The sequence below is a fragment of the Nelumbo lutea genome, chromosome 3, assembly GCF_056320005.1.
Source record: "Nelumbo lutea isolate HS-2025 chromosome 3, American lotus-T2T, whole genome shotgun sequence".
Classification (NCBI taxonomy): domain Eukaryota; kingdom Viridiplantae; phylum Streptophyta; class Magnoliopsida; order Proteales; family Nelumbonaceae; genus Nelumbo; species Nelumbo lutea.
In genome coordinates, this window is record NC_142686.1 from 16,201,899 (window position 1) to 16,264,959 (window position 63,061).

Genomic DNA, 63,061 nt, shown 5'->3' on the forward strand with positions numbered 1-63,061 from the left:
ACCCACCACCTCAGCCCTGGCAGTAACGACTGCGATAAAGAGACAGGGGCGGTTACGCCTGACTTGACAGAGGCTGTTACGCCTGATTTGACAGGACACCACTAATATAAGGACTCCGACCCCCAAAGACAATGGGGAGAGAATGAAAAAATGGAGGTAATCCCTGCTCTCTAGATCCCTCATTTCTCTCCAAGCTCCCTACGATCAAAATGCTAACTTAGGCATCGGAGAGTCCCCACCGGGAAAATACCCCTAGGTCCTCTGATTCAGTTCTCGTAGGTCCCATAGCTCCTGTTGCCTACAAAGGAGAGGAAATCACCTCATGCAGAGGGTAGTCGGGTTGCGTTGCACTAGGGAGCTCCACCATCCTCTGAGTTGCAGGTTGCCTAGGAGCAGGTCAAATGACAAGTCCACCAGGGAGCTCGCCACTAGGCAGTTCGCCACCAGGCAGTTCACCACGCAGTTCGCCACCAGGGAGCTCGCCACCAGGCAGTTCGCTACCAGGCAGTTCACCACCAGACAGTTCACCACCAGGGAGCTCACCACCAGGTAGTTCTCCACCAGGGAGTTCACCACCAAGTAGCTCATCACCAAGGCACGTTACCACCGGGTCAAATGACGAGGTACTTAGCCAAAAAAAATTGATACATCACAAAAATTGGTAGGTGACCAGAAATGGTTACATCAATTGGCGCCATCTGTGGGAACATGCTACAGAAAGCTAAGTTCTCATCCTATAAAAGCTAAGTTTTCATCTTACAAAAGCTAAGTCCTCTTCTCCTAGAAAGCTAAGTCCTCAGTTTTTAGAAATTGAAGCTCTCACTTAATAGTTTACATTTTTTATGAACTCAAAGACTACGCAGGGAGCTAACCGACTAAGTTTACTTTCAATTCAGTTAAAGCCTCATCAGTCCTCTTCGCAAAGTCTCCCCTACAAAGATGAGCTCTTCGTGGCTTCCGCGGGAGTTGGCGGTCAACAGACTACATAGGCGCCCTTACTGGTCGAGCCTTCCAAGGCTCCCGTGTGGGCTGGCGACCTAAAGTTAGTAGTGCTGCCCCCAAAGGTCGAGCTCCTAGTAGCTTCTTGTAGGAGTGTATGACCGGCATTATGAAGCTGATGCAGTGCAATCATAGTTCTAAGGCACCCACCTGATCGACTCAGCACCTGGTCAGCCCGACACCTCACAGGTAGCTCGACACCTGGTCAGTTTAGCACCTCACAGGCAAAGCCTATAGGCCACATGACTGCTTAAGACCCGGTCGCCTCTTCGGCACGGGCAAAGTAAAAAAAGAGTGGACTACGAGTCACTCCCAAAACCCTACGGGCCACATTACTACTTAAGACCCAGTAGCCTCTTCGGCACGGGCAAAGTAAAAAAAAAAAAGAAAAATTGGACTGCGAGTCACTCCCAAAACCCTACAGACCACATTACTACTTAAGACCCAGTCACCTCTTCCACACAGGCAAAGTCAAAGAAGAGTGGACTACGAGTCGCTCCCAAAGCCTACGGGCCACATTACTGCTTAAGACCCAATCGCCTCTTTGGCATGGGCAAAGTCAAGAAGAGTGGACTACAAGTCACTCCCAAAACCTACGGGCCACACTATTGCTAAATACCGAGTCGCTTCCTCAGCATGAGAAAAATCATAAAAGTGAATTATAAGTTGCCCCTATAGCCTAAGGGCTACACTACTGAATTGAAGGAGACCACCTCACCTTACAGGCAGCTCACCACATACAGGCGGCTCCCAAAGCCTAAGGAATTGGATCAGCACTTACTAGCTCGTCGACTTACAGGCCAAAAGAAGAAATCTACTCCCTTCACTGAGTTACTCTCAGCTCGGGAGTGGGGGGCAAATGATGAGGGTAGATTTGGCCCTCCAATGAAACTGTGACACCTGGCACCTCATGCAAACCAAGTGCAGCCTCTTGACAACTAGGCACCTTAGGAAGCTTGGGAAGCTCGGCAGAGCTTGCCACAGCTTGCCACTTACAGACAGATCGGCATGGCTTGCCACAGACAGCTTGGCAGAGCTTGCCACAAGCAGCTCGGCATAGCTCGGGGAGCTCAGTATAGCTAGGGGCAGCTCGGCATAGGCAGCTCGCCACAGGCAGCTTGGCGTCTTACGAAGAGCTCGCCACTTAGGGGCAGCTCGACACTTACAGGTAGCTCGGCACTTAGGGGCAGCTCGGCGTATCACAGGAAGATCTCCTACCTGACAACCGTACCTGACAGATCCGGAGACCTGCGCCCACGTCTCTCATTGGGCGGTGCCGTGCCTGCTAGTCTTGAGAGTTGTCCCTTGACTAGCAGAGTCGTACTCTGCAGCAGCCGCCTGCACCCTCCACCTTATCTAGCAGTAACGACTGCGATAGAGAGACAGAGGCGGTTACGCCTGACTTGACAGAGGCTGTTATGCCTGATTTGACAGGACACCACTATATAAGGACTCCGACCCCCAAAGACAACAGGGAGAGAATGAAAAAATGGAGGTAATCCCTGCTCTCTAGCTCCCTCATTTCTCTCCAAGCTCCCTACGATCAGAATGCTAACTTAGGCATCGGAGAGTCCCCCCGGGAAAATACCCCTAGGTCCTCTGATTCAGTTCTCACAGGTCCCTCAGCTCCCGCCGCCTACAAAGGAGAGGAAATCACCTCATGCAGAGGGTAGTCGGGTTGCGCTGCACCAGGGAGCTCCACCATCCTCTAAGTTGTAGGCCGCGTAGGAGCAGGTCAAATGACGAGTCCACCAGGGAGCCCTCCACCAGGCAATTCGTCACCAGGCAATTCGCCACCAGGCAGTTCTCCACCAGAGAGCTCGCCACCAGGCAGTTCTCCACCAGAGAGCTCGCCACCAGGCAGTTCTCCACCAGGGAGTTCGCCACCAAGTAACTCATCGCCAAGGCACGTCACCACCGAGTCAAATGACGAGGTACTTAGCCAAAAAAAATTGATACATCACAAAAATTGGTACGTGACTAGAAACGGTTACATCATTATCTATCACTTTCAAGCAACGGCTTAAGTTAGTTGCATTATACTCAGCTGTGATGTTAAGAGGCTTGACGCTTGCATTATACTCAACACGTTTGAACAACAGTGGATGCGGGTTTCATGTATTAGCCTTTTAGAGGCATCCCGAATCCTGACTGTAATGCACCCTTCAACTCAATGAAATTAATGGTTAGATTTTAGCATGCAAAAATGTTAAATATATATACTACGTATTTACCTTATTACAATATGTGAATGCATGTACAATGCAAATATATACAAAATAATACAAAATACAATGATGGAGGAAGATTTGACCCGACCCCTCGGCCATGAAACACGTGGAAGCAACCGAGAGTGACCTGGCTGAAACGCCAACTCGGCATGGTAGTAGGCCCACAACCCGAGCTCCGAAGTAAAGAGCCGAGCTCCCTCGAAGGAACCCACAACCCGAGCTCCGAACTAAAGAGTCAAGCTCCCTCGAAGGAACCCACAACCCGAGCTCCGAGCTAAAGAGCCGAGCTCCCTCGAACCTGCAAACCGAGCTCCGAACAAAAGAGTCCTGAGCCTCACAAGCACCAAAGGCAGACAACTCGAACTACCCACCTAGGGGCAGTTCGGACCATACTCCTATCTAAACTCGAGACTTCACATTAAAAGACCACTTCAGCTCCAAATCACCTGATTGAGCAATAGTACCTGACGCCCAGGAGACCATACACGGAGGCGACGCACCTGACCGATCAGAGGACTAACACATGACAGCCGCTATCCAACGGCCACCTGCCACCGCCATCCCAGACGGACAGAGGCGGCCCTGGCAACTGGCAGTGGAGGTTATGACACCCGAACTGGCAGTTGACAAAATGAAGTAACCCGATCTGGCAGAGGTAATGATACCCGAACTGGTAGAGGCATGGAAGTGAGCACACAGGGTGATTATAAAAGGCCCCCATCTCACAAAGAAGAGGGTATGTGATTCTTGCGTTTTCTGGTCTTAGAATTCCTCATTTCTCTTGCCTTCTGAAAGAGCACTAACTTGAGCTTCGGAGTGTTCCAACCGGGTTCCTCCCCAAAAGTCTCAATTTTCTTCCTTGTTTCAGGCATCTCCGATCTCGTCAGAAGCGAGGTAACCGACAGTTAGGGCTGACCGGATTGCGCATCATCATACAAATTTTACAGTCTTCATGTTTAAGGCTCAATTTAAAAAGAATACAAATATAAATATGGTGCGTACAATACAAATACAAATAAATAAAAAATAATACAAAGTATATAAAATGCAAAACCTTGTATTTTGTATTTATTTATATTATACATATTTGTATTTATTTATATTATACCTATTTGTATTTATACTGTTAGAGGGAATATAAATGCAAATATATAGAGTGAAAAACCTTACATTTTGTATTATTTTCTATATATTTACTCTGAAAATATTTATATTTATATTCTTTCCAAACTCAGCCTAAGAAGAAAATTCTCATAAAAATAATTACTAATATAGTACAAGTTGAGAAAGTAGAGCAATTTATGACTATGTATTAATGTTTTATCTCCAGCAGCAGGATGATGAAGATTAATTGCTGTGGGTGTGCTTGCCGTGGTAACCCGGGTTTGTGCATGCATGGCAGATCTTTTGTCAGCTTTCAGCAATTACTATGGGCATGGCAAGAGGGAAAAACAGCCACTTTGGCTGTTTGGAGAAAACCAGTCTCGGCTGTTTTCCAGCTCCCTGCACATGACACATTACCTGGTCCTTAATTGTCTTTTTCTGATTAAAAGAATATTGATTAATCGTAAATATTCTTTTATCCACACTCATGATTATGCTGTCTAAATATACAAATAACTTTGGCTTTTGAGACCAAATAGCTTAGGCCTAGGGTTGTAAATAGATCGGGATCATCATCCGATTCAATCCGATATCCAATCATCAGTGCTAAGGAATATTCTGATAGTCCAAATTGTTTGGAAATAAATCATATTCATAACTTTCCTGATTTTCTCGATTTGTTTACCAAAAATACCTGAATGGTAGAGTTGAGAAACACGCGAGTTTTCAGACTTAGAGAAATTAAAATTAGAAGAAATAATCGATACTTACTTCTTTGGAAAATGTTCATTTTTCACAGCCATTTTACATGCAAATTAACACTTTAAAACAGCAATATTCTTTTAGGAAACAATTAGTTTTTCTTTGTTTTATATGCAATTAATGATTTGTTTTAATCTCGGTGGCCCATATTCAACAAGTAAAAATGCAAATTTGTACAGTATAAATATAAATAAAATAATACAAAATAGAAGGTTTTGCATTTTACATAATTGCATTTGTATTCCTTCCAAATTAAACTGAGCCTCAATTTAGAAGGAATACAAATACAAATATATAAAGTGTAAATACATACAAAATAATACAAAATACAAGATTTTACACTCTACATATTTGTATTTATACTCCTTCCAAACTGAACCTAAAGCCCTAAATTTCTCCAAACTATGGACTCATGTCGGGGTTATTTTGCACCAGTTTCTAAATTCTGTTCAAAAGAATGCTCATATCATATATACTTTGTTGATTTCTCATGCTAATAACCCTATTCCAATTGAAACTCTTAACTTGAACCGAGCCAAACAGTAAGGAAAAAACTCATTTTAACTCAGGAATTTTATTAGACTTCTTGTTACTTTAAAAGCTTTAATAATAATCTCCATTTTCTGTAGACCATTTTAAAAATTTTCAATAGTACTGTTTAAGAAATGAAATATTTCTTTTTTGTTCCTCCTCCTCCTCCTCTTCTTCTTCTTCTTCTTGATATGTTTCTTTTTAGTTTCATGAAACTAAACAACAGGGATAGCCCATCTGGAAAACCCATAATCCCCCCAACTCTCTACCAATTAGCCAGTTGGCAACTACAATTATATTTAATATTTTCAAAAGAAAATATATAAAAATGGTAATGAAACTACTTCTGAGTTCTGATACCATGTGCTGTAAGTGGTGTCCCAAGTCTGAACTCTGAAGACGGCCTCTGGGTTCAGTCCATGTTACCCAGAGCAGAAATTTGCTGATAAAACCAGACCGATCGACGACTGATCATTCACCCCCATATAATCCGAAATTTCTTAGCAGTTTCCTAAATCCAATGTTTTGCACTGTTGGGTCGGTTTCGAGGGTCAGGAAACGTTAACAATACAATGGAAAATTAACTTCATCACTAATTGGAATGGGGAAGAAGGCTTAATTAGAGTCATTGAATTGAGTTTGGTCCCCCACTCTTCCCGTGTGTTTAGATTTGCCTTTTTACAGGGCCATAAATCCAGGCTTAAAGACACTGTCATTCCAATCTTTTACGTGTAAAATACATTACCCACCGTCGACTCGTCGTTACTACTTCCTGGTATTGTATATCAACTCCCCGATAATGTACATTAATGGTTCTGTGATTTTTTTTATTATTTCATTATTCTATGTACCAAACCAGTACCAGACACTTTGTACTCTTCAATCATACACTTTAATTATCTTTGCTTCTCTATTTAACCTTCAACTCTCGAGTGAAAACCCTGGTTTTTTACATTTCATAATGCACACAAGCCTTATTAAATGTACAAGCTTTGCTTAATTTTGGACCTTTCTCTTTCTTTATGTATATATTCTTATTGCAAATATCATATCACTCTTGATAGATATTCTTCCACAGCTTTTATTATCCGCCATTTCAGATATTAGTTGGGCATTAATTCTTTTTAATATTATTTAATTTTGTTATTATGCATTTTTTTCATCGGTCCAGATGAGCTGGAGACAAAGTTATATACACCCGGCTGAATTATCTATCACGAGTGAACACGCCGGTGCTCGCTGTGGAGTCCACGAACACTGACATATTCAATCATGATAGATAGTCCAGCCCAATATGCATGCTTTTGTTTTTAATTAATCCATTGATTTTTTTTATATATAATTGGATACATTCTTTCAGAAGAAAATCAGACAAATTTGAGCAATAATCTTTATAGGCTAGAAGAGGAGGCAATCATTTTAGGGTTGGATTGAAACTATGAAATCATAGCCCTCCATGTATTACTGTGGCCCCATCTTAATGTCTTTTCGTCCAATTCATTCAAGGTAGGGTCACAAAAATGAATCAATGGTAGCTCAGCTCATAGGATATGACTCGTTATAGTGGGGATACATTATATCAAATCACACGCCACATGTGTAGTTTTTTTCTTTTTTTTTTTGTTTTTTGAGAAGTGCCCACAGGCCCAATGCGGGCAGATTTCTGATTTTCACACATTGAAAATGTCAAAAACCCCAATTCTATACATCAATGCCCATCCTGTGAATTAACATCAATTCTGAGCTGACACCTAATCTAGGCCTAAAAATTCTTACACTGGGTTGAACCGTAATTCTCGTTTTTTTAAAATAAAACAATTTTTTTGCACTCAAAGAATTGAGTTCTTTTAAATAAGTTAAAAAAAATATGTAACTCAAAGAACTGAATTTAAAGGAGATACATATGTGCAGCCCTAAGTGTGGAACAAGTGTGACGTGTGGTCATTGACAAGTGTTTACCAAGGTTTGGACAAAGGATGAGGCCGGAGCTGGCAGGGATCAAATCAATTAAAGAGGCTGGCCCTACTGTCCTTTCCACCCAATACCATCTAAGTCCCTTTCAAAGCTGACCACAAACACTAATGTTAGCTATTTTTGCCTTTTCCTGGTGGGTCCCCTCTCTTTTTGTCTTCTCATGATTAAATTCAATCAATCAAAATCAAGCGTACCCCACGACACATGTTCCACTATCGAGAGATGCTCCTTCCTTCCGTTATAAATCAAAAAACTTACCTTTCCACGTGGAGCTCGGTAACATCACAGTATGCCGATGCCGATCCTACTCTTTTCCAAGGTAAAAACAGCAGCGAAGCACAATGCTGCAGTACTATTGTACTAGGGGCGTTTCAAGAAAGTTCAAAGATCCCTATGGGTGGGTCATGGGTGGGGCCTGCTTTAACAACCCCTTGCATGACTGCAACGTGTCCCGATCAAGGTCATCATTGGTGTGTACAGTGTTACGAGAGCCATCGTGTAGATTCGCTACACAGGCCCCCAATTGGCCATTTTGCCCCTGTACATATTTTTGGGGCTCGCTTTAGGCTTTACGCTTTACGCTCCACAATCCACATCGTAGTGGTAGTGGATCATTTACTACTTGCCACTCGTGCAAGCTCATTTACTGGATCAAGTCCACTGGGCCCCTGGACTACGGACCCATATTTATGAACAAGACTTGTATTAAATTAGCTGGTAAACAACTGAAAAGACGGTCATGCCCCTGTGTTTTCTCAGAACAAGGTCTCCGTAACGTGATGCCAGGGTAAAATCGTCTTTACATTTCGCTTCTTTATCATCGTTTCTATGATTGGGGAGCGGAATCGCATGACGCATGATATATTGCGGTGGAGTTGGTGATCGAATTCACACCAAAGTCCACGGTTCCAAAATAAAGCAAACCTATCTAAAAGTGGCCAGTTTTCTAAAACAACAATAATTATGTCCCGAACTTGTGACCCGGAGTCCACCCATTTACTGTATGAAATAGGGATTCGAGAGCGAGTTAACTCAACGACTCGGTCGGTATTCTTTCTCCTTTGAATTAGGATTTAGCCATTTAGGAGTAGGTGCGTGGCGGCTCAGAGTGGATTGGGAATTTGGCGAGGGAGTGGAGCAATTTAGACTCTAGAGGACTACTCGCGGAAAAACGTATATCTCTTGTTAATGTGTGAATTCCATAAAAGCTTTGTGCAGAGAATAGTCATTTCAAATCCTGGGAATCGAGGTTGATTGGACACTAACATATACCCAAATCCACGCTCGCCATGTAGTAGATTTCAGCACATTCACTACACTGAGTTAACTTGTTCACGGATGGATGGACTCGGTTTGGGTCTTGACTCTTGACATTCGGCCTCGCCCAAAATGGGTTTAGCCGTAGATGTTATGTATATATGTACAAAGACGAAAGTGACCTCGTAGCCTAGGTAGCCTAATCAAGAACCGCCTGGTGCCTGCCAATGGGACTTGAACAGGCCATATTAATAATTTGCTGCACTACGTGTACCGTTGTGAGGCTGCAATGTTGCACTGGAGGCTGGGGCAACCATCTCTTCTTCGTTTATTCATTCTCTTATTATACTGAGTAAAACTGCAACATGGAATATGTATTGCTTCAACTTCAATCAAAGGAATCTAAGGGCATTTTTGTCATACAATTTCGCACATACTCTGATCAGAATTTATTTCTTTATCCCATATATGTCGCTGACCTTTCTTCTTTGCCCATATCTGTACTTATCAATCTCTCTTCCTTCATGGTGTAACCCTTCTTCCTGATGTTGTTGTTATTCTTCTTCTTCTTCAAATCGGTTTTCTTCTTTCCGTTCAATTCTTCCATCTTCTGTGTCATATATGCCACTAAAAGAGGCATAAACCTCTCACCTTCTTCGCCTGTTTAGGATCCAAAATGGGCCGATCTCCTTGCTGTGAGAAGGTTGGCCTGAAAAAAGGTCCGTGGACGCCTGAAGAAGATCAGAAACTCCTAGCTTACATCGAAGAACATGGTCATGGAAGCTGGAGAGCCCTACCGGCCAAAGCTGGTGAACCTTTTTCCGATTCTTTTCTGTGTATTACAAGCCAACTTCTTGATTTAACTCGTTTGTCTTAGCTGATCAAGTACATATCTTGTTATAGGTCTTCAAAGGTGTGGAAAGAGCTGTAGACTAAGATGGACTAACTACCTCAGACCTGATATTAAACGAGGGAAATTCAGTTTACAGGAGGAACAGACTATCATTCAACTACATGCTCTTCTGGGGAACAGGTTAACTGTTCTTGTCACACTCTAGCTTTTGTTGCCTCCTACACTATGGACATGTTTGCGTTAATATTTGTAGTGTAGCCATCGTCTTTCTTCTTGTAAAAAATCTTTTTTTTTTTTTTTTTTTTTTTTTTTTGGGGGGGGGGTGGGTGGGTGGGGAGTGGGGGGTTCTTCATCTGTCATTATATTTAGGATATATAGCTTTTTAACCTAGTAATTCTCTACTACTTCGATGATGGGAAACTTGATAGAAAAAACTTCAAAACATAAATCAATACTTGGAGTAAAGAAAAAGCTATGAGGAACAAATAATTCTCCACCTTTCAATTACTTTTCCTTCTTCGTCAGTATTGGTTAATGGGTTGATTTCCGCTAGGTTGTGATAAACTATTGAGTTACGGCTTACTGCACAGATTGTTTATTTTATTTGTTTAGCTGAACTTCGTTTTTGATGGGGTTTTCCTTCTTCCTTTCAAATTTGTTTTAACCTCCGAATTGTAAGTTCAAAATCACACCAACTCTCCCTTTCGGTGCATGTAATACGGGCTTCCTCTTAATTTCTTAACCACTTATTATCACCTGCAACCTTCACAAATGTTGTTCGGAAATGGGTCCTTTAGGCTTTAAATCTCTAATTTGAATTATGACAGAACGCAGAAGGTAAAAGGGGGGGAGGGTCTAGGAATTTAGATGAGGTTTCTTGTCTTTGATCTGTGAGTTCTTTTCTGCCTTTAGATGGGTAGAACGTTGAAAATGTCTTCTAGGGTTTTATTTGTTATAGGGTTTGGGTTTCATCTTGGCTGTTTCTACCTGGGTGCCCTTACTGCAGGTGGTCGGCTATAGCAACACATTTGCCCAAGAGAACTGACAATGAAATCAAAAACTACTGGAACACCCACCTCAAGAAAAGGCTAGCCAAGATGGGAATAGATCCGGTAACCCACAAGCCCAAGAGCGACGCCCTGAGCTCGGTCGACGGTCAGTCCAAGACAGCAGCCACCCTAAGCCACATGGCTCAGTGGGAGAGTGCTCGCCTCGAAGCCGAAGCAAGATTGGTTAGAGAATCTAAGTTGAGGTCCACTTCGTTTCAACAGCAGCTGGGCTCACTGGCTACGGATTTGGCTTCCACTTCGGCTCAGCCTCTCAACAAGACATCAGCTCCTCCGGCGTCGTCTCTGTGTCTCGACGTGCTAAAAGCTTGGCAAGGAGTGTGGTCAAAGTCAACAAAAAGCGGTTTGATGTCTGGCATAGGCAGCGGCCTTGATCTTGAGTCTCCGACGTCTACTTTGAGTTTTTCTGAGAATGCAGTGCCGATCCCAAGTGTTGGATTCGGTGACAACCCTACGGCTACAGTGGAATTCGTCGGCAGTTCAAGCACAGGTGGGGGAGGACTTGTTGTCAAAGAAGAAGGGGGTGAAGAAGATTGGAAAGGCTTTGGGAAGACGATCCACATCCACCTGCCCGAATGCAAAGAAAGGATGGAAAACTCAGTGACATTGATGACAGGTTTCCATCATGATGCAGTGTTTACAGCCGAGGACTCATGGACTTCGGAATCTTCAAAGACGGAAAACGGGGTAGCCGGTGCAAACTTCATTGAAGGCTTCACCGATCTTCTCATCAACAATTCCGATGACCAGAATTCATCGGAAGAAAGTAGAAATTCTGATGATGCCAATGGCAGCCATGGCACCGACGACTTTGAAGAGAACAAGAATTACTGGAACAGCATACTCAACTTGGTGAATTCTTCTCCGTCGGATTCACCGGTGTTCTAGGATCATACCGCTGGAGAAGTGACGCAAAGAGTCGTTAGTTTCACAAAGTTGTCAAGCTACGTCAACTGGTCAAGCGCCATTAGAATATTCCTTTGCTGTTATCAAACGTGAAAAAGGTTTTAGTCTCCTCGGTCCCGCTATAGTCTCTAGCATGACCCGTTAAAAACTCAGCCGTTTCCACTCAGTGAAGTCCCTAGCTAGGAAGTAGAAATCGGCAGCTAATCGTTCTAGCGTCTAAAAATTTGAAGGCAACTCGTCCGAGTCAAGCCAGTGGAGTCCAACATTTGTTTTCTCAATTCTCATCCAAATAAGTTATAACGTAACCCCAGCACCAGCGGCCTGCGGCCCTGCCCAAGAGAAAATGGAGAAGAAAGCTAGACCCTGGACGAGCCGCCAAGAAAATATTTCTTTAGAAATAGATATATAGAGATGGAGATCATTAGTATATTGTTATGTTCTATACAAACATTTATATGAATCGTCCCTTCCTGCTTACGAGATATGTACGTATTAATGAATGGACTTTACTGCAGTTAGTTTGTTGTGGCATTCCGTTCTCCATCACCAATTTCCAACCCAGATTCACCACCACTCTTGCACACATCCCATTTGCAATGTTCGCCAGGTTTCTGCTTACCCGTACCGTACGCCCGATCCTGACCCTGGTTGTCGCTGAAGTTTTGAACCCGGTCGGAGACAACTTGAAGGGTTCGTTGGTGGGTCCTTTATCGGGTAACCGGATGCATATCCCAACATGAAAAACATAACAAGATAACAATAAATTTAAGGATGTGGAGAGAAGAACATTGGCAACCTAAATTAAGCACCGTCCCAGCAGCTCAAGAAGAAGGGAAAAGAATAAAAAATGTTGGTTTGTCTTGTCAGAGCTTTACTCCTCAAAAGCCAAATGTCATATATATACACAGCAAACTTCGATTTCGAACATTACATGCAGTATTACATTTTGGGGAAACCCGGATCCAGACCCGACCCGTTTTTGCAATTATTGCTAGCTATGGTAACATGGGTATGATATTATTCACCTAGTAGTACCCTTAAGCTTAGATTTATTAATTTCAAAGAGCAGTTCAGGTGATGCCTGGCAGTGTTTGCTTCAGGGCATACTAAAACACGAAATGAGAAGCAGAAGAATAACAGAAGGAAAATAGGTATATAATCAATACCCAAGCATAGCTGCATTTGTTTCTTCATAAAAATAAGTGGAGAATAAAGTCTTGGCGGTAAAACAGGCATAAATATTACAAAAAAATTATACACCAATAATTTTCTAATTATCTTACATGAAAAAAGACAAAAAAGAAAAAAACAAAAAGAAAAGAAAAGAAAACATTCATTGTAAATCAACTCTTAAAGCTCAGTTTGGGAAGCATGCAAGTACAAACCTAATATATTGTAGAAAATTTTATAATGCATGTACTCTAATAATTGGAGCCAATGCAAATGAAATTGCACTGCCAATATTTTGGTAATTCATTATCATGATTTTTTTATAGAAGCTCAGTTTGGAAAGAGAACAAATATATACAAAATACAAGATTTTGCACTCTATACATTCTGTCTGAACTGAGCTAGAATTTCTTTTTTCACCAATGCAATTATTAGTAGAGATTTCCCTTTTGACTTGTTTTGACGTGATGAATTTGACATCATTAGGATTCCCTCATTGATATGATACTGCTATTAAGGCTATGCTTGGTTTGAAGGAAAAGGTAGGGAAAGGAAGAGAAAGATAGGGAAACCTATACAAGGTTTGTACAGGTTTCTCTACCTTTTCCTTCCTTTCCCAACTTTTTCCTTCAAACCAAACACAGCCTTAGTATAAATATAGATAGTTAGATACATTGAGTGCAAAACCTTGTATTTTGTATGTATTTGTAGTGTGTATATTTGTATTTGCACTCATTTCAAACTGAGTCTAAGGTTATGTTTAGTTGTAATGCAAATGAATTTACACTGATGCAAAATTATGGCAGTGCAAATGATTTGAGTGTAAATTCTAACCCATTTTTGTTTTAAATTGTAAATTATTTTGTTTGATTGCAATACAAATGAAATAAATTAAGACATGAAGTAGATTCTAAAGTAAAACCCAAAATAAAATTCAACCAGAATTTGCAATTTTTTTTATTTGCATTCCCATACATTTGTACTAATACAAATAAAATTGTACTGCAACAGTGCAACCAAACACAGCCTAAGCAAAATATGAGATCAGGCAACATTCAATTATTTTAATTGATTGAGCTGGGTAACCATAACTGTAGCACAGGAAGAGCTCTTGCTCCATCATCGTCATCTTGGTCATACCCAGGGAACATCAATCACCATCACCATCGTCATCTTCGACAGTATCACCCTACATTGTTAAGAGTTAAGGCCGCATCATAGAGTCAAGTTCACACTTGAAACGGACGGAACCAGTGGCCAGATCAATCAAAAGACAAGAGCTTCAAGTTCAAACTTCAAACCAAACGCTCCGGGAGTCCTCCGTGTTGACTTCTCGGGGTGATCCAAGGTGGCGTTTCAGAAGAAATCCAGTTTATTCATCATCTGTCCCTGTCTCATTTTCCTAATTCATTAGAGAGCTTTACTAACTTTGGACTCAGCCACCTTCTTCAGCATGGGTCGGTTTTGGGTTATAATATCATAAACCGATGGTTCAGGTCGGTTTTGGTTTTTTTATGTGAAAATTGACCCGAACCGAACCGACTATTCATCCCTTTATGAAGTTTAAATTAATTAAGCCCCCATAACTAATTGCCCCTCTTCAAATCTATTACATTGGCTAGTTTAACGATTGTAATTAATTGTCCTGAAGTCTCCTTACAGAATTCACCAAAATCCCAATTAAGACAATTAAACTTCAAAATGAATATATAATCAAAGGGATAGGTTGGTGGTTTTGGAGATAAAACTTAACTACTTAAAAGATTTATAACATATATACCTCTATAATAGGCATTACTATTATATATGGGTTTTGCTCTTCTTCTCCTTTCCAAAGTCTAAATTGTGGACTATAGGTATATTCTATTTATCAAAAACAAGGTTTTTCCCGCATTCACTACATCACATACTTGGTGCCACAGTCCCCACATATATATTGCAGTTGAGTTTCTGTCTAGCATGGTTGATCTTAGAGCCGAAACCGACCCAAACTGACCCAACCCGATTCAAACCGACTAGGTCGGTTTTACTTTAACACTGGGTCAGTTTCGGTTTCAAGTTCAGATAACCCAACCAGGTCGGATAAGTTGAAAAAACCTCAGTAAACCAATCCAACCCGACCCATGAACAGCCCTACTTTCATTTTCATGAATTGGGATGAAAGGTAATAGACTTTTGCAGCGCACTGTTTTGCATTCTCAATTGATTTGTTAATAATAAGAAGAATGGGGTAAGGATTTCTAATAATCTGATTTGGGGAAGGAGCAGAATTTCCGATCCTCGATCCAAACACAATTGTAATTGTTCTTTTATGAGCAAATTAAACTCGGAAAAAAGCACAAAGCTGTAATGGTGATAGTAAGCTGATCACTTGGGCCTCAGGCCAACCTATTGCCATTTCATCCTTTCCAGTGGGCAAACTCTAGTGAAGTGCATCTAGACGATGCTATTCTGGTAGCCAAGGAACTCCATTGATTTATCCAGTCATGATAATGGTCTCATTTAATGGGTTAGGCCCACGTCCATGGCCCACCACAATTCCCTAAACATGGTCCACGGATGGTGACATAGCATATTTCTATATATTTGTCTCAACGACTCCAAACCCTTGTGGCCCATGTGAAAGTTTTCTGGCCCGATAACAACTAAACAAAATCTATGGTGCATAATCTGCACCGTGAAGCACAAAATTTGAACACAATTGAATCTTATGAAATATGAATCATGAATCAATGAAAAATAAATACACGAATGCCATATTTAACTTGACTAACTGAAATTTTGATTTAGAACTGGAGATGCACTCTCGGCCATGAGACACTTTAGCCGGTGTAATCAATTGCCAACCTTTTCAATTAAAGAGTTTGAACTAAGAACGACTCTGATGCAACATGTGAATTATTTATATAGGTGTCTTTATTTTGATAATAACGCATTTCTTTTTTATCCCTTGTGTTAAAAAGTATGCATTGTCCCTAACTTCTACTATTCCAACATTATATAAAAAATATATATAAAACAAATTCTAAAAAGATATGCAGGTCCCTCCAATCCTTGGTTAATCAAGACAAAACGAGTCCTGTGGCCCTGTTACGTTGCTTTCAGTGTTTAATTTGTTGTTGTTTTTTTTTTTTTTAATAATATAATATTTTTATTTGGAATTAATGATGTTAATTCGACCACATCAATTCACTGTAAATCACTCCTTTGTACAGTAAGCAAATGGAAATCCCACCAGGTTTCTTTAGGCTGTGTTTGGTTTAAAGAAAAAAGTAGGGAAAAGATAAGAAAATCTTTATATATCTTGTATATCTTTCCCTACCTTTTTCTTCCTTTCCCTATCTTTTCCTTCAAACCAAACATAGTCTTAGATAACTTATTTTCTGATCATATATTTTCTCTGATATCTTAATTGATGATCATAATTTGTCATACAGCTCTTGTACATGATCAAGTGATTGGCTTTTGATTGAAATATGAAATATTCTTTCTTGCTGAGATTGACGTTCCAACTATTTTCTTTTGCACCATCAAATAATGGGGCACAAAATCTTTGCACCCTTTTTCCATTACATATATCGTTTTCCATCCCACCAAAATCTTTCTATTCTATAGAACAAATGTATCTTAGAAGATTATATGTTCTAAAATTATTATTACCATAATTTCATTTTATTATATTAAATTATAGAGTCAAATATATAGAAGCGGCATGATAAATAGAGAAAATTCCACTTTAGTACTCTAAACTTTGAGGTAGTGCCAAGTTAGTATCTGAACTTTAAACGTATCACTATAGTGCCTAAACTTTCAAAAAGTGTCAAGTTGGTCCCTATCGTTAATCGATCGTCAGTTATCTGTTGAAAATATCAAAACTACCATTTAAAATAAGACATTGTTCATTGTTTTCAAACTTGATACTGAACTGGTTATCTTCAAAGTAAAGGAGAGAAAAAATATGAAATATAATAGAGAAAAACAATAACTGAAAACAAAGAAATAACTAGACAAGAATGTGTCTCAGATCTAAAAGTAGAAGACAATGACTTCATTAGTCTAAAATCTCAAACACCTCAACCGGTTCAGTCTCAAGGTAAAAGACAATGAACAGTGTCTTCTTTTAAATGATAGTTTTGACATTTTCAACAAATAATTAATGATCAGGGCCGACTTAACACTTTTTTAAAATTTAGATACTGTAGTGACACGTTTGAAAGTTCGGATACTAACTTGAAGTACCCCAAAATTCAAGGCACTAAATTAGAATTTTCCCTAATAAATGAAAATAATAATCAATCACGTCAACGACATCAAATGATATAATTATTTTTGGTTAATTTACATTTCACAATATGCATTTATTAATCATGTCATAAACATCACATGATATACTTATTTTTCATTAGTTTACATTTTACAAAATCTAAGTATTTACATACTAATCATGCCAGACACTTTTACAATATTAAAAATGTCACTAATAACGAACGGTCTCACCTTATTATTAATTAGTTCACTTTTTTTTTTTCTTTACAGCTTAATTTAATGTAGATTTTAACTGAATTAGATTTTAGTAAATAATATTAGGGCATTATATTATGTAGTTAATGATTTTTAATATACTCGGCACAAAATCTTCCAGATGGTGGATTGAAGAAGATGATACAGAAGATAAATATACAAAGTATCCATGTGCGACATGCACTAGATCCATCGTCTCTGTCTAAAAACAAAATTTGTTTACAAGTTAAATTAAATGTGCATTAGATGCATTAGCTGTGTGAGAATCTGGGAACAATGATCAGTTTTTGGTCACATAAAACGGTCAGCTTTTGGCTGCTCACCGAAAGAAAATCTCAGCTTTTCTTGGCGTTGCCCACATAGAATGAATGGTATATGTCAAGAGCCAAAGACGTACATTGAATTGATTTTCACATGGGTTCTTTACAAGCTTGTCCGGCCCAACCAAGCTTATTAATTGGCCTCCTTTTCCCATTACAAACTTAAAAAGAAAAAAAAAAAAAAAAAAAAAAGCTTGGACCAGCTAAGTGACAGTCTCCCGAGATAATTACTATGTAATGAATGGATGGGGACATTGCAGTTTTCTTGTGGCTGGGTTTCTTTCTCTGTAAAAAAAAAATTGGCTAAATGGCGATTTTTTTTTTTCATAATGAAAATTTTGGTCTACATTTTCATCCCTTCTCATGATGAAAATATTTAACAATAAAGTGAAAAGAAATTACAAGAAAGACAAACATGGGGGAAATCGGGTTTCATACAGAAGGTTGGGTGAACAAACTCAAGAATGGTTTATTAGAAGAATGTTTCAAACATTCTCATTTCACTTATTCCATTTAGTTCGACCTTCTCATGGTAAGGTAAAGATTAAAGAAAGTGAGAAAGAATACAAGAGGTATACAAACCCAACCCAAAAGAGACCATAACATGGGCCCAGGTTAGGGGTGATAATTTTAATCCAGTCTAGCTCGTATATATTTAAATTAAATGTATAATGTATATATATGTATATATGTTATTTTGTATTATATTATGTATTTTATATATAAATATTATAACATGACATGTATAATTTATATTATATGTAATGTTTTATATTATATAATGTATAAAATAAATTTATATACATACTATGTCATTTAATATATAAATATGTAATATTTTATATATGAATGACATTGACCTGGAATCAGACCCGGCCCAGTTCAGGCTCATATAGACCTGAATTAGGGCTTATGTTTCAGGACCAGAACCCTAAATCGAACCCGGGCCTAAATTATAACCCTTATCATAAGTGCAAAGCCGAGCCCATGATCACCCCTAGCCCAGGCCTACTGGAAGCCAAGGCCCAAACCACACTTTATTCTCAATTTTATCCTTTCCATGGTTTTAATAATCAACTTTGTCTTCCTTCTCTAATTGTTTTGTTCTATATTTGTCCTTCTAAACTGGCAAATTGTACCATTGATTTTATGCCAATGAAGTACAGTTTTGTTATTTTGGTGGGGTAAGTGTCAAAGTGTATAGATTTCTTCCTCGCTCTACAAAACACAGAGAGAGAGAACTGAGTAGCTGTACGTTGAAATATGGATCTTTTTTGAAGGAGGTACTTCAATAGTTCAATTTGAGTACTGGAAATATTTTTCTTGAATGATAAAGCAGAATCGTTATTCGGTATTGGTGTTGGGTGTAAGGTGTTGCAGCTTCAAATATTTGACAATCTTTAATGAGCACTGCGAGCATGAAAAGATGCTCAAGAGCCCTCGATTATGCTATTTGGTGGATTGATCAGAAAAGTTCTCCATCTTCCTCTTGGATTGACATGATTCATGAGAGAAAGCGTTTTAAGTACAAACGTTCTCAAGAAATGCTTGAGAGAATAAGTGTTCTTTTCAATTTATGTTTGATTTGATAAAAAGTTAAGAGAGAAACAGAAAGTTGAGCAAAATAAGCTCGGATCTCTTAAAAGCAAAAACTCTGTCTAAGCAGCATCCAACCGCACACATGAGTGATGTTCCTAATGTGTGACTGGATTTCCGTGCTCTCAAAGAATATGTGGCTGTATGCTCAAATGCATGGTTCTGAAAACTGCACCGGACAGGTTGACCAAGGAAGTGGCCAGGCAATTGGTTCTGTTTCACCCTAAACTTTTATTGGGCTAAAAACCGTTGATTTGGTCAGTGATCCGCTGACCTGGGTGGTGAACCATTGACCTATACAATGGTTTTTGGCCTTTTATTTTAATTTTTTTAAATCAGAACAGGTTGCCTGTTTAAACCGGATTATCTGACCGGTTTAACCCAGGAACGGGTACCCAAAACAGTTCCATGTCCAATCCGGTTTTTAAAACCTTACTCTTGGAACTTGTTAAGGAATTTTGTGAAAATCATTGTGAACCTTCCCTCAAATTTCTGCTGTTTTCTTGTTTCCCATCAAACCAAACACAGCCTAAGTCCCAAAGTCGCAGTTGGTGTAGGATCAACAATTGGGATTCGAAGCCCAAAATTTTTAATAGGTGAACAAAAAAACATACAATGAAGTACTAATTGTCCTTCCAAGTTCCAACATCAATGAAAGAAAAAGGACGGTAGATGAAGCCGGCCATCGGGCCATGAACTATCATTTGAGGACTGATCGACCTATCATCGAAGCCCTGCAGACGTGCCTTGTGCCGGACCTAACAAGTTTTCTACAAAAACTCCGACCATCTGTGACATTTATTTAAACCCAGGCCCAATAAACACATGGCCTTTAACTTGCAGTCCATTTCATTTGGATCAGCCCATCCATGACCCAATCACGTCGAGATCTAAAAATAATGTAGTAACCAGCCCCAAGCCTGTGAACTATGTTATGTCTCGTAAGTTATCCCCTGAGTGTAGCCCAAGCCCAAGTGCGTTTGGGAAGTCGGGACTCTTGATGTGGATTGCGGAAGGGAGTAAGACAGTAAGACTTGCTGCTGCTGAAGCTTCAGCAGAAGCAAAATACAATGCTCAAAAACGCCGTGAAGTGCATGAGCTTTTATTCTCTGGAGCAAATGGTGTATTGGAAGGGGTCAATGGGGGAGATGCAAGGACATTCATTAATGGATTATGGATAATCATCAAGCTTGTCACATTTAGAGTGGACTTGGGATACTTAAATTTACAATACACAAAGTTCAGAGGTTGTCTTATTTCTTAAATGGATTCAATGATCATGATCAGAGAGGATGGTGGATCATTGACAGCTCCTCCAGCCTCAACTTGTAGATGGTGTAGAGTGTAGAACTGAGTATCTCCACTCTCCTCTTTGTGAGTCAGCAATGTAGGTGGCATTCGGTAGTGAGTAAATGTCGTGGATGGGACCGTTTTGGTCTTATCTACGGTAAGATATGGTGTTCTGCTATGTGTGGATGGTCTCCGTCCACAAAATAGCGTAAACAATGATGGACCACACCCCAATTTATCATCTATAGTATTTTTTCGATGATGGACAGTTTGTGGGAAAGTTTCAGTGTAATGCACCTGTGTTACATTGGTCCAATTACTCTCATTTTATTTAATCTTTTAATAATTTTTAATGTTAATTCTAGCACAAATCCAACGGTTCTCATTCTCAACTCTTTTTTCATTATTTAAACATTAACGTTTTTAATATTTTTATCAATAAAATAATATTTAAAATATTATTTTTTTATTTTTTAATATTTAAATTAATATTATTTTATTTATTTAAAAAATGCAATTGTTACTTATATGTTGATGTCTTTTTTGAATTTATTTACCATTTAAAATGCAAAAAATAGACATTTATGATTGACTATGTAGATCTCCCATAAAATGTATATGAGATACATGGAATCAAAAAGTTACACCACACCTACATAACATCACCATGGATGTGAACTAGTCTTGTCCACACAATCCATCCACAGTTCAAAACAATTGAGGACTGTGGTGTGGTGTGGTGTGGTGTGGATTAATCAATGCCACAAGGTGTGGTGTGGAGTTTCTCATCTGCACTACAAAACACCCTCGAAGTTCATCAATGTTGATGGGTTCTTGTGGGAACCATGGGCATTCAGGCTTGTCCCTACGATACCCAAAGTAAACAGAATTTTAATTTGAAGCATGTCCACTCCCACATCAGTTGCTTACCCCTTCATTAGCTAATTATTCTGCAAGAGACTTGGCAGACCAAGGAACCTAACAAAATTCAGCTTTCAGCCCCCTATCTATATGAGCCAAGCCTCTTGCCTCTAGAAATGTCTAAAAGTCTGGTATAGACCTTGCTATTAAATTTGATTTCTACAAACTATGAGTTTGCATTTGAAATCAGAATTGCAGTTACAGTTTCTGTACCTAATATATATTTAGGTTTTGTCATCTGAGTAGTCCATAACTCCATATTCAGCAATCAGCATTGTTTCTGATTAACTGGGCCTCCTGGTCTCTTACCTGGCTTCTTGTTATAAAGATCCACTAGTTCGCACCAGTCTCAACCACAGCTACTTCAAAGTGAAATTCAGCCACCAGGGAACTTGTTATTGTGTCAACCTACAGTGGAAAACTAATTCTTTTACTCCAACCATATATGATTAATAAAATCACTATGACAGTTTTTGTTTTCCCTCAAATTTTCACTGTACTTCAAGTCTTAGCTGCATTTCTTAGAAATTTTGAGTGGGCAACATGCTAGTCCTCTTAGCCCTGTCACCATATGTTAGATGTGCACTTAATACAGTATTTGTTGTAATAAATGCAGAAATTGGATATTTTGATTGTCTATATTATTACATACAAGGTGTCTACGTTCCATAGATCAGTAAGAGAAAAGAACCAAGGAAAAGAATTTAGCTTTTCCGGTTTCTAGCAGTGATGACATCAGAATTTTTTTATATGTGCATCTGCAAGTTTGTACTGCTAGTCTCAAAACGCATTCCTTTCCTTATTGCTTCTTCTCCTTTTTCTACTAGTCTCAAAAACCTAGGGAAAGCCAACAACAGAATGTTATTCATGTAAGCCTAAGGAGCATCCTTCTTATTTGTAACCAGCTTCAATAGTAAATAAGTGCAAAAATAATTATATGCCTATGTACTCAGGGTGTTATTGACTTGCTACCATTAACAACCTTGAAGGTCTGAGAACAATGTTTGTATCAAAATCTAATGAGAGAAATTAATGGGCGTTTCATATTCTACATGTTTGTTTACCATCATATCATTATTAGTGAAATTATGGGTTTTGATGCTCTTTCGCTCAGTTTGGAAGGAGTACAAATGCAAATATGTAGATGCAAAACCTTATATTTTGTATTATTCTGTATGTATTTGCATTTGTACTCCTTCCAAACTGAGCCTTCAGGGAAAAAGGTCAGACTTAATCAGATAAATAGGACAAGACAGTTAAAACATGACAGACCACCTCCCTCAATGACCAATGTAGAGCAACAAGATGCATATCAGCTTGACTCAGTGTAACCAGTTCTGTTCAAATGAGAAGCTCAAATCATAGTTCACCAGAAGGATACCTCAAACCAAAGTTCAAAGCTGAAGTTCATTAATTTGTTTATATATGAACTTGTGGGGTGTACAAGTTACAGGAAGCTAAAAAATGTGCAATTACAAATAGCCACTTAATAAGCAAGACAACCAATTGTGTAAGCACATTAACTAATTTTGGTTAAACCAATTTAACAATTTCTGTTTTAAGTTTTATATAGAGAGAAAAAAAAAAAAAAAAAACAAAATCTTCAACTAATATGGCTTACACAAGAAATCTTGTCCATCTTTTAAAATTTCTAGCTTCACTGCCATCAGAAACCGCCATACCTATTCCTGTTCTCCCCCCTTTCCCAACACCTCTGTAATACAACCTCCACTCATCAGGGCTGCCCTCCAGCTGCACCAGACATGGGGATCCAACCCCTTTGTTATCCCATCCATCTTCATCAGCGGATGGCTTCAGAACGGCATCCTCTCCACACCTCCTCCAATCCTTCAATCCATCTGGAGACACTGCCAAACCAATACTCCTCTGCCCATCTGCAGCAATTCCTTCATATGCCATCAGATATCCCCCATCCCTCCGGTTTCTTACAACATGTGCATTTATGACGCCACACTCATCAAAAGACCCATCCAATCCTCCTCCCATGATCTTCCCCAATTTCACCCACCTAATCCCATCCCTCGACCTCGCAATGCCTACTGCAAAATGTCCACATCCCGCATCAAACGAGTGATAATACATTCTTAGATCACCATTGCTGTGAAAAACAACCCGAGGTGTGGCAACGAAAAGAGAATCCCACTCCACACCAGATCCAACGTCAAAAAGAGCACCACTGTGGTGTTCCCCTTCAATCCGAGCCCAGTGACGGCCATCTTGACTGATTGCTAGGCCTGGCAATGACTTGAGAATGATGCCTTGGGTATCTTCGTTGTCATTTTTGTAGACTCTTTCTGGGTTTTCTACAGTGATTCCCGGAGCGACAGAAAAGTCCACCTTCTCAGAATTAAATCCAGTGTAATAGAGCCAGTAGACAGCATTTGATCCTCTGACTTTTGTACTGGACATGATCACAACTTCGGAAGGTCTGATGCACGCAGTGTCAAAAGCCCACCAATCGTTGCTGCAGTTCATTACCATCCCTGCGTCGGTGCTCGATCGAACATGCCCCATACCTCTCTCCCAATGAATACCATTGCCCGATACTGCCAACCCAATAGAACCGGAGGTGGGGTTATCATCCGAGCTCCCATGGTACCACATATACCACCGCTCTGCATCGTCACTGAGATATCTTTTCACGACAGGAGATCCAACCTCGCGGCTGTCCCAGCAGCTGTTAGAACCCAAAGCAAACACCAACCCAGTAGAGGATGAAGAGGAAGTAGGTGTTTGGATCTGTGCGGGGGTCGAGGGTCGTTGAGTAGTCGAAGTGGAACCTGTATCGACAGTTGGGTTCCTGTCAGTTGTGTTATCGCTGCCAATGTCTGGTTTTGTTGAGCAACGAGTGAGATAGGGAAAACCATTTCTAGATGTAGGACTTGGGCACTTCTGGCGAAGAAACACAGTACCAGTGCCGGTGATGCCGCAGGCACAGAGAGCGAGCATACCCGGCCTGGTGGAGGCCCCTGGAGGAATCAAAGTTGTTGGCTTCGCTGTTCTGCGGGTGGTAGAAGAAGCAAGGACCCTGACGATTTTGGACGTTGCTGCTGTTGCCGCTGCAGATGTTGCGTCCATCGCCCAAGTGAAGGAAATCAAAATTAAATTCCAAAATTCCAAACAAAAAAAAAAAAAAGGATGTAACTCGTATGAGTCGGCTTTCAGTTTTGGGCTTTCGGCTTTAAAAAAGAAAGAAAGAAAGAAAAGATAATAGAATAGAACAAGAAACGAACGAGTGTACAGTATCGCTGTTTGGAGGTTTGAGGGTTTCGAAAGAAGCAAACGGGTGAAATAAAATGCATAAAAAAATAAAGACTTGGGATCTCCTGCCCACGAGAACCCTGTCCACGTTTATTACAGCCATTCATGGAGAACATCTCACACAGGACTCAGGAGGGCTTTTCAGTTTCGCCTTTCGGCATAATAGAATAGAACGACAAAGAAACGAATATGGTGCCAAATCCGGCGCTTTATGATGGATGATGCCCAAACAGTCAAACATTCTCCTTATCTACTTTTCTTTCTGCTCTTAGCCTCTTATGTTCCAAACTTTGAATGGACTCGATTGAACCCAGAAGAATCATGAACTTATCCCAATACAAAGTGGAAGTAAGATCATCAAAATACATATTTACAATAAATTTCAAATTCCAGTGTGAGGACAGAAAAACTTTCCCGTTTCCCCAACTTATTAACCACTGTCTTAGCTTAATTCATGGAGAGGGAAAGCGAATGCTGGAAAAAAAAAAAAGTGAAAATTAGAGAAAGGAAGGAAAAGGAAAAGAAGTAATTGACTAATTGTTCTGCTGGGTATTAGGGATTTGACCAGCATAAACTTGTATCAGTATCACCGTATGGATAACAACATTGCATGTATAATTCTTATTTTGATAGGCCGTGAAAATAACATTAAATTACTGAAATAGTCGTTTAAAACGCCATTGAAAAAAATGCCAAACGCTTCTTTATTCCTTACCTCTTCTCCGTGATGATAAGAGGCATGAAGGGCACAAATAGAATGTTAAATGCGAAATAGACCTTTGAGCTATCATTGAAGAGAAACAGAGTGGAAAATGACAAGGCAACTGTTAGGTCTTTAGGGTCACCGGTGAAGAAGAATGCTGCCTCTACTAAACAATGAGATTGTGCAATTCTTGGATTTACAGACAAGTGAAAGTGAAACCCATGAAAATTGAAAAGGCATGTCCAGCAGTCCAAGCATTTCTCAAGTATTGTATTGGAAAATGAGTTTTCCCTAAATTGGTTTTCATTGTAAAAGAAATCCTTACAAAGTGTGGTGATTGAAAAAAGTACACCCATCACCTTGGTAGGGCTATGCATTGAGAACATCTTCCTATGAATGAATGACAAGGGAGATATTTGTGCATGTTTGTAATGTCTTTGTGGGTACTGGGTAGGAGATCCGAACTTGATTAAACTCAAAAATTAAGCATTATGTTAATGTTATATGCCAAAATACCTTGCTTTCCAGATTTTCATGCTACAATTCAGGTACAAATATTGACACTTAAAACACCATGGTATCGAACACCTATTTGGTCAACCATAAATTCTAGGTATGGATCGTTTATTTCGTCATTTTAAGTTATCCTGGTATCCTCCGCATAAATGATAGTTACCTGCTGCTGTTGGATGCAAAACAGAAGCCTGCAACAAAATATATAAGAATATACAACAAATTTATTGATTTTCTACTCTCTACCCAAAACTGAAAGTTATAATGACAATACTGATCAGATAACAAATACAAGCAACTAAAACTGGTCAAGATCAACCAGCTTAAGTCCCCAGCTCATATCCTCGCAATGCCTTACATGAGGAACAAGTGCACCTGTATCTACCCCCCTCTTTGCTTTGCAGTCATAAAAAGGTGGTGCATGGAAGCAAGGCTCCATTGACATTGCTCGATGACAAGGTGGATCGGGGGCAGTCCGATTTTCAGGCTTGTATAGGATCCATGGCTTCAAGCCTCCCAGACCCTGAGCCACATAACCAAAGGTTGACCAAGAGCTTGTGACCAAGACATCAGTCAAGCTCAGAAGATACATTTCAGCCCATGCTTTCCTATTGTGCATCTGTTTCTCAGCCTGTTGATACTCTTCATGGCTTGGTTGGTAGACGCTGACCACCTCCCCAGTCACAGTAGGGTGCTCCCAATACATGTTCCTTACCTTTTCAAAGTACCCGGAGCTTAAAGATGTCATCAGGACGGCAATTGACCTTTGGTTTCCTGATGGTCTGATGATGGGTTTCTGTACATCAACTTCTGGCAACACCTTCTCCCTCAGGGAACAAGATAGTATCTGATCTAACACATGCTGGAATGGGCCAGTATCAGTATCGAAGACTCTAATCTGGATTCCCACCCTTTCATCTGCTTTAGCCAAGTAAGCTTGATAATACCTTGTAATCAACCCCCATACTGCATTTGAGGGATGGAAAAGATAGCGACCCAAGTGGTGAAAAACTGTTTCTTTGTTGGGGAAGAGGTTACTTAGTTCTTGCTCGAAGGATGGGACCAAGAAGAGAGATGGAACGAAGTAGTTATCAGTTTTCATGATCAGCCAAGGTACTTTTTGAAAAAGAGATTGATCTTGGTCACAGAAGAAAAGCTTATCATGATCATTGTAATCATGGACAAGATGAAGATATAGAAAAGGAGGTACTGACCCTGTTGAACTGTTTATGACATTGTTCTTCAGCATATTACCATAGCAGTAAGGGTGTTCTTGATTGAAACTGCTGAACTGATTAAGGGGGAATTCCAAAGGGAGTAGCCAGGATGCCCCTGGAAATGGTTCACAGAATAGATCAGTCATGTCAGTCCCACGGTCAACAAGTAGGACCCTATTTGTGAGGAGAGCATACAAGAATGCTGAAGCCAATGTTAGTATCCTGTTTCCTAAACCACTAAATGATATCCATACCACATAATTACAATCTGTGGTCCCAGTGCTCTGACCAGACTTGAGCTGCTCCAATGTCCTGTTGTAGGACTCTGTATAGGGTCCACAACGTCTATGCAGAGATTCATACCTTCGCAACCTAGATACAAGGTATGAGGAAGGTTTGTGTGGTGCTGCCTTGCGAAATAAGACTGACTGGAACCTGCTTAGACAAGATCCTTCATCGAACCCATCAGCTAGGAGACCACCAAGTAATTTATCTTTAGGTGCCTCAACAGCATGAGATATAATATCTTCAAAACCTGAATTGGCAACTTTTTTTCAGGGGGAAGGGTGGAACAATTTTGCAATCTAAATGAGAGAGGGAATACCATAAAATCAAATAGACCAAGCAACAAAAATTTGAAATGAAATTGTTTAGTCATGTTACATCTAAAATTGGTGTTTGAATGACTAGAAACAACAAAAGAACAAAGGCAATAATAAACTAGTCAATGCATCTTATATTCTTATTTGGAAATCACAGTTACCTCGTCTGACTTTACTTTCAGTCATAATTCAAAAATTTTATATCATAACATGTTAGGTACAGGTAATATCATATAATGATAGTATGATACCACATCTAATTTAGCCAGCACTAAGGGAAAACATATATATGGTTTTCTTATTGATAAAACCGTATGAGTTGTTATATATACATAGATCTGGAGAATAAATGAAGGCTGTGGAAATACATGTCATCTGTAAATTATGTTCTACTGTGGTCTGACGAGAAGAAGCTCCAAATCATACCATCCAGTCAGCAGAATAATCTATTTTATGTCAAAATCTGTAAATGGAATATTAGGGTTCAAATGTCAAAATAATGACAGGAAATTCTAAACTTGAATCTGAAAGATTCTGATCCCATTGGGAAGACATTAGCTAAATAACAGATTGAATGAGTAGCACAATGTTTTGAACTATATTACATCTATGGAAAATAGTATAGCTTACAAAGCTAACAGTACAATATGAAACTGAACAGTTTAGAAGGTGTTTGCCAATGTATGTATAATTTTGTTTTTCAAAACCAAAAAATAAAAAATAAAACAACTGCAGTCTCAGCAAAATCATATTACTATTTTTCCTAATAATGTAGCAGTTGTTTGAAAAACAAAACCATTCACATTAGCACACATCCCCTTAGATGGTAGAAAAGCATGTAAAGTTCAGTTTCTGTTAGAGAATAAAAAGCTATTCAAGTACCTCATCTAACAGCTTAAGCTTTTAGGTTGAATGGCTCCTTGAAATGGTATAAGACCCTGTTTGACAAAATGGTCCAGTGTTCAATCTTAGTCATCCCATTATAATTAATTAAATATCAGCATAAGGTATGGGTGGGCCTGTTCTTATCCACACTTCAAGCCCGATCAGCTTTTACACAAGAGAGTGTGTTAGAGAATAAAAACCTATTCAGGAACCCCACATGACAGCTTAAGCTTTTAGGTTGATTGGTTACTTGAGAGAGAGTGGCTCCAAGAACACTCATCAACTGGGTTTATTTAGTTTGTCATCTATAAAACTAGAGTTCGAACATTTACACTATACAACTATATTAAAATAACCAATATAAATAGCTCTTCCATCTTGTCTTAATACGAGACAGACGGACAGAGAGAGAATGAAATACCAGGCGATGAAATAAAAAAAGAAAGAAGAAGCAGAAGATTGGTGGTTAAAGGCAAGACCTTAAGGCCTAGTTTTTGCAATGCAGTTTCATTTGCACTGGTGCACAAGTGTGGGAATGCAGCTGAATTGAATGCAATTTTGATTTTTTTTTTTTTTTTTTTTTGTTTCAAATTTCACTTTCTTTGTTGGCAGTGTAAATGAAGTAAAATAAAATCTAAAGCAAAAAACACAAAGCAAGAGTGAATCAGAATTTATACTTGTCTAGTTTGCACTGACATGCAATTATATATTTGTTTCATAATTCTGACATGCAATTATATTAGTGCAAATGAAATGCACGAGCCCAAATGACCAACTGAGCACCATCTTGACATAGAAATTCCACCCAAGAATGGGAAGGCAAAGTTAATCCCATTTAAAAGGTGAGCAAAGAGATAAGTACTACTATACTAGAAATCAGCAATTCATAGTTGACCTTAGAATTGTAATAGATACGGAAAAGCCATTATTTAGTTTTTAAATAAACAGAAACAAGTACCTTCTTCAGTTTTTACTTCAAAAACCCTTGCCTCTGCAAATCCCCGAACTCGATCCGACGCTAGGTCTCGATAAATGACGGAGGCTGTAAAAAAAACTGACGAAACCATCAAACCTGCAGCCAAGATCCCCATCAACTTCATCATATTGAACCTAGTCTTCCTCTCCGGAACTCGGGAAACAATGGCATTTACCGGATCTGTGAGCTTTGACGAATATACTTGCGTCCTGAACCTCTTCATATCCATCAAATTCTCAAGTGGGCATCACAAATTCCTACTCATTTCCCACAGAGAAAAAGGAGACTTCTTGGATCTGATCTTGCAGAGGAACCACGACTATGATTCTCAAACAGTTGGCGAGTAAATAAAAAATAAAATCTTTCAAAAAAATAAACTGTGAAGAATGCGAGGGATAAATTCAAGTAAAACGGCGAATTAATAAGCTGGCCGAGAACTTTGTAACAAAGATTCTCGGTTGTCGGAGAAGGAGCTTTACTTGCTTAGATTTCCGGGACGAAGCTCTACTGTAAGGATTTTGAAGCTCCTGCAACGCAAAGATATGGACTATGGAGTCAAGTGTTGCAGTGAGCTATTGACTGACTTGTTCATGAGATAAAACCATTAAACATTTACCAGATGGTTTGGTTTGTTGGTCGCTTGAGCTTGATGGAATGCCTGAGGACCAGAACCTAAAAGGTAAACCTCAATCGAGAAACCACTGGACCAGGATCTTCTTTCGAATGATTAAAATTGTAGGTTTCAAGGACAATGATGAATAAATCTGTTTTACCCATCCATATATAAAAACAAAAATACTTGCGCCCTATGAATGACTTGAATTACCGTGACATTGAATTGTCGGCTCCTTCTCGCTGCTCACGAATACCGCGTAAATGGAATTATGGACCCACTACCGGTCTACCACTAGAGCGCTCAGGATATGCTACCTATAAATCGTTCCCACATCCTTACCAACAAGGCACCACCGCCATCATCTTCCCTTGAATGACAAGAGATGTTCCAAATGCGCATCTATAATGTCACGTGGGCAGAGATGCGGGAACAACTCGTGGATCACATCTCCTCCCCACACGCGGACGCCGCAAAACACCGCATAACACATCTCCGCCATGTATTAGTAATATCTCCCATAATACCAAAATAGATGATGTTATCGTTGGAAGATATTCTCAATATACCGCGGGGATGTTATCATTGATTCCGCACCCTATTGAACAGCTAAAACTTTCACTTAATCCTATATCAAAATAGTCTCCACATGTAATTGCATGGGGAACATCTCCTGTGCTTGTATGCTATTATGTATGGAGAGGTGTTCTGTGGGTAGTTTCTTGTGGTTGTGGGTAGGATATCCAGACCAGAGTAGGTCCATAGGATACATGGACCCTCCAATAAATGAATTGGATCTGCTCACAACAAATACTGTCCCCATGCACTTCTAATATCATCCGTGTCCATACATCTCATTATGAGACTAGAACTCACGTGGTGAGACACATCATGTGTGCAACGTGAGAAACAATACAAAGACCTTATATTCGCTGAATTTTCATCTGCATTAAGAACACCCTGTACTATGGGGTTAGTGCCAATTACCCCCTCAACTTTCATTTGCAATAAAAAAGAACTCTGAACTTTTACTTTGCCACAAATATCCCTTAAGTCAAATGACAGACTATGTTAACTTAACAAAATACTTAATTGATTTTGTTTTCTTTTCCTCACCTTATTATCTTAAACCCTAATTGACAAAAAATACCTCCATTATCTTCAAATGAAACCAATTAAATAATCGTTTCACTGACATAGAAAAACAAGTTTATTTAAATTTTTGTTTCATTTTCACTAACATGAATGTCTTTCTTCATCTTAAAATATAAAAATCACCCATTCATTTCTCCAATAAATTAAGAAAAACCAAACAAAACCTTATATATATTGAATCCAACCAGAAATTTGCAAGGATCTAATAGAATAATCAAGGGGATTTCAATATTGTATTTAAAAAACCAATCGAATCATAAAATTGTTCAAATAAATAAGAAAATGGTAGTTTGGAGATTTAAAATTTTTAAACTGTTGAGTGATGATATTTTTTGAAGTTTAATTGATGAAATTCTAATGGAGGGGTATTTGTCACAAATGAAAGTTCATGGGGTAATTGTCATTGACTCCATTGTAGAGGGGATCTTTTTCACAGGCTTAGTCTAGAAGGAGTACAAATACAAATGTATAGAGTGTAAAACCTTGTATTTTATTGGGATAATAGTAGATAAGGGCAACTTTTTACCCTTAATATCAATAAAAAATACTATTTTATATAATAACCAAAACGAAGTATTTATTTTGGGAAAATATCAAATAAAGGCAATGTCACTGTTCATCATCTTCATCTGCCTTTGTTAAGTCCTCCAATGATGGTCTACCACCCTATCAACTAAAACTGTGTAAATTCTCTTCCTCGACAATCATGTAGCAAATGCAGAGAAAGATTATCAGAAACTTCAAATTCATGGACCTCCTCACGATGATGGCCTATAGTTTACAAATCTGTGCTTCGAATGCAGACAACGTAGTATGCCGCTACTTGTCGCTGTAGGAACTGCAGCAAATCCAATCGGGAAGACGATGTACACCGATACTTCCTCCAACGTCGGTAGTTCTGTTGGGTTCACATCAATCGATGTATTTTGGGTTTCTTCTTCAGGTGCACAAGACAAAATGGGGTATAGCCTTGATGGATGAGTATTTCCATTTCAACGTTAATGGAAGTTGAGATGTGTAGTTCTTCAAAGATGGATATAGAGGCAGAGCAATCTATGGGAATGCCTCCTCTACCCCCCTCCTATACCGTCGAAGTGAGTGAATACAAAGGCAGAGGAGGAAGACAAGTGACTGCCCTTTTTTTATATTTTCTAATAAAAGTTACCCCATTTTGATTATTATGTAGAAATATTATTTTTTATTGATTTTAAGGGCTAAAAGTTGCCCTTATTTGCTAGAATCCCTATTTTGTATTATTTTTATATGTATTTGCATTGTACATTTTGCACTCTACATATTTGTAGAGTGCAAAACAAAAATGTTTGGTTCATGTGAGTGCAAAGTGGTTCAAGATTTACACAACCACGTTGCACTCAATTCATTTGTTTTGGAAGATGCAAATTTTCATCAATGCAAATACAATTGTTCCTTGTTACCAAATGGTGTTCTAGCTACTCCCACCATTAAACAAATATAAAAAATAACAGACCATTAAATAAATATAAAAAATAACAAAAGTCCTTTTGTTAAATACTTCTTTTTGAAATTACAGAATCTAGAAAATCTCTTGTTGAGTGCATTCTTGAACGTAAGAGTAGGCTCAGCTTCTTATGGTTCTTCTATTGAAAGACTAATGATTAACCTGAAAACATGAAAACGTGTTCAAGGTTGCTAAACATCCCTTCTGCACTTCTAAAAACACCTGAAAACATCACCTGGAGCAGAAGTTATAATTCATTGATTTGTAAATCTCAATTTTCAATGCGAACTTTCTGAGATTATTAGAGTTCACTGAACAAGACATACACCAAGCATGGTAGCCATATTTGGGTGGATCATGCCAGAACCTTTTGCGATTCCCCCAATTCTTATGCAAGTTCCTCCAACCTATGCAACCCAACAATTGCGATCATGGATATGACATCACGTTAAAATTGTCAGGAGCATGAAAATTAAGTACATACAAAATAATGCTCCCACAAAGTACTGTTTTTATGTTACTTCTCCGTTCAAGTAATTAAAGTTGAAGATGATCAAGACTGCTATCAGTCTTGGAATTTCAGGTTCGAACAGAAGAGAAAGTGAAGAAGAAAGAGGAGAAAGATTAGTGAAAGAGCAGTAGAACACAAGTTTGAAAGGAAGAACAGATTCTAATTAATCTGCTGCCGCCACTTCAACTTAATATTTATATATTATGCTAGTTACATGAAAGGACACATCTGCCCTTGGTGTTTACATCATAACACTTAACAATATAAAACTAAAAAGTAAATAACAGAAAAACATAACAAATAGACTAGGTACACTCTACCCTATTGACAGAATGGCCCCACAGCTGTGAGGCCCACATCAATTTCTCTACACTCCCCCTCAAGTTGGGAGTAAATGTTTATCATTCCCAACTTGGATAGATCCGCTTCTAGCTTCTTTCTTGATACGGCTTTAGTGAGGATATCTACTAGTTACATACTAGAAGTGATGTAAGGGAGGCATACTTCTTGAGATGAGGCCCTCTCTCGTACAAAATGCCGATCAACTTCAATGTGTTTGGTTCTGTCATGCTGCACTGGATTATGTGCTATATTAATGGCTACTTGATTATCACAATACAGCATCAGAGGCTTCTCATACTCAATACTCAACTCCTCAAGTAGAGATCTTAGTCATAGGATTTCAGCCACTCCGTTGGCCATGGACCTGTATTCTGCTTCAGCACTAGACCAGGAGACAACACTCCATTTCTTATTTCTCCAGGAGACAAGGTTTCCTCCCACAAGGGCACAATATCCTGAGGTAAACCGTCTGTCATCAACACTCCCAGCCCAATCGGCATCCGTATAGACCTCTACCTTCATGTGGTTATTGTTCTTGAACAGTATACCTCTACTCAGGCATCTCTTCAAGTATGCTAGTATTCTTTCTGCTACTAGAAGGTGCATGATTCTAGGAGAATGCATGTACTGACTGACAACACTAACTGCATAACTGATATCTAGCCGAGTGAGGCACAGATATAGGAGCTTTCCCACTAACCGCTAGAACATAACTTTGTCTTCAAGCAGCTCTCCACTCTCTGCACTAATCCTGTGGTTCTGTTCAATGGGTGTATCTACAGGTTTGACACCCAACTTTCCAGTTTCAGCCAACAGATCTAAAACATATTTCCTCTGTGAGACAAAGATCCCTTGTTTAGATCTAGCAACCTCAATACCCAAAAAATACCATAGTGGACCCAAATCTTTCACCTCAAACTCTTAATGAAGGAGTTGTTTGAGGGACTCAATCTCATGGTTGTCATTTCCTGTCACCACAATATCATCAACATATACTGCAAGTAGTGTCAGTGAAGACTCCACCCTCTTGATGAAAAGTGTATGATCTGATTGGGCCTGTACATAACCGAACTTCCCAAGAGCTAGTTTGAATCTGTCGAACCAAGCTCTAGGTGACTGCTTCAAACCATACAATGCCTTATTGAGCCGGCAGACCTTCTTACCTGTCTCTGTATCATAGTATCCAGGAGGCAACTGCATGTAAACCTCTTCCTACAAGACCCCATTCAGGAATGCATTTTTAACATCCATTTAGTACAAAGGCCAAGTGTGGTTTGCTGCAAGAGATAATAGAACCCGAATGGTGGTCATCTTGGCTACCGGGGCAAACGTCTCCAAGTAATCTATGCCATAAGTCTGAGTGAACCATTTTGCAACTAGCCGAGCTTTGTACCTCTCAATGGAACCATCTGCATTATGCTTTACAGTAAATACCCATCTGCATCCAACTGGTTTCTTTCCTTTGGGGAAGTCAACTAGCTCCCATGTATTATTTTTCAATAGAGCATCCATTTCAACTTGCATTGCACCTCTCCAATCCGGGACTGATAAGGCCTCTTGCACTGTTCTTGGAATAGGGACATTGGAAATGGAACTAAGGTAGGACCTGTAGGTAGGAGATAGGCAAACATAGGATAAAAAATGGGAAATACAGTGGGCTATAGATGTGGTACAATGTCGTTTCCCTTTACGGACTGCAATCGAAAGATCAAGGTCATCTGTAGGAGGTGAAATGGCAACAATAAAAGAAGTCTCTGTGGGTCCTGGGACTGTAATGCCTGGACCTGGAGCCACATATGAGATTGGAGCTGGCCTGGACTGCTGATGATCGGGATCAACCTGCCTGCACCGCCTGTGATAGACTCTCAACTCCTGATCCCTCTGGCCACCCTCACCATTGCAGCTCCCATCACCCAATGGAATAGGTAAAGGAACTACCCCACTCACACTGCTCTCCCCCTAAAGACATGGACCTAAACCCCTACTCTCACTGCTCTCCCCCTAAGGAGAAACCCGAGGATAATAGGGTGTCTCCTCAAAGAAAGTGACATCCATGGAGACGAACTTCCTCCCTGAGACATGATCATAGCAGCAATACCCTTTTTGAGTTCGTGCATAACCAAGGAAAATGCATTTGGAGGCCTTGGGTTCAAACTTGGAGTGATGGGGTCCGAGAAGCTGAACAAAGCAAGTACAACCGAATGTCTTAAGGAGAATAGAAAATAACTCCTCATGTGGGTATAGAAGGGAAAAAGGAGATCGCAAATCAAGAACCCAGGAAGGAATCCGATTAATAAGATAGACTGTCGTGAGGATAGCATCACCCCAGAAGCGAATAGGGACATTGGAGGTAAACATAAGACTTCTAGCCACCTCCAAGATGTGTCTATTCTTCCTTTCTGCAACCCCATTCTGTTGAGGTGTATGAGGGCAAGAGCTCTGATGGATAACCCCATGAGTAAGAAGGTAAGATGCCAATGACTTAGCAAAGTACTCATTTGCATTATCAAATCTAAGAACTTTAATCTTGGCATCAAACTGTGTTAGGATCATTTGGTGAAAGTTTTGGGTCAGGGCGAGAACCTCATCTCGTGAACGCATAAAATAAACCCAAGAAAATCGGGTATGGTCATCAACAAATAACAAAAAATATATGTACCCACCCATAGAAGGAATGTGATATGGCCCCCAAACATCCGTATGCACAAGATCAAAAAGACGATTACTCCTTTTATTACTCAATGAATAAGAGTTTCTACAATGTTTAGCAAACTTACAACTTTCACATTGCAACTGGGACAACTCAACAGACTCAAACAAAGTAGGAAACAAACTCTTTAAGGATCGAAAAGACAAATGACTCAATCGGTTATGCCAAAGCATAACCGAACTCACACTTTAGGAAACAAGTGACCTCTTACCCACTGACTTTTCCCGACGAGAACTCTCCCCGAGCAGATAGATCCCATTCGTCTCACGGTCAGTCCCAATCACCTTTTTCGTCTCCAGGTCCTGAAAAACACACCAACCAGGGAAGAAAGTTACTGAGCAGTTCATGTGTTTGGTAATACTACTGATTGAAAGGAGGTTAGTATCAAGCTTAGGAACATGTAAGACAGAAGACAAGAAGATCGTATCTGATAACTTAATGTCCCCCTTCCCATAAATAGGAACCAGGGAGCCATCAGCAATAGATACTCTATCCCTACCAGATGACAAATGGTAAGAGGTAAACAGTGAAGGCAAGCTAGTCATGTGGTCGGATGCACTTGAATCTATTACCCAACAAGGTTCAGTAGTACCTGGAGTTGAGGCATGGTAGGCTAAAGCTAGAGTACTTGAATTTACGGTTGTAATCTGACCACCCATCTCAGAAACACTACCATAACTGATGCTCCCAAAGCTGCCTTCTACCTGATTTTTAAACTCCATCTCGGTCAAGTCTTAAAACAACACTTGGACTACCAATAACAACCAAAAATAGTATAGGCCTAATTTGTATTCACAGTGTATGTGCACAACTGGGATAACTCTAATATGAAACCAACTAACAAACACAACAATGGCTGTCCATAGAGCTCTAACCCCTTTAAGAGAGTTCGAAAACCCCAAAATACTCTGAAAAACAGCTTAGAAGGAGGTCTGATCTGCCTTTGCAGAATTAGGGTTTTAATCAGTCCTTAAAGTGATCGATTCAGTTGCACAATCTAATCAGTACTGTATAGATAGACTTGCAGTATGGTTAATATGAAACCCTAGAATTCGATCAATGCCAACAATAAACTTGAGGACAGCTCTAAGTAGATCACAAGGTTCGGTCCAGCACTAGGGCTTTCCGCAAGATCACTTTCAAACTCTAGTGTAGAAAGAAACAAGGCTGAGACAGTTCGGTGTAAACCAGTAGGGTTTTAGTCACAATAGAACAGTAAGGTTTGCTGTAAAACCCTAGTGAATCGAAGAGATGAAAACCTAGAATGGTTCAGCCTTCCTCTCCAGATAGGTCCAACCTATCTTTTCTTAGAAAAGTAAATGACTTACAAGAAAAGAATTGTTCGCTGCCTTCTAGGGCTACCCGAACCCTAGTCTTCTCTGATCCTTCCTGACCACCAATACTCTGCAACCATAACAAAACTTCCAACAACTGCTAGCACTTCTGGCAATCTCCAAGAATCAGTCTGCGAACTCCACCTTTTCAGCTTCTAGTCCTAGGAGATTCTCATGTGGTCGGCTAGTATTAGACTCACATAAGAAACCCAACTTGGCTCTGATACCATGAAGATGATCAAGACTGCTATCAGTCTTGGAATTTCAGGTTTGAACAGAAGAGAAAGTGAAGAAGAAAAAGGAGAAAGATTAGTGAGAGAGCAGTAGAACACAGGTTTGAAAGGAATGACAGATTCTAATTAATCTGTCGCCGCCACTTCAACTTAATATTTATATGTTATGCTAGTTACATGAAAGGACACATCTACCCTTGGTGTTTACATCATAACACTTAACAATATAAAACTAAAAAGTAAATAACAACTAGAATAACAGAAAAACATAACAAATAGACTAGGTACATTCTACCCTACGGACACATCAGTTTCTCTACAAATGTGTTATGCCAGCATGACTTCTTTTATTAAAGATGCAACAAAACTCAGAAGGCACAAGAAATATAATAAAAATGAATAATATATCTTGGAGCAATGATTATGAGAATGGATGGATTTTCTTTTCCAAAAGAAACTAAGAGCAAAACTTCTTCAAGGTAGACATTAGAAAATATATGTATAAAGCACAACTTGACTGTCATTTTGTATTATAGAAAGCCGGTCTTACAAACTTAAACTAGACACTAGAGTGAAATCTTGAAGTTTCTTTTTTCTTTGCTTTTGGGGGGCAAATAACAGTTCTTAAACAATTTTATCAAAGAGTTTTTCACAAGTACCAGTAATTCAATAGTTTCATTAAAGATAGGGAAACAAAGCAATTCACACTCAAATTACACGCTAGAGCCTAAGCTGCCAAATCATTCAATTCTACACTGCAATTTTTTATTTTTACATTGTTTGCCTCTTTCCCTGGTTCGCCCCAAAGAGCCCACTAAGGGTCTGTTTGTGTTGAGACCCAAACACCCCCTCCAGAACCCACTAGGGGAGTGGAGCAGGCCGCCACCTATCAGCCATTCACAAGAAGACAGAGGAGCCAAGTGGCAGAGCCCTAGAATTAGTTACACTTAGAGTTGGTTACTTTGCCACCTGAAGATTTTCCACCCATGTTATCTGCCAGTTAGTTATTCAGAAATCACAGGATATTCCCTGTGATATTACACCTGTAGACCAGCTATATAAGGCCATCATCACATAATGAAGGCAATGAATGATTCCCCCTTAGTTTTCCTCTCCCTAATTCCAGTTTCTTCCTTCCCTCCCTTCTCTCTTTTCTCTCCATTTTCTGTTTCAGGAGGTCAAGCCTCCCTCGAAGAGGTTTCCGAGGTGAGCAAAAACTCCCCAAGTTGGTATCAGAGCAAGGTTGCAGACCAGCTATGCTGCAGACAAGATCTTCTACCATGGAAGATAGAGTCGACCAACTTGAGATTGGGTTCCATTAGGTACTGAACGAACTCAGGGATCTCAAGGTGGTCATCTCTAACCTCGCCTCCCAACAACAATCCGACGAGGCTAGTCATCCAACAGGGGTCGATGCCTCTGTTTCAGGTAGCTAGAGAACTAGGGGTTACCCCGCCGGAAAGGTTACTAAAATCAATTTTCCCAACTATTCCGGTGGAGATCCCATTCATTGGATTTTCAGAGCAGAGAGATTCTTCGAGTATCATGAAACCCCTGCACACCAGCATGTCGCCATCGCTTCCATTCACCTAGAAGGCGAGCTATTCTCTGGCTTCAGTGGTATCGACAAACCCATCCTTAGGTAACTTGGGCGAAGTTCACAGAAGCCCTATGCATCCGTTTTGGGCTAAGAGCGTTCGTGGATTACGACGAACTCCTCACTTGACTAAAACAGACCGGGACAGTAGCAAACTACCAGCTCGAGTTCGAAAGAATGGCAACCAAGGTACATGGATGGCCAGAGAAGGCTTTGGTAGGGTGTTTCGTGGGAGGTCTCAAAGAAGACATCCGCTTGGAAGCGAGAGCTCTTCGACCAGCGACAGTCATGGCGGAGGTGGGTATGGCTCGCCTGCAAGAAGAGAAGATGGATAGCATGCGCAGAACCAGCAAGCCTTCCTACCCGAATGTGAGGGCTCCCCAGCAGACCGAATAGCAACCCATGAAACAAATTGGGGATTCTCAGAAGCCCAATCTGTCCAGGCCCATTGTGCCCTTCAAGCGCCTCTCATGGGCTGAGATGCAAGCCCGACGCGAGAAGGGCCTCTACTACAATTGTGATGACAAGTTTGGACCAGGCCATAAGTGTCGAGTCCAGCGAATGTTTCTCCTTCAAACAGAGGAAGAACCGGAAGAAAACATAGAAGATTGTGAACTTATCTAAGTTGAACCAGAACTGGGGGAGCCGAGATCTCCTTACACGCCCTCATGGGCCTCAACCCTCTTCAGTCCATGCGAGTAGAAGGAAGGTTGGTGGGCCGATCTGTGATGATCTTGATTGACAGTGGCTCAACCCTGAATTTCATCACTTGCCGATTAGCAATGCAACTAGGTATGTCTATACAACCCACTCCACTCTTTTCAATCTATATGGCTAATGGAAGTCAGTTGACATGTGATGGTGTGTGCAAGAAGGAAAGGATCCTTATACAAGGCCACTATTTCATGGTGGATCTCCACCCATTGGATTTCTCAGGGGTTGATATTATTCTGGGAATTCATTGGTTACGTGGCCTAGGGCCGGCACTGTGTGATTGGGCCAAAATGACAATGGACTTTTATCAAGATGGTCAAACTTGCCATCTCCAAGGGGTGCAACCTCCAAGTCCCCAAGGTGATACTGTAACTTCCATATTACGGGCCTCCAAGGATACTGGACAGCCCTTATTTATGCACTTAGGCATGTAGCCCACAGTTCCAACTTTAAACAATCAAGGCTGTGACCAGCCCACGGAAGCCCAACACGAGGCACTACGATCGATACTCGATCAGTTTGTTGATGTGTTCAAGGAACCAAGCCAATTACCTCCACCCCAGGCCCATGACGATCAGATACCCCTCTTACCAAATTCTAAACCGGCCAATGTGGGGCCATATAGATACCCCTATTTCCAGAAGCTAGAAATTGAGAAGGCGGTAAGAGAGCTAATGAACAAAGGGCATATACAAACCAGCACCAGCCCATTTTCATCCCCTGTACTCCTAGTAAAAAAGAATGATGGTAGTTGGCGGTTTTGTGTAGATTACCGGGCCCTGAATCAGATTACAGCGAAGGACAAGTTCCTGATACCCCTCATTGATGAACTATTGGATGAGTTAGGAGAAGCACAGGTGTTCTCCAAACTGGATCTGCGATCCGGGTACCAGCAGATCCGGGTTCGCCAGGCCGACATCCACAAGACCGCTTTCCGAACCCATGATGGCCATTATGAGTTCCTGGTTATGCCGTTTGGGCTCACCAATGCCCCCTCCACCTTCCAGGCCCTTATGAATGACATTTTCAGGCCTTTCTTAAGGCAATTTGTTTTAGTATTCTTCGATGACATTATGGTTTACAACAGGGACTGGGGCACCCATATGGAACATCTGAGACTTATCCTCACCACTCTAAAGGAACATCAATTACATGCCAAAATGACCAAGTGTTCTTTTGGACAAAAACAGATACAATACTTAGGCCATGTGGTTGCAGCAGGGCGGGTCATGGCAGACCCAGAAAAGATAGAGGCCATCCAAAAATGGCCCAAGCCCACTACTGTTAAGGCCCATGGCCGCCCCTCTAACACGCCTGTTGAAGAAGGATTCTTTCAGATGGGTTGATGAAGCCCAACGGGCCTTTGAAGACTTGAAGACAACAGTTTCAAGCCCTCCAGTCCTTACTCTTCCAGATTTCACTCAGCCCTTTGAGATTGAGTGTGATGCCTCAGGTGCAAGGGTGAGGACCATCCTAGTGCAGAAGGGACAACCCATTGCTTACTTCAGCAAGGCCTTATCAGCCGCCCACCAGAACCAGTCCACTTATGTCAAGGAGATGATAACAGTGGTAATGGCAGTCCATAAATGGCGTACCTATCTATTGGGGCACCAATTTATCATAAGGTCTGACCAACGAAGTCTGAAATATATAGCAAAACAAAGAGCGCACACTCCAGAGCAGCAAAAGTGGCTTAGTAAACTTATGGGCTTCGACTACCGAATAGAGTATAAACCTGGGCCTGCTAACAGGGTAGCTGATGCCTTATCACGGGTAGAAGAGCTGGCCCACCTAACCTACTCTCAATCTAGTTTTCCCTTGTTTGAAACCATAAGGCAAGAAGCAAGGACTGATCCACAGCTGTAGGACATTAGGGAAAAATTAAGATAGAACCCTTCCCAGGTTGCAGGGTACCAAATTGTGGGACCAGACCTCTTCTTCAAGGGACAGTTCGTGATTGCTCCAAATTCCAACCACAAAACTGAACTATTAAAGTTGTTTCATGATTCCTCCTTGGGAGGACATTCAGGAGGGCTAAGGACTCTAAAGAGGCTCAGCAACCACTACCATTGGGTAGGTATGCACAAGGATGTGTTACACTATGTATCTGAATGCCAGACCTATCAACGGCAGAAATACTCCTCACAGTCTCCCGCGGGCCTCCTAAAGCCCCTCAAGATTCCAGAGCAAGTATGGGAAGACCTCTCCATGGACTTCATCACCGGACTTCCCCGTTCTTTAGGGAAGGAAGTTATCATGGTAGTAGTTGACCGTCTCACCAAGTATAGCCATTTCTCTACTCTGCCTCACCCTTACACCGCAGCAACGGTGGCTAACATCTTCATACGGGACGTCGCCAAATTGCATGAGACACCAAGATCCATTGTGTCGGACCGTGACCCTACCTTCCTGAGTTCATTCTGGAAGGAATACTTCCGATTGCAAGGAACCCAACTGCACCCGTCCACAAGTTACCACTCCCAGACAGATGGACAAACTGAAGTTCTTAATCGGTGCTTAGAAGCCTACCTGAGGTGCTTCATAGGGGAGAAGCCCAAACAGTGGGCTCATTGGCTTCCGTGGGCAGAATACCGGTACAACACAACTTATCAGTCAGCAGTAGGAATGACACCCTTCAAGGCTCTATATGGCAGAGAATCTCCTCCCATATTACCTTATGAATTTGGGTCGGCTAAGAAGGCAGAAGTAGAGACTCGCCTACTGGCTAGAGATGAGATCCTTAGACTGCTCAAGGCCAACTTGACTAAAGCCCAGCAAAAGATGAAGGCCTACTATGACTCTCACCACCGCCCACTAGAATTTCAGGTAGGTGATTTTGTCTACCTTAAGCTCCAACCTTACCGCCAGGTCTCAGTGATGAGACGGGCTTGGCACAAGCTAGCTCCCAGATATTATGGGCCCTATAAGATGCTGGAGAGAGTGGGCCTTGTTGCTTATAGATTGGACCTCCCTGCTACCTCGAAGCTACACCCGGTGTTTCACATTTCACTTCTCAGGAAAGCTGTGGGAAATTATACCCCTATCTCACCGAACTTACCCCAATTTACAGATGAAGGGGGCATTTACACGAAGCTTGACAAGATTGTGGATTTCTGATGGGTTCGGCGAGGAGGGCAGGTGGTGCCAGAAGCCAAGGTTGAATGGGCCAATCTGCCTCCAGAAGGGGCCACATGGGAACCTTATCTAAGGCTGAATGAGAGGTTTCCCAACCTAGACCTTGAGGGCAAGGTCAGTGCTAAGGGGGGAGGAACTGTTGAGACCCAAACACCCCATCCAGAACCCACTAGGGGAGTGGAGCAGGCCGCCACCTATCAGCCATTCACAAGAAGACAGAGGAGCCAGGCGGCAAAGCCCCATAATTAGTTACACTTAGAGTTGGTTACTCTGCCACCTGAAGATTTTCCACCCATGTTATCTGCCAGAGTTAGTTATTCAGAAATCAGAGGATATTCCCTATGATATTACACCTGTAGGCCAGCTATATAAGGCCATCATCACATAATGAAAGCAATGAATGATTCTCCCTTAGTTTTCCTCTCCCTAATTCCAATTTCTACATTCCCTCCCTTCTCTCTTTTCTCTCCATTTTCTGTTTCAGGAGGTCAAGCCTCCCTCGAAGAGGTTTCCGAGGTGAGCGGAAACTCACCAGTTTGTTAATAGCTAAAGTGGCCGAACTGAAAAGCTTATTGCTTTGTCTTTTAGTGAATAAGAATGAGGTTATGAGATCCTAAATGGATGAAATCAGAAGTTGGGTAGATTATTATACCTTGATATTTTAGTATTTAATTCTTTTATCCACCAAAAGACAAAGCAATAAGTCATTAAGTTCAGCAACTTCAGTCATAAGCCATTACCAATGGCCCCTTAATTGTAAAAGAAAATAATATTACTAAACCTGTAAAACATTACCACAAGAAGAAGCACTATACAAGTATGGGAAAGCAAACTCAGAAAGAGGGAGGATCCTAAACAAATGAAAAACAGATCAACCCATGAACTATGGAATTCTGGTCTTGGTCAAAAACATTTTTTTTTGAAAGATGAAGAAAATTTTATTAAGATCAAATCAAAGGATAATACAAAGAGTCTTCACTAGAAAAGGTGCAAGATGGAGCCTCAGCATAATCAAATGAAAAACAATGAACTGTCCAATTCATTGTTTATAAAGGAAAGATGTTATATAGAAGTGTCCATCAAGGTAGATATCTGATAGGCATCGTGTAAAGAACTTAATACAGTCAGGAGAATCCATGCAGACAATTCATAGAGGTAGAACAAGGAATATGGAGTATTTTATCAGCTTATACTTTTCTATAGACAATTGATTCTTCCCTTTTTTCATCTTGCCAAGTCAGACAATGCAACATGCATCAAATTCTGATTCCTATGTTTGCATCCATGCAATATTACTTAATTTCCAATTTACAGGCCTCCTAGGCATAATGAGAACTCCAGTGGTCCAACCAATGGTGAGCAAACAAATCAAGATGTTGAGTTAGAGAACCTCCAAATGATACCTTATCATGAAGTCCCCTCGAAACCTTGTGTGTGGCTCGACCAGTAGTTGTATCAGCTTCTCTGTTCTCGTCTACAGTCACCTGACCACCAAAAGAGAGGCTTTAGTTTAAAGAGTCCCATATCATCCAAACTGTCAACCAAATAGATGTACATACCCCATCACTGCCAATCCTGGTTGTAGACGAAGTATAATATGCCCCATTGGCACCTCCATAAGTAATAGTGGAACTCTGAAAGCTATAACTACGAGCTTGGGGATGCGCTCTATCTGCCCTGTTATAGTCATTCCAATACTGAACATGCTTGCTCTTCCTCTTTGAAAGATAAAACACAATGAATCTCTACTTCAACAGTATATATAAATAGCAACTACAAGAGTATATATATATATAGTTTCAGTATGCAATTACAGCAAGGACTTAACCTTGAGATTCATCATCTGGATCCTCAACATACGGTTCCTTTGACCTAGAATACTTCCTAGGGTTTTCAGTCTTCTCTTTCGCTTTGGCTCCTTGTTCTTCTTTGGACTCATCTTCAGATGTTATCTCTTTGATAATCGGCCCCTTTGGTTTACTGGATTGTGGAGCTTGATGCTCCAGGAATCCAACTGGATGCATATCTGAGTCTCCAAAAAACCTTGAACTTGACCCGTACATGCTCAGTCCCATCATACTAAATTCAAACATGCTTTGGAATGGACTAAGTAAAGAAAGGATCACTGAAAGAGTCCCTTCCCCCCCAAAAAAAAACTAGAGGTTAGACTCCTATGAATACCAAAGCCACCAAAACCACCAAATTCAGCAAAAGGATCGCCAAAACCAAAGAAAACGCACATCTCTGCTTTTTTTTTTTCTAAGTACTTATTCCCTGAGAAAACCCATAATAAGATAACATCCCAAGGAACCAAAAATGAAGGAAGATTCAATGAACCGAATAGATTCAAGATTCAAGAGGAAAATGAAGGAAGATTCAAGAAAACCCATAGGACGAAGAAATATCAGAATACCTCTCAGGAAAAGGCAAATCGATAGATTTGGAGTTCAGATCTCTCTTCCGACGAGGGAAGTGACCTAAAAATGAAAAGAAAATCAAAACGAGAGTTTAGATCTCTCATTACCTCGGCAAATGGATTTATTTGGAGTTCAGATCTCTCTTACCTCTATCGCAGAACCTTTCTCTTCTCTATCGAATGCTCGAAGAGAAAACAGTCAAAACCTATGCTTATTTACTTCGACCAAAATCATGGCAAAATTTCCTTTGTTTTTTATAAAGCAATATTCTCACCTATTTTCGATGCAAACCTTGGTCTATACACATTTTTGCATAAAAAATAGGTGTATTTTTTAAACCTTACCAAATGAATGCAAATCTGAACCAGAATGCAAATTTGCAACTGTTCAGATTTGCACTCCAACCAAACGCAGCCAAAGGAAAGTTCAAGGGGGCAATTGTCACTGACCCCATAGTATGGGGGGCTTTGTAATTTACCCTTCGAAAAACTTCCTCACAACTTCAATTATTTTCCCTGCCTGAGAATAATCTAGAAGGTGAGATTCCAAAGCCATTATTTGAGTTGAAACAACTCACTTTTCTCCGGTTAACACAAAACAAATTCACAGGTACCATTCCAAATGCTTTCTCAAGATTCAAGTTCCTTTCATATTTGAAAGGAAGTGTAGGCGTAGAGGAGGGGAAGTGTAGAGATGACACGAGTACTGATCAATTGTTTGAGAAAAATGCCATATTTGAGTTAGAAAGAATTAATGCTCAAAGGGAGGTATCTATGAAGGTGGAGAAATGCCCTAATGCATTAAGAAAGATTTAGAAGACAGAAAACCAATCAAAAGAGGCATGTTTCAAATGTTTTTGCCAGGTCGAAGCTGGGAGTATTTGGAGCGGGATTAAAAAAAGAAAAGGAAGAAGAAAGATAAAGAAATAAGCCCATATGAGAAAAGAGTTTTCTATATTAGACAGTGGGCATGATGAGAAAATGGATAAAGCTTAAGTTGAGCATTTCATCAGTTGGTTGTTTGGGTTCAGGGTGTTTTTCTTATGTGCTTTTTGGCAGGATTTGGAGGGTCTGGGATATACAGCCTATTGTTTGTTTTAGTTGTTCTAGGGATTGGTGGAAGGGATCTCTGTGATATCTGTACTCGGTTATGGATTTGTTTCTTAAGGTGTTTTGTTTTGTATATAGGGTTATTTTTCTGTTTAAGGGACTATTTGTTAGGGCAGGCCTGTCATATTCTGGGTCTGTTCTTGCTGGGTGATTTCTTACCTTTTTCACTTATAAAGTTTATTTTTTATTTAACTTCAAAAAAAACTTAAATCTCCAAGGAAACAAGCTAAATGGGTCCATTCGGAAAACCATGGAGCATCTTAAGCAACTAAGTATTATCTGAATTTTCAAAGAACATTATCTTAAATCAATAGGTGAAAACAAATTGTCCATTTCAATTAAGACACAAATCAATTGCCATTTCAACAGACAATGTAAAGCAGTCTTACTTGATGTTCTCTATGAATTGCTTGAGAACAATCACATGATGTTCTTTTCTTTGATTAGTAACAATCACATTATGTTCTCCACTATGACATGTTCAACAGACAATGGTTTGGGCATTTTCTTGCCCCATCTATGACATGTTCTCCACTTAAGACTTTACTACTGATTATGAGAAAATGTATTTATTTGTTTCTTTCTTTTTTAGTTTTTTTTTTCTAGAATTTGCATACATGAGGAAAATTACAACTTAGGTTGACATTTTCAGCTTTGGACAAGTGGTGATGGAGTTCCTAACCAAAAGAAGTCCAATTGGGCCAATAGAAGAGAATGGATTGTGAATTACTCTTCATCAATTGGTGGATTAGGCTCTCAAAAATGGAGCAGAAAGGCTTTTTCAAGTGACTGACCCAGATCTAGCTCTCACCATATCCGCCCAAAAGGAGCAAAAGAAAGTGATTGATCTCCTTGAATTGGCCTTGTCTTGCACTTTCTTGCCGAAGAAGGCGAATCGAATTAGCTCTCACCAGAGGATCGGACATACATGAATGAGGTCTTGTCTGCCCTTTTGAAGACAAGGCGAGTAGAATTAGATCCAAGCAATGACGCTTTCTTGCCGAAGAAGGGATAAAAGCCCCTAGACCATGATCTCATGAAAGCATTCTATGGATGTTTTCAAAGCTATGAACTTACCAATAAGATCCTTACAATCCACTAACTTTGATTGGGATTTGACCATTACTGAGATAAGAGCACATCAACAACTGTACAGGATCAATGATCTTCATGATAGTTTAATACATTTTGTTGTAATGGATTTGAAACTTGTAATTGACCAAAACATTCAAATCTTATAACAATTATCATTTCAAATAAGGCTTTCATTCTATTATTACAAGCTTTCTTAAAAACTGTCTTTCATAATATTGGGAGGATCACAGAGGTGATGTAGAGTTGCTGACATCTTAATGCCAAAAATTGCAATCAATCTGATTTTTTTTTTTTTGAAATTTCATTAAGAAAACAAAAAGAAAGTACACGAGGAAGGTGATAAGAAATCACCAGAGAAAAGAAAGAACAATCCCACCATCCAATACAACTCGCACACAACCTACAAGAACCTGACCAATACATCACACGACAACTCTCACACAGATCAAAATGGAAACTTCTTAACCTTCTCCCTCATTCCACTTCTCCACCTTCCTTCAAAATAGTCTTCTTACATCTCTCCTTCCTATTTTTCTCAAATCCTTTGAAGGCTTTTCTAGTGAATGCCTCTACACCCAAGATAAAAAGGCCCAAGGCCTTGCCAATCTGATGAGATTAATTTTCAACCATGCAATCACAGGCTTCTGCTTCTGTAATGGGTTTTTTTTTGAGGAACAAATACATAAATAATGTGATTAGATTTTAATATGATTAAAAAGCCATTCATTCTCACATACACAGGTTAATAACAGTTCAAAAGAAAATCAATTTGGCCTAAGTCGTTGGTGGATCATACTGCAGAAATTCCTCTATAGTTGGTGGGAACTCAAACACTCCAAAACCACTATCATCTTCACCAGCACAAGCTGCTTTACCCAAGAGCAAGTGAACCAATCTCAAGGGCTCCTTCCTTTCTCCATCACCACCACTTAAGAAGTACTTAATCCACCCATCCAACCTCTCCATTTCCTTCACACACTTGGGTCCCCTCACCCCAGCAATCTTTGAATAAAACCCTCCACGACAAAAGCAAAACCCATCACTAGTTCTCTGTTTCTGCTTATCCTTTTCTTCATCTTCATTTTCTGTGGTGCAGTCTGACAAACTCAGGAGTTCAATCAACTGCTTGATATCATCCTTGTTGTTTCCAGCCTCACCAATGACCTGGTCTTGTTTTTCCATGTTTGGTGGAGGTGGGTCTTCATGGGTCACTGGGAAGTCAAGAGAATGGGAGAGAAACTCTGGAGGAGGTTCACTGTCATGGAGGGCTGAGCTGCTGCTGCTGCTGTTGGGTTGTTGGTCGTAGTTGAGGTAAATAGGAGAGCTAAGAGGGTCAGTTGAATTGCAACTTGTTCCTATTCTAGTTGATGAAGAACAGTGTCCATGAACCTGCGATGAACTTTCTGATTTCAACCTCTTCTCAACCTGTTCAGATGTAAATTGTAATTAAAATGTAACAAAAATAAATATAGTTTGATGATGGGGTTTTGATATTATATGACTATTTAATATTTACCTGCTTAAGAGAAGAGAAGAAGCTGGTATGGAGTGAAGGTGGTCGCATCTTTCTTCTCGATTTACCGTTCTTCTGTTTCGTGTCTGCAAATATAATCTCCCTCACAGGAATAGGGGAAACCCTTTTAGAGGCTTTTTGGACAGCGAGACACCTCCCTACACATGAGTGCAAGGTTTAAAAGGCTAAAGGAGGAGGTAAGGCAGTTGGGTGTGATAGGGGAGAGGCCTAAGCCTCAAACAATAAATAAATAAATAAAAGTTTGTGGATAATCTATAAATAATAGAGAGTTGAAAAACATAAAATTAAAGTAAGATAAAGCAAGAGGTCCTTCAATTCAGCCATTTCAATTGTAATGAAATGACCCCTTATTTACATTCTGAAGTTCTTAAGTCCTGAACCCAACTCTCCTTTTGTCCCTTTGTTCTTTTGGATGGTCTAACTGATTGAGTTTTAATTTGTATTCAACTTGTTATGTGCTGGTTATTATAAGTTATAGGTAAAACTTCTATGTCCCACGAACTAAGTATAATTTTTTCTCAATTACTAAAATTTAAGGTGGGGACCCTCCACTTCGAAGATTTGGCATTACCAATTTCAATTTTTAATAAGAGAGAGTTTCTTTTCAGTTTTCACACTAACAAAGGTAACCTGCGGTCCTTTCAACAGCCCCTAATACAACAACCCTGATTTAATTGAATCTAAGATTCTTCTCAACAACATTGCCGGAAAGACATCTTCTATCTTTCAACTTTTGAACTATACTTTTTTTTTATAATTTTTAGCAAGTTATTCATTCAAAACCAAAACTTCGAAAGGAAAAAAAAAATAAGTGTTGTAAAAGTTGATATTCATGGCTATTTTCTAGCTTTCTAGGTACAGAAACTGGAAAAAAGTGGCGAGTAATGAGAGTCCTAATCTTAAGCCACAATTGCAGATAAAAATGGCTTTAGCTCATTCGTGTTTTTCACCAACTACAGTATACAGTATAGAAATCCACATCGCAATTGGCAAGTAAATAACGCCAAATCTTCAGAATGTACATTCTCAATTTCTCATAAACTTTTTCTTAAGATACAAATAAAATAGAATATAACTCTATCATTGAAACGCCAAACAAATAAAAGAACCCTGCCATTGAGATTCCATGAAGCAAAAGCAAAACATATTGAACGTTATTTTAGTTCCATCATGCTCTGTCATTGAAATGACAAAACATAAGCTTGTTTCTTAGTTCCACCTTGCTTCGTTTTCTTTTTTTTATCTCAAAATAGAATATTTTCGGACTGATTTAAGAAGAACAAGCCATTAAGATTTAAGGCTGAAGCAAGAAAACATAATATTTGTTTAAAAAATAAAAGAGAGCACGATGGAACTGACCATGGAATATTGAACAGAAAGACATAGCATGAAGAGAGAAGGGAATTACCGGGCTAACCTGCTGTTCTTCTTCACCGGTAATGGTTAAGAATGCCATCACCGCCCGTAATGGCCGATACCTTGTCCGTTCCACCGGTTCTGGAACAATTAAAAAATAAAAAAAGAATACATTAGTTTTCAAGGGATGCAACGGCCAAACCAAGGATTAAAACGAAGAAGAAGAACCATGGCCAGTATCCGGACGAAGGTTGCCGCCGGTCGCCGGTTGCTCTGGTCACTAGCCGGTTGAAAGGTAGAACCCTGACCCTGGACGGGAGTGAGAGGGAGAGGGAGGATAGGGACTGCGGACGAGAGAGAGACGTTTCAAAATCTGACTATAATAATTTTAGGGCCCAAACGGCTGCCGTTAAGAGGCGAGTTCCGTTAATTTTGAAAGCTGAAGACATTAAACGACGTGGCGGCCCGGTCCATGTATGCGAGTTCGAGAACCAGCGTGCAGCGTGGGAGTGTAGAAGTTAACAAAACACATATGACATACCTCGTTCCCAGTCGCGGGAAAACCCTAATTCCTCCTCTCTCATTCTCATGCTCAATGCAACCGGAACCCCGCAGAGGTCTTGCAGCTGAGAAGGCACTCGACGTCAAGATTGGTTCTGACTTCTGATCATCATTCCGACACTGGCTCAGTTTGGCGCTTAAGTTCCCGCCAAGACAGTTCAATTCAATCTCTTATTATTCTCAACGGTTCAATTTTATCTTTGCATTTTTCTTTTTCTACTTTTTAAACCTTGAGAGTGCAAAGGTCTAAGTTCTATCTGTAATCCGTCTTGGCTTTCATGCAAGGGTATTCAAGATTCAAGTTCCGATGCTAATGCAAGTCAAGATTGTTCGCCATGATTCAATCTTTGCCTTTGCATCTATTTACTTTTTAATTCTCGACAGTTTAGAATCTAAATTCCATGTGTCTTGGCCTTCATAATCTTCTAAAGACATTTAAAATACGTTCATTTCTCTTTCTTTTTAACTTTTACATTTTCACAATATATTTAGTTTCCTTCTGGCGGTATGCTTCCGTGTCCCCCCTCCATGGTTGGTATAGCCCCATTTTATTTGATTACGGTAGGATCTCGGTGGCATTGATCCACTATTATCCCGGAATTAAGAAAAAAGCTATTGTTACTCTATGTTACCTATTTTTAAATTTATTCATAATTTAACGGTAATATTAATAATCAGGTTTCTATCTTTGTTCTTGTTGAGGTATCATTTGTGATTGCTATTTTTAGACTTTTCCTTTAATGTTTGTAATCTAGTCTGATACTGTGGTTGATCCATGACTCATGGTTATTGTTTTATAAATCGACCCACAATATACAGTCTTCCTTTCCTCTTTGGACTTATTCATCTATTTCAAGAACTCTGGATTTTTTGGATACAAATTATCATCACAAATTACATCTTGATTATCTTTCTTGTATTTTATGTTTCTTAATTATTATGCCTAAAATGGCTTTAAATAGAACGGATTGGCAAACAGGATTCATGTAGCCGACCCCATATAAATTAGGATAAGGCACGGATAATGATGATGATGAATTATTATGTCCTAAAATCAGGAGAAGCTGAGAATAAAATAGAGTATATCTAGTAATGCAAGGTTGTTTGCTTTTCTCTTATTAGTTTTATCAATTAGATATAGAGGATGTTCAATATTTATGATTTGTTTTTCAAAACAAAACAACTGGCACATCAGCAAAAATAATATGATTTTGATTATATGTCAATTGCTTCTATTTTGGAAAAAAAAAAAAGAACATACATGTTAGCTAACATCTCCATAGTTTTTGACTTTTGTGATTGACCTTCTCTTTATTGATTTCTACAACATTTGGTATATCCTTTTCTCTTAATAACTTTCAAGTTTGGTTGGATCATCCTTCAATTGATAAGGAGCAATTAGAGAGGAATTGCTTAAACTGAACTTCCTATAAATCTCATCTTCTATTTTTTTTTCTTTTCCTGTCATGCTTTCTATTGTCTTCATTCTGGATTTTTATGGCTTTAATGTTTGTACTCTCTATTCTCATTAATACGTCTAACTTTTCCATCTCTATTTGGAAATTTCCTCTGAAACAATAGTTCTGTTGGCTTTCTGTATCATCGGTACCTTTCCTTTTATTTTATTATACTTTTGAGTATTGCATTCATTTCCTGCTAATGTTAAACTATAGGCATGGGATATGCCTACTACTACTATGAAATCATTCTCATCCTCTATGTTTACATTTTTTAACATTGAGTGCTCAAGGAGATAAAATCCAGAGCTTTGATTGATCTGAAATAATGGCATTTATGACCAATATGTTCAGAAACACAATGGGATGTTTGGGGCTTAGGTTAGGCTATAGAAGGTGGATTCATTCTGTTCGATCTGCTCCTTTGGAGAGGCTAATTGGCAGTTCAACTGAAACACCATGTGTTTTACCTGAATTCAACAAAGATTTGGAAAGCAAGCTTGATATCATACTTCCCAAATTCGCTTTTGGTGCTTCCATGGAACTCATGGCTGTCCCAAAGAAAAAGGTCATCAATGTTTCTCCTTTCTCTCTTCATCCCCCCCCCCCTTCCTTGTGCTTATTCTTCTCTGTTGATGTTGATTCTTTGGGCTATTTAAATTTTTTTTTTTTAGAATTTATTTTGGTACATAACAGGATCAGTAATGATCTTTTTCTGGAATTTGTGTCAAATGTGTAATGGGTAAAAAGAAGTTACTGTTATAAGTTTTTTGAATGAGTTTTATTTAGTTTAAAAGTTGTTCCATCTATAACGTCTATAGTTTTGCAGTAAAAGAGAACAAGTGAACAAGTGAACAATAAGTTTGACAATAGAAATTTTGCCCTTGTTTTTTAGTGTTTTCCCATTTTTTATGTTTTAATGCTCAAGGATTCTGTTTTCCTTTCTTTGATGTAATTCTATTGAAGGTCTCACATGGAGTTTGGTGTGACTGCATACTTGATTCAGGAAGATGGTGTCATAGTTATGTTTTTTTTAGAGAGAGAGAGAGAGCAAAGGTAAAACAAGGCACTGTGCAGAGCCCATTATGTGGCCTATCCCTGAAATATTTGTATTCCTACCCATGAATACAATCTACCCCAAAATCCTTTCATCAAATTTTCTTCTTCACTATATTTATTTTCAAGAAGCCTTCTGTTTCTTTCTGTCCAGATCATTGTTGCAGGCCCTACACTCCATATAAGCTTCCCCCCTTTAGATAAGCCTTTCAGCCACCAGCACCATAGTAAAGCTCCCAAATTTTTTGGAAACCAAAACTCAACTTTGAACAATCCCAGAAACTTCATCCATAGAGTCCTTGCTAGTCTGCCATGAATAAGAAGATGATCCAAATCTCCAGAAGCTCCCCCACGCATTACACACCTGCTGGGTTCCACCCTTAGTGCTTTCCTTCCCAATTCATCTGCTATTAAGCATTTCCCTGAAATTGCCGTCCACATCAAAAAAGCAACTTTGGGGGGAGCTACAGTATTCCACACCCCGGCCTCTGGAAAGCTTTCCATCTCATCTCCATTAATTCTGCTATAGAAAGACCTAACTGAGAATATTCCTGATTTTTCCCACCTCCAAACTCTTTTATCTCTTCTTGACATTATCTGGTGTGATGGTGCAAATTTGCTGCATCAGCTCCATCCACTGTCCTACCTCTCATTCAGATGCCTTCTGTGAAAACAAGGCACCACTCAATTGGATTTCCTTCCTGAGAGAATGTTTCAGCTATCAAACAATCCTTATTTTGTGCAATTCCAAACAATGTGGCAAATATCTTTTTAAGGGGTTGATCTCCACACTGTATGTCATGCCAAAAATTGATCCTCATACCACTTCCCACCACAAACTTGACTCCTTTTATGAACTCACTTAGAGGTCTCTGAACGGCCTTCCACCCTGCACACCCATATGATGAATTTGGCTTTGTTGGTTCCCAGTTCATATTGCTAGCACCATACTTTGCCATTATAATTCTTCTCCACAATGTATTAGGCTGTTCATACAATCTCCAATACCACTTGCTTAGACAGGCCATATTAAATTTTCTTAGCCTCCTCACCCCCAGTCCTCCTGCCTTCTTGATTTGTAGACTTTACTCCACTTAACCAGGTGCAATTTGAACTCTTCCTTCCAGCCTTTTCAGAGAGAATCTCTCATTTTCTTCTCAATTACCTTAGCTGTGCTTGCTGGAATTGGAAACAAAGATAGGAGACATGTTAATACTTGGTAAGGAAGACAAAACACTTTTAATTAAGGTTAGTTTTCCTCCACTTGATAAGTATCTTACCTTCCATGAAGTCAACCTCCTGTCTGTTCTCTCCAATGCTGGCTCCCATATCTCCTTTGAAGTACATTTCTCTCCTAAAGGCATTCCCAAATATCTTGTAGGCATTTTACCTACCTTACACCCCACACAATCTGCTACATTCTCCACTACTGCCAATAGTTCACTTTTTATGTACATGTATCCTTTATGTCTTCATCTATTATCATCTTTTTATCTCTATTTTCTCTTTCTCCTTATTTTCCTATATTTTTTAGAGATTTGATCATCCCAAGGCTATCCTACATCAAGTTTCTAGAACTTAGATTCTTATTATCATCAAATTTCAAAAGATGGACGAGGAACTAAATAGCAGTGTTTTAAAAGCTCAAGGTGCAAGGCGAGGCATGAAGCGAGGTGCAAAAATACAAAAAAAAAGCCAAATTTTTCAAACAAAAATCCCAAAAATTAAAAAAAATGACAAAAATATTAAACATAACATTAATAAAAATTTATAAACTTAAATTTTTAAATAAATGTTTCAAAAAGCCTATTATCTAAAATTAAAATACATAAACATAACATGTAAAGCATATTCACATTAAATTTTAAAAAATAAAATCAAACATATAAAACATTTTCAAGCATGTAAAATCCACTTATTTCTTTTCAATTGCATTACTTCAAATAGCTAATGTGATGTAAAACATCTTGCATTCCTGATTCTATGAGCCGCCTTTGTACCAAACCCCTTGAGGCAATCCCAAAGAAGTCTATATTAGGGTCTTAAAATCTTAATCCTTACATAAAAAATGATTTTATAATTTTAATTGCCTTTTAAGAAGATATTTTATTAGGATGAATGAATGAACAACGAGCGAACGAACTAGAGCAGAATAGAATCTCTTATTTGCTAATGTTGTTCATTCATTCATCCTAATAAAATATCTTCTTAAAGGCAATTAAAATTATAAAATCATTTTTTGTGTAAGGATTAAGAATTTAAGACCCTAACACGGACTTCATTGGGCTTGCCTCGAGAGGCTTGGCTGAGGGTCTAGGGGTGGAGCCCCCAGCCTAGCTGCTAGGTTCAAAAAAGAACAAAAAAGCGCAAAAAAATAAAAAAAGGCACATGCCTGGGCTGAAGCGCAAGGCGCACCAGGCGCTCGCCTTTCGAAAGTGTTATGCCTAGGGCCTGGGCAAGGTGCATACCTTAAAATGCACCTTGCCTTAGCGCCTAGGCATGCCTTTTAAATCACTGGATAATAAAATAACAATGTACAAGCACCCTGATTGCCATTGGACACCTGTTCAACTACATGCTTATACAACTATACAACTTTGGCGTTCTATGGATTATGATCCACATGTTTATAGCACATGTCTGGAAGGGCTTTGAGAGACAAAAAGATTTGTAGATTACTTTTTTCTCTTCCAAATATGGAAAATGCTTAAATTGGTGAGATGCTAGATAAGATTGGTGACTGAGATTTGGGGGGAGATCTAGGTTTAGTGTTTCTTTATTCTTAATGAACAGTTTGAGTGTTTTCCATATTTTTTATATTTATTCAAATAATTTATTTTAAAGTAACTTAAGAGCTATTCTTACTCTGAGATTTAATTTTCGTGCCCAAGGATTGATCAAAAACAGTTGCAAAAGTCTGTCTTCAGCAACATAGTAATAAAATGGCATCAGCTATTATAGTAGAATAGATCTTTGCAGTGGATATTGATTAACCTGAACAAGGATTAGTAAATTTTGTTCTCCAATTACTTGTATATATGAGTCTGGACATGTCTTTTCTTATTTGATGCTTGTTGTTGAGGTTTAGAAATTTTGAATAATAAAATATTTTGAAGCCTGAAGGTGACAGTCAAGGATTACATGCAGGTGTCTCCTCATAAGAAAGGTATAAGAAATGGACCAAAGGCTTTGAAACCTATACCAGTAATAATTCGCTGCAAGTAAGGCAATTAACTTTTTGACTATTAAAGTTAGCATTTTTTTGTAAAGCCTATAGAGTTAAAATGAACATATCTTGAATGTTATGATGAAATATGGCATATTTCTTATGTCTATCTGTAACGCTTTTTTATATAGCATTTTGTGATTCTCAGTAAATCAATTTGAACTTTGGTTGGTTTTTAAGCATAACAGAGTAAACTTTATGCAACACACGATTGACTTAGCAAATAGTGGGTACAGGACTAGGCATGATGTATAATGTGATATATTTTTGGAGACTTCTGTGACTTGTCAATGGGTGTTGCTATGAATGTGAACATGTAATATATGTCATTCTCAATGGAATCCATCCCCCATGCCAACCTCCACCTGGAAAATAAATAAATAAGCTGATCTCCTTGACTCAGGCCACTACCACTGATCTACACTGGCTTGTCCCATTGGGTGTTGGCTCTGGAGAACTTACTATTGCTTTTGTTGATTTTAAGCTCAAGCAGGTTCTCCAGTTTCTAGCCATTGAGCAGTTTTTTTAGGGACCTTCCCAATACTCAACCTGTGATACTTTACCCAAGTCTTGCATATGTAAGAATCTCCGTATGTAAATTGTGTTGTCAATCCATCATTGACCAGGACACTTGAACTATGAACTAGTAACCCAGATAGCTAACTGGGCCCCTTTGATTTTTCTGATTTTGATTGTTTTAGCAGGTTTTATAGTACCTACAAGAGGCATGGCCAAACAATATATCCACTTTATGGTGTATCCCATCTCACTTGTTGTAACCAGTGTTTTAAAAGGTGTGGGAGGCGCAGGCTAAGGGCCCCCAAAATGCCCTGAGTAGTATGCCAGAAGCGTTGATACCTCTGAGGCATATGCTTCAGGTGCAAGAGGCATTGACACTTGTTGACACCTCTGGCAGCTTATACATAACGCATGCTTGTTTTGTCTTGTGTGCCATGTATATTTAACCTGACTATCTGGATATGTTTTATCTCTGAAATATTTCAATTGGAACTGGGTCTTTTTCTTACTTTGCATTCTTTCTCACAGGATTTGTGGTCGAGTTAAGTTGCCACACTTCTATTGTTGCAGTGGAATTAAGGAGATGCCAGGTAACAAGACTGGTTCCTCAAGTTGATAAGCTTCTATGGCAAGTCAAGCAAATTTAAGGCAGATAAAAAGGAGCTTATTCACTTGCACTTTCTTAAGTTTTTAAACACCTGGAGGATATGAATTGTAGTATCAGTCCATGTACCTAGTTGACTGTTCAGCATAACAGATTAGGTGCTATCAATAATATTTTTGCTTTTAGCATCTGTATGCATGTGTGTGCTGCCATGGGGTTGGGTATACAGCTCTCTCACCATTCTACTCTGTTTCAAAATCATCATCCAAGCCTTATCCCAACTATATGGTGTCGGCAACTTGAACATGGATCCTGTTTCACCATTGTCTATTAAATGCCTATCCATTGTCAAATTATGTTAACTTAAATAATTTCTAGGAATGACAATGGGACGGTTTCAGGGTGAGTGAGCATACTCTCCACCCCCATTCCGAATTATTCAAGTAACTCCCTATCCCTGTCAAGGAGAAAATGGAACCTCCATCCCCAATCTCTAATGGAAATGGGTTCCCCATTGGGGATCTGAATACCCGAATTACCTTCTTTTTTTAATTGAAAGCTTGCTCTGGGCTTTTGAAGGGCAGAGGAGCCCATATATGATAGGAAAAAAGGTTTATTTAAAAGAAAGAAAATATCATTAATCTAAATTGGTTTAGCAATTAACTAACATCTATTTCGGTAGAATTGAATGTAAATCTCAATAAAACCATAACAGCCACCTTTTTTTCTCTTTTTTGAGTTTTATTCACTTATCCACTCCAAAAAAGTGATGGATAAACCCAAAAAAATAAAGCTTGAATTAAAAAGTTTCCCCAGATACTTTTTTTAAGGAAAACTGCATGTTATTTTTCATATGATGAAGTTCCAACAATACAACAATAACAACCTACAGCTACCCCAAACAGATTAAGACACCAAGATAAATATAGAAATTGAAAATTGCCCAACATACAGCACCAAATAGAAAGCTAAATCAGAAAATAGCATAAAAGGCACTAATAGTTTAAATGCAGCAGCACTTGAACCGGGAGGGAAAACAATCCATTAATGGTGGTCCATCATCAAGTAGGCATAAGTACTTACAAAAATAACAGTAAGTATTACATTTGGGTTTGGGGTGGGGATTTCACTCTTGTCCCCGGCTGATTGGGTATCCCAATTATTCCCCATCCCTGTCCCTGTCAGAGCAGTGTCCGTACTCCATACCTAACCCCATTGAGTCATGGAAACCAGGTACCAATGGCAATGGGAAAATTGCAATCCTAATCCTAGCGGTTGACCCAAAAACCGGAGAGAAAAATGATTCTATTTCCTGGTTGGTTTTTAAAACATTGCCTTTATGTGACTAAAATGGAATGCTGGTGAGATTTACCTTCCAATGATAATAGGATTACAGAGTCGACGTTTCCCCTATGGGATGGCTGATAGTTCTTATCCTAGGGTGCCCGTCTGCCCGAGCTTAAATTAGCGTGAGATAAACACCTCCTTCACTTGAAGCCAAGGCCTGATCTGAGTGGATCCTATTAGAGAAGCTATTTGTGACTTGTCGGATCGGATGACTAGTATGGTGCCTAAATGATATTATTGGTTGATTGACAGAATTGAATGGATAAGAGCGTCCAATTGATCTTTGAAATGGGTTATATTCTTATGGTGAATTCTGCACTCTGTACTTTTGTGGATCTTAACTACCGTGCCCATGAGGCCCATGACAATAATACAAACCCTTCAACATTGGTATCCAATGACCATGGGTTTTATTTGGTTATAGTACTGAAGTAACAAAAGAAGAATATGACTATTTATTACTACCATTTCAACAAACCATATATATAATAAAAAATTATAAATATATAAGATATTATATTTTAAATAATATATAATATATAATAGATTATAAATATATCATTATATATAATGCATTTTTTTAATTTATAATATATAAAGATATATATAATATACATAAATATTATGGAAATATTATGTATACCGGTTGGTTCGGTTAACCATCGGTTTTTTATATTGGTTAATCGAAATTGAATCGGTACTTTCAGTTTTTTAAAATCACTGAACCAAAATTAAACTGACCAGTTCGATTAACCGATTTTTCGATTTGGTTTCAACCTATTTTTTAAATCGATTCGTTTTTTCGGTTTTTTTTACTCACCTCTAATCTGGATTGCCTTTGGGCCTAGCTCATTTAGGGGTTAGTGGCATTTGAAAATCTGAATTTAATTTGATATCAGATATTGATCGAATCGAATTTGAATATTTCAAATAGTTTAATTTGAATATATATTTTGTACTGATTAAATTTTCGAATCTAATTTGAATACATACTGATTCGATTCCATAATTATCTAAAATCAATTATTGTAATGTAAATTTAATTTAATGTATACATTACAAAATGTCTTGTATTTTTAATAAAAGAAAGATAAGTATCTTAAAAACTCGCCCAAGTGTCTTAACTTTTATATTATATACATTATTTTAAAAACAAAAAGACAATTAATTACTCCCGCTAGTGATAAGACCGCTCGGTTCAGCTCCTTTTCATCAATTGGCAGATGTTAGATAGGATAACCTTCTTCATCTCATCTCCCCCATTCCCTCCCTTTTATCTCCCATTCTCCATTCCCCTGTATGGAAAAGCCATGAAAAATCAAATATAGAAAAGCCAAACCAATTTCGGTAATCTAAATTGAAAAATCCGGTTGGTTTTGGTTTGTTGGTTCGATTTCAGTTAATTTATGATAAAACCCTGATTAACCGAACCAACCGTGTATAGGTTTGGTTTCGATTTGGAACATTAGCCATTGATTTTCATTTTCAAAATATTGTTTTTTTTATAATTTTTTAATATTGAAGTTTTATTCTATCTTTTACCTTTTAAAAAAGGGTAGAAAAATATTAGGGAGAAGTATGGACAGGCCCATCATAGATTTCTAAATCCCAAATTTATAAACATTCAAAATGTCAAATACCCACACTTTATACAGCAACGCCCACCCGTGAATTGGCATCAATTGACACCTACCCCAATAGTACTTTGGGCCAAAAAATTTTGACTCTAGGCTGAACCTTCATTCTCCCAAAATATTATTAATTTGTTTATTAGGGGGTTGTTTGACAAGTCTTTTTGGGAAGATCTTCTGGTAGCTCTAACAGTCGAAAGATGCATTGAGCTTTTGCACGAAGATCTGAGCAGTCCGAAGCTAGTTTGGCTACCGTGTCTTTATGCGTCTTTCCACGCGATAATAAAGTGAGAAAGATGCAAAAAGCTCTATTTAGAGCTTCCTGAAATCAGCCTAAAATGGATTTCTCGTGTTTTTTGATTCACCACCTTTTGATGGCTAAATCTTACAAATTAAACTAAAAAAGACTATAGCATCATCTACCCGATTTATAAATAGCCGAAAGACCACACGGAAAGACACACCAAACGGAGCCTAGATGAAGGCTATTCCTTTATGGTTGGGTCATGTCGATCTCTTCATGCTACTTGCATACTAGGGTTAAACATTCTTGAGTCACCTCGGCCCCTTGGTACGACTAGAGACACCAAATCACCAATGAAGACGGTAAGCCAATCCAACCCGACCCAATCCGATTTTTTTTTTGTTTACTTGGTTTGAATTAACCAGATCCGAGATGATTCACCTTGAGTTCGATCATCTCTCACCCTGAGTTCGATCAACTAACCACATAACGTTGGCTACTCTTGTGCATAAGATATTACAGCTGCACATCGAGAATATTTCTCCATGAATGAACAACGAAAAAGTATTTTCAATTTTCAACGTGCGGCTATAGTTTTTGCCAGGGTCCAATGCTAAGCAAGTAAATAGTTGATGGGATCTGCTCCTCACAAATGGGTGCCTCACAAGCACATTCACCGTGCATTGGGAACATCTCTGATGAATTATAATTAATAAATTCAGGAGATGTTCTCAATGCATGATAGGATGTGTGTGTGAGGCGCCTGTTAGACGTCAGGTGTGAGGAACCGATCTAAGCGGATCTGGACTCTTTTGAATAAATTAAGCTCGCAACAAAGTTGCCATGTGTCTTGCATGAATTTATTTCGCGACAGGCACATCCTACCATATTCCCAATGCATGGTAGGATGTGTGTGTGTGAGGTCCATGTGAGGAACCTTATGTGAGGAGCATATCTGGTCTCTAATCTAATAGTGTTGTTTTGGTTGATTGAAAGAAAATAAAACTAACTTCACTTTAAAGAATTTAGATAAATTTCTTAAACTACCCTAACTAATGATTAAGTGTATCTTACTGTTTAAAATTTGACAACACTACCCGTACTATTTTCTCACAATTGACTAATACTTCCCTTACCACGAAAAGACTACTTTATCCCAATGAACCACACCCTTCATCCTCTTCTTCAACAATGGAGTGCATGAAAAAGCAAAGTGAACCAAATAGGGACGGCGGCGACGGCGGTGGCAACCCCTTGTGAAACCCCTCTCTCGGAACTGTATGCGCATTGGGTCTAGGAAACCCAAAAATGATAGCCCACAAATCGGAGGACCCTTCTTTTCTTCTTCAGCAGAGCCTGTGAAATCCCCTGTTCGGTTCACTTGTTCTCTGCCGCTGGTTC

General features: G+C 39.3%; 5 protein-coding genes across 14 annotated transcripts; 2 read left to right on the forward strand and 3 right to left on the reverse strand.

Annotated features, from left to right (window-relative positions):
- Positions 1 to 9,094: 9,094 nt before the first annotated feature.
- LOC148863191 (transcription factor MYB16-like) lies at positions 9,095 to 12,215 on the forward strand. The gene is made up of 3 exons (XM_088980259.1): positions 9,095 to 9,667; positions 9,762 to 9,891; positions 10,718 to 12,215. The coding sequence occupies exons 1-3, from the start codon at positions 9,535 to 9,537 to the stop codon at positions 11,664 to 11,666; spliced, it is 1,212 nt and encodes a 403-aa protein (XP_088836385.1). The 5' UTR covers positions 9,095 to 9,534; the 3' UTR covers positions 11,667 to 12,215.
- Positions 12,216 to 22,895: 10,680 nt separating this feature from the next.
- On the reverse strand, positions 22,896 to 25,155 carry LOC148863192 (Arabinanase/levansucrase/invertase). Its single transcript, XM_088975577.1, has one exon. It carries the CDS (start codon positions 24,599 to 24,601, stop codon positions 23,120 to 23,122), a length of 1,482 nt encoding a protein of 493 aa, XP_088831703.1. The 5' UTR covers positions 24,602 to 25,155; the 3' UTR covers positions 22,896 to 23,119.
- A 1,049-nt stretch (positions 25,156 to 26,204) lies between these two features.
- LOC148863193 (galactoside 2-alpha-L-fucosyltransferase-like) lies at positions 26,205 to 30,488 on the reverse strand. 4 transcript variants are annotated; one of them, XM_088976096.1, is made up of 5 exons: positions 30,297 to 30,461; positions 30,160 to 30,207; positions 29,856 to 29,976; positions 29,663 to 29,776; positions 26,205 to 27,752 (listed from the first exon to the last, which is right to left on the reverse strand). In XM_088976096.1, the coding sequence occupies exons 4-5, from the start codon at positions 29,769 to 29,771 to the stop codon at positions 26,299 to 26,301; spliced, it is 1,563 nt and encodes a 520-aa protein (XP_088832222.1). In that variant the 5' UTR covers positions 29,772 to 29,776; positions 29,856 to 29,976; positions 30,160 to 30,207; positions 30,297 to 30,461; the 3' UTR covers positions 26,205 to 26,298. The 4 variants fall into 4 exon arrangements, with proteins under 4 accessions (XP_088832222.1, XP_088832221.1, XP_088832219.1 ...); XM_088976095.1 differs by having other exon boundaries at positions 26,205 to 27,764; XM_088976093.1 differs by having other exon boundaries at positions 26,205 to 27,764; positions 29,663 to 29,976; positions 30,297 to 30,488.
- Positions 30,489 to 32,916: 2,428 nt separating this feature from the next.
- Positions 32,917 to 51,379, reverse strand: LOC148863194 (uncharacterized). Of its 6 annotated transcripts, none has more exons than XM_088976098.1 (8): positions 51,244 to 51,379; positions 51,077 to 51,156; positions 49,642 to 49,796; positions 48,922 to 49,550; positions 45,064 to 45,181; positions 44,908 to 44,988; positions 33,255 to 33,335; positions 32,917 to 33,163 (listed from the first exon to the last, which is right to left on the reverse strand). In XM_088976098.1, exons 3-8 carry the CDS (start codon positions 49,687 to 49,689, stop codon positions 33,086 to 33,088), a joined length of 1,035 nt encoding a protein of 344 aa, XP_088832224.1. In that variant the 5' UTR covers positions 49,690 to 49,796; positions 51,077 to 51,156; positions 51,244 to 51,379; the 3' UTR covers positions 32,917 to 33,085. The 6 variants fall into 6 exon arrangements, with proteins under 6 accessions (XP_088832224.1, XP_088832227.1, XP_088832225.1 ...); XM_088976101.1 differs by having other exon boundaries at positions 32,917 to 33,090; positions 51,068 to 51,156; XM_088976099.1 differs by having other exon boundaries at positions 32,917 to 33,150; positions 51,068 to 51,156.
- A 93-nt stretch (positions 51,380 to 51,472) lies between these two features.
- LOC148863195 (Ribosomal L32p protein family) lies at positions 51,473 to 58,632 on the forward strand. 2 transcript variants are annotated; one of them, XM_088976103.1, is made up of 4 exons: positions 51,473 to 51,762; positions 53,388 to 53,601; positions 57,237 to 57,310; positions 58,363 to 58,632. In XM_088976103.1, exons 2-4 carry the CDS (start codon positions 53,395 to 53,397, stop codon positions 58,448 to 58,450), a joined length of 369 nt encoding a protein of 122 aa, XP_088832229.1. In that variant the 5' UTR covers positions 51,473 to 51,762; positions 53,388 to 53,394; the 3' UTR covers positions 58,451 to 58,632. The 2 variants fall into 2 exon arrangements, with proteins under 2 accessions (XP_088832229.1, XP_088832230.1); XM_088976104.1 differs by having other exon boundaries at positions 51,560 to 51,732.
- The last annotated feature ends 4,429 nt before the right edge of the window (positions 58,633 to 63,061 follow it).

Excerpts from the sequence above, each read along its gene's own strand:
- LOC148863191 (XM_088980259.1), top strand. The coding sequence starts at position 9,535 with ATGGGCCGATCTCCTTGCTGTGAGAAGGTTGGCCTGAAAAAAGGTCCG. Across the intron at positions 9,668-9,761 it reads AGCCCTACCGGCCAAAGCTG|GTCTTCAAAGGTGTGGAAAG; the intron begins GTGAACCTTTTT and ends ATCTTGTTATAG. Across the intron at positions 9,892-10,717 it reads CATGCTCTTCTGGGGAACAG|GTGGTCGGCTATAGCAACAC; the intron begins GTTAACTGTTCT and ends CCCTTACTGCAG.
- LOC148863192 (XM_088975577.1), bottom strand. The coding sequence starts at position 24,601 with ATGGACGCAACATCTGCAGCGGCAACAGCAGCAACGTCCAAAATCGTC.
- LOC148863193 (XM_088976093.1), bottom strand. The coding sequence starts at position 29,909 with ATGGATATGAAGAGGTTCAGGACGCAAGTATATTCGTCAAAGCTCACA. Across the intron at positions 27,765-29,662 it reads TGAAGTAAAAACTGAAGAAG|TTGCCAATTCAGGTTTTGAA; the intron begins GTACTTGTTTCT and ends CCTGAAAAAAAG.
- LOC148863194 (XM_088976098.1), bottom strand. The coding sequence starts at position 49,689 with ATGCGACCACCTTCACTCCATACCAGCTTCTTCTCTTCTCTTAAGCAG. Across the intron at positions 44,989-45,063 it reads CCAGGATTGGCAGTGATGGG|GTGACTGTAGACGAGAACAG; the intron begins GTATGTACATCT and ends TTTGGTGGTCAG. Across the intron at positions 33,164-33,254 it reads ATATGGCTACCATGCTTGGT|GTGATGTTTTCAGGTGTTTT; the intron begins GTATGTCTTGTT and ends CTTCTGCTCCAG.
- LOC148863195 (XM_088976103.1), top strand. The coding sequence starts at position 53,395 with ATGGGATGTTTGGGGCTTAGGTTAGGCTATAGAAGGTGGATTCATTCT. Across the intron at positions 53,602-57,236 it reads TGGCTGTCCCAAAGAAAAAG|GTGTCTCCTCATAAGAAAGG; the intron begins GTCATCAATGTT and ends GATTACATGCAG. Across the intron at positions 57,311-58,362 it reads CCAGTAATAATTCGCTGCAA|GATTTGTGGTCGAGTTAAGT; the intron begins GTAAGGCAATTA and ends TCTTTCTCACAG.